This window comes from Arvicola amphibius, chromosome 4 (assembly GCF_903992535.2).
Source record: "Arvicola amphibius chromosome 4, mArvAmp1.2, whole genome shotgun sequence".
Taxonomy (NCBI): domain Eukaryota; kingdom Metazoa; phylum Chordata; class Mammalia; order Rodentia; family Cricetidae; genus Arvicola; species Arvicola amphibius.
In genome coordinates this window covers 11,737,641-11,809,729 of record NC_052050.1, presented here as the reverse complement: position 1 = coordinate 11,809,729, position 72,089 = coordinate 11,737,641, and the positions used below count along the sequence as shown (strand labels likewise).

The following is a 72,089-nucleotide window of genomic DNA, read 5'->3' as shown; positions in this document are numbered from 1 at the left end:
GAGGCCAGAAGAGGGCATTGGATCACCTAGAACTGGAGTTATAGACAATTGCGAGCTGCTATGTGGGTGCTGGGAATAGAACCTGGGTCCTTTGCAAGATAAGCCAGTGCTCTTAACCATTGAGCACTCAAGTCCAAGAATGGAACCTTTGATAGCAGTCGCAGCCTTTGGGAAGAATGGAGAAACAGATCAGGTAGATAAGTTGTCCTGACTTGTAAAGCTGCCAAACGGGAGAACAAGGACTTGCATGATGCAGGGAGCGCCAATAGGAAACATCTGACCCCCACTCTAAGTTCCACTTACACCATTGACTTATCTGTACTATCCGAGCTGTAGGGATTACTAGCTCCCTGTTGCATTGGAAAACTGATGTCAGAAAAACCAAATGATGAAAAGAAACCTACATCAAATGCAGGTTATGAAAGAACAAATTAAAACTTCGTGATGGACTGAGAATGTGGTTCCATTGGTAGACTGCTAACCTGCATGAAACCTCAAGTTTCATGGCATGATCACGGCATGGCGATACACAACTTTAATTCCAGTACTGAGGAGGTGGAGGCAGGAAGGTCAGAAGTTCAGAGTCATCACAAGCTATGGTTGATGGCTAGCACCGTAAATTAGGGTCAGGTCATCATACTGTATTTTGCTTGCATCAGCTTTGGATGGTTCAGTGGCTGCCTGGGCTCTTCTCTTCCTCCTTCCCATACTTCTATTTCCTTTCACTTGGCCTTTCTTCTCTTTCTCCCACCCCATCCCTATTTATCTGTATTCTCCAGAATTTCCTGGCTACCCCCAAATCCCCCTACATCCTCTATCTCCCTATAGATTGGATTTATGCACTTATACTCACCCAATTAAAAAATTTTCCCACATCTACCTAATTCCCTACTAAACTCTAATCAGCTCCATATTTCACAGGGAATTTAAACACAGCACATATAAGACAGAAGTTTTCATCATTTCTCTCAAATACATTCTTTCCTTTATTCTGCTTTTTCGAAATAAAGTATAATTTATGTACACATTTGTCATTCAGCTAGTTGGTATTTTAACCTAATCAAGCCTTGTTTCTAGATATTTCATTCTAATACGAAGGATGGCACTTGCATGGGATCTACTGCAGGGAAGTGTCTAGTTAGCCATGTCAGAACTGCTCACTTAAAAGAGTTACTCTCCAGCTCTCTGTTGTTCAGACTTTGGTCAAACCCTGAGACTCTGCTAAGTAGCGTAGCAATACTAGACGTGTTCACTGGTGAAAGGGATAGCTTGCCAATTTGTCTTGATGCTCAGCAGTGACCTCTCAGTGGAGAAAGGAAAGAACTCTGGGTTTGTGTGTTGCATGTTTTACGGCCACCTCTTACTCTTGGTGACCAGTATGCAAAACTTACAAGGTTGTAGCTCTTGACCCTTGTAGATACACCTGAGGTCAGGCGGCCCCGTGGCCTTTGTCCACCTCTGACTCTGAACCATTTCTGATTGCTTGAACTAAGTAAGAGTTACTGAATCTTGCTGATGGGACAATCTATCTGTCTTGACCAAACCTTCCCTCAAAGTTGTATGTTCAAGTTTCCAAAAGCCACGAGACTTCTTTTGACTTTACAGAAACAATTATTTTGAGCCTGCTTGTCAATAAATGGTTGTTGAATAAGTAGCTCTGCAATAGAATAGATTTAGTCTGACCTTTGCTTTTCTTACAGTCTAGAAAGTTGTTAAAGCAACAGACCATTATTACAGAAATAGGTTGTGCGTAACCCTTTGACTGGCTTATAATGGAACTGTATTGCAAACCATAGAGCCCTCTATTCATTGAGGTACACCTTTCAAAGTTGCCCTTACAATAGGCAAGTACAAAGTCATTGATTTGGACAGTTTAGAAAGAAAAACATAAACCATAGGAACTATCTGATGTCAGTGGAAGATTTCAAAAGTCAGCTGATGGCCAATTGAACGTCAAAAGGGTGAGGACAGAACCACCCACTCTGAGAAGACAACGTGGCTGGGAATATTGATCCAGGCTCCTTAATATTCTAGGAATATTGATTCCAATGCAGAAAACACCAGTCAAGAAAGGCGTGTCCTATTGCAATTAGCTCTAGCTATTAATGTTTGTGACATTTCTACCTCTTAAATCAGTGTTAGACAAGATTCAGAGGCCAGGGGGAGCATAAGAACAGTGACCTGCCAGCTAAGGTCAGAGCCACCTGTTCTGAGGAAATAGCAGTTAAGGTCAAGTTCCACCTCCTCGCTGACTTCCCATTCTGCTTTTCTTCTGGTTTGAGACAAAAGTCAATACTTAAGGGATAAAAAATCAAATCACAAATGACACACAGGAGATTTTATTCCTGGGTAAAATAACCCGACTAACTAAATGCTTAACTACATATTTTAGTTTCTGGATAAGATTGTGGTGTGAGTGAGAAATGCGTAACCGAAGGAAGAGTCAGCCCGCTACGGTGTTATAACAAACTACTGGAGACATTGTACTGGCAAACCAGCTTGAATGGGAATGGCAGGGACTTTTGGAAATGATTGAAAGGTGCAGTCTTTGTAGCGAGCTTTCTTGTTGGACTATCTTTGGACTGCCATCCTGCAAATAATTACCTGGAAACTTATTATTAATTATGAAAGCTTGGCCTTAACTTAGGCTTGTCCCACTAGGTCTTATAACTTAAATTAACCTACTTCTATTAATCCACATTTTACCATATGCCTTTTTACCTTTGTTTCAGTCAGTATGTCTGACTTCCTCTATGACTCATTGGTGTCTCCTCCTGTCTTCTTTTGAGAATCCTTTCTGTCCCCAGAAGTCCCGCCTAACATCTTCCTGCCTATCTGCTGGCCATTCAGCTCTTTATGAAACCAATCAGAAAGTGCTTTTGTAAAGACGTCTTCACAGTGTAAACAAATATTCCACAACAGGTCTTGTTGGAGGAAGTGTGCCAGTGGGGATGAGCTTTGAGGTTTCAAAAAAGCCCATTCCAAGCCCAGAGTTTCTCTCTTCCTGCTGCATGTGGATTGAATATAGAACTCTCAGCTTCTTCTCCAGCACCATGTCTACCTGCATGCCACCATGCTTCCTGCCACGATGACAATGGACTAAACCTCTGAAACTGTAAGCCAGCCCCAATTAAATGGTTTGTTTTATAGGCGTTTCCATGGTCATGGTGTTTCTTCACATCAGTACACTCAGTAAGGCAGTAGCATCTTTATGAATGACAGAAATTTACTTCTCACAGTTCTGGGGACTGAAAGTGTGAGCTGAGAGGTTAGTGTCTGGTGAAGGTCATTAAAGCTGCAAGCAGCCAGCGGGCTTCTCCTCAATACAGCTCTCACCACTGTGACAAAATACCTGCAAATCTGTATAAGGAAAGAAGGGTTCGTTTTTTGGCTCACAGTTTGAGAGTGCAGTCCATCATTGCGGGGAAGGCGTGGCCGCAGCGTGAGGCAGCAGATCACAGGGCATCCGCAGTTAGGAGACAGAGATAGATGAAGGCTGGTACTCAGCTTGCTTAGTGTGTGAGCCTACCTTACAGAATGACGTAGCCCATCTTAAGAGTAGGTCTTTCCTGCTCTGTTGAACATTTCTGGAAACACTATTATAGGCACCCAGAATGTGCTTCTGTGAAGCGTCTAAATCCCACCAAGGAGACAGTGAAGTTCAACCATTACAGGCATTGTGCCTGCTCATGAGGTCTCTCTATGCGCACAAACTAGTTACTTCTCAAGGACCTCGCCTCCTAATCCTATCAGAGTTCAGGCTACAGATAAATGATTAATTGCACTAATGTCTCCTGCAGTTTATAAATATGTTGTTTGTAGTTTCAGGAGGCAAAGGAAGATTTCTTATCTGGAAGCAAAGGAGTTGAAAGGAAGGGGAGGGAAAGGAGGCAAGGGGAGCGAGAGGAGGAGAGGGAAGGAAGCGGGGAAGGGAGGGAGGGGAAGAGTGGTACGATTTGATGAATCAGAAAAAGCAGCACCCCATCCTGAAGGCTGCTGTAGCTGTTCTCTGTAGGTGTTAGACCCTCCACCTTATAAAGAAGTCCAGCAATGAAAGAGCTCATGGTGGGTCCAGCTTGGAGGCAAACCAGTTGTGTGTCTCAGGTGGAGATAGTGACAAACCTGTGAACAACTTTCCATCCGAGTCTGTGTGGCAGGTTGACATTTTCATTTATGACCACATGAGTCTGCTGCCACGGGCTCTGGAAATGCCAAGTTACTTCCCGAGCAGTTGCTCCCGAGCCAAATGGCCATTCCCAGAGCCTGGAGCCCAGACTGCCTTTTTCCTCTTTAAAGTTTTCTGTTAGCATGCATAAATTATACATAATAATGGGGTTCGTTTTATTTCCATCCCTGAATATAATGTATCTTGATCGCATGTACTCCCTCTATTACTTTTGCCCTCTCCTAATCCTGTTATACCCCTCCTCTTCCCAACTCTAGACTGCCTTTTAAAGACGAACTTCAAAGCCAGAGAGGCCTTACAAGTTGTCCTTGCACTTTATATAAGAAGCAACAAAGTGTTAAGCCCCAGGTGACTGTGTTTATCAGTAGCAAAGCTGAGACCAGAACTCAGATTTCTGCAGCCTCCTTCCTAGGCCTGCCAGCTCCTTCTGGCTTTCTAGTATGGCATTCCATGCAGGAAGTTCTCCTGTTTTCACAACACTCATTGACCAGTAAGGTAACCTTCCCACTCCAGTGTTTCCAGGATCTTCCTTGCAGGTGTGTGTGTGTGTGTGTGTGTGTGTGTGTGTGTGCACTCGCACGCATGCGTGTGTGTGTGTGGGGAGGGCGGAGGAGATGGTTAGCTCCTGATGATGGTGCTCCTGTGTAGAGATGGGGAAGTGTTGTCAAAGGAGGAAGGCTGCACTCAGAGAGCCAAGGGACACAGTCCTCCTTGTGGAAAGTCTTTAAGTCTGCATTTGAATTGTTAATGTGGCATCTAAACGAAGCCCTAACAGCTGAGTGTCAATAGCTCATTAACCAGCTCCTATGGAACCAAGGCTATAGAAGCGGTGATTGAGGGAAGAGAATATTCCAGGTTGTTTGGGAGGCTGGGGTTGTTAAACAGAATGCCAGCACATGTTTTAAACAGTAAAACAATAACGACCATAATGTGTCACCAGAGTTTGTCTGTAGAGGGCACTGATTGGAGATGAAACCATTGTCCCTCCCTGCTTTCCTTATGTTTATCAGCAGGCTCCTTCCTGGGTCTTGCCTGCCTCCTCCTCAGCTCTTAGCCCAAAGTGTGCACTTTGGTCTGGCCCGATTGCCTGGGTGCTGTGGGTGTTGAAATCCCCTTTGGTGTCCTCCTGTGCTGCGTGAGTCACACTCCTCATCACGGCACCCAGAGTCTGCCTGTGCCCCAAGAGGGACAGGAAGATCTGGAGGTCTGGGGTTTATTCTTTCTGCACACTCCCGTGTCTCTGCCACTTAACAAGTGCCCGTGGAAGAACGGGGCTCCAAGTAACAATGGCAAACAGCAAAATGCATTCTCTCCTCCTCTTGGCTGAGAAGATGAGAGGCCTCCACATATCCATGGGCTCTAGGGATTCGTCAAGTCTTGAACACAATTGCTTTGCTACTGTCTGGAGGTTCATCTCAGTTAGTGGGGTGCTAGCACAGTATGCATTGAACACTGGGCTCGAGCCCCAGCACTGTACAACCTAGCTATGGCGTCCCGTGTTTACTGTGCACACAGGACTGAGTCAATTATCACCAGGAAATGTCCAGATTGTGCCTAATTAAATTAAATTAAATAAACCAAATTAAATGTGCCTAAAATAGATTGCCCGGTGTCGGATTCTTGAAGTGTGAACCAACTCCATCTACTGAGTCATGCTGAATTGTACTTCCTTCTTTCCTGAAACCGATAGACACTCTGCTGGCCGTGGTCTCAGAGACCACCCGTGAAACCCTCCTCCCAATACCCAGGGGTTGAGATTCTTTGTTCTGTTTAGTCTTCCATGCTCTAGTGATATCTACACACTTCACTCCTTAGCAAAACAGCTTCATTCAAGTCAAGATCCTTGCTACACTGACAACAATGGTAACTTGCTTCTGAAATGTCTATGGGAAATGATCCGAATGAAGACCTATATTCTTCAATGTGGAAAAACACCTCATGACTACTGCACCTTAATTTGACTCCGATAATTTTCCTTTTTTGCTTATGGGAATACACAGGAAACAGTTCACCATCTCTCCGTCATTGTTCATCTATAATGCTATAGTTACATCCAGAGTGGGCAGGTGGCTCTGGAGAGATAGACGGTGAGGAGACTGTGCCTTCCACTACAGAAGAGAGCCAAACGTCACACCTCCCAAGAAGGTGCGGGAAGTTCAGGGCGAGTCGGAGCAAGGCCAGGTTGATGTGGTGTGTTTCAGGGCAGACTGGTCAAATTATATCTCTTGTACTGAGAGCCTCATTAAGGGCCTGCACCTTGGAGACATTTTGGCCTACCAAGGTGCATCATTAAGGTGGACTGGGCATAATAACAGTAATTCAAGTGAACTTAAAAGAGAAGTCTAAATTAGAATGCGTATTCACGTTTCTCTTGAAGAGTCTTTTGGATGAAGGAAGTTCACTGAAGGACTCATTAGCAAAATCACCAGGTGAAGGTGAGCATTGCCAGCCATGATGTGCAAGAGTTAAGAATGTACAGCACATCCCACTGACTCTGGTTTTTGTGTCTTCTCCAACATCATTTCCTTATAGAACAGTTCGCAATAGCAACTGGGTCTACCAGTGATTCAGTAACGCAATGTCAGGACTTTTCTGCAAGGCTGCCTTGCATTGGCTGCATTCATAAGTAAATCTTTGCATTTGCTAAACATACTAGTTATGTGGTTCTCTGCTAGAGATGGCTCTCTCGAGGTATCTTGGCAGGAGGGTGGGACGTTTTCTCCATCATTAGCTGCATTCCGCTGCAATCTTTCACCCAATAGGGTAACAGGAAGATCGCTTCTTTGGAGAAGGGATGGGGAGAGTCATTTTCTTGCTGTACCTTAGAGAACAGGGGAAATGCATGGCATGGGTGTGGGAGTTTGGCTGACTTACGGTGAAAAATAAACCTGGTTTCCTGTCTGACCTTTATTTTCATTCTCCCTTCACTCATCCTGTTCTTATTTTCATCCGAGTGGCTGGTAGGTACTTCCTGTCAGGACTAACATTTCTAGGCAGGCAGTGAAGGTATCACTTAAGAACCCAAAATACCAACCCCTGCAATTTTCTAAAGCTTCTCATCTTTCACTCATCAGCATATTTTCTTGAAATAATGCTGTCTTTTAATCAGACCTAACTCATAGTGTCATGTGTGTTGAATGAAGCGTCGTAATTTTGAAGCTTTACAGTCCTCTAATAATATGCCTCATTAGTTTGAAGAGATGTCAAGTCTACAAAACACTCAGTAGTCCATTTTTCATCCATCCACCATCTGTCATCCATCCATCCATCCATTCATCCACCCACCCACTCATCCATCCATTGACAGGGCTAGTGTTCTACGCTGAGGCAACAGCAGGTGCCTAGGACCTGAAGAACAGCAAGATCAATGTTCCAAAGTAGGTGTGTGTGGGGAGTATATTACTAACTAAAGCATGGTGAGGATTGCAGAGAGGAAGTAGAAGATGGACCAGAATACAGAAGGGAGGAGAGAGAGGGTTGGAGATACAGTCATGGAGATCTCTGGAGACCATGAGTGAAGAATCCTGGTGACTTTAAGTATGATGGGAACACAGTGGTGGGCTCTAATGCACAGGGTGACACAGTGCTATTTACAGTTCATAAGCATAAGTTGCTGTTTGTGGGAGAAACTGTAGGAGGCCAAAACCAGACTGTAGGTTCCAAATGACATGGAGAGAAAGGGAAATATTCAGGCTATGGACCACCACCACCACCACCAACAACAACAACAACAACAAAACCAAAACAAGACAAAAACCAACCAAACAAAGGACACTGAGAAAGAAGGAAAGAGAGTCACCATCTTTGGTGTCTGAGAATGTAGCTTGAATACCGAGTATTGATACTGCTGGATGGATGTGTATGTGGCTTGAGAACGAGTATGGATACTCCTGGATATGTGAGTATATAGCCTGAATAACGAGTATTGATACCGCTTGCTAAACAGAAAACACTGAGGACGTACATCATGAGATGAGGGAAGAGAGGACGCGATTAGTCATACTTGTTTTTAAAACTACATTTGCTACTTCCATGAATCCCTGGAGAGAAGGCAGAGGATATGCAAGGCGGACGTTGGTCCTCAGGATGTATTAAAAGCTGAGACCAGAACATTTACCTAGAAGGGAGCGTGTGGGCAGGGAAGATCTCTCCAGCAGTTAGAGATTGATAAGAAGAGGAGGAACCAGAAAAGATAGTATCATTGTCAGCTCAGGGCCAGCAGACTCAAAGGATGGGAAAGACACCAGTGAGTCAACAGAGAGTTTTTATTAAGATGCAAAGGACTGAATTCTTATACTAGAAATCAACATTGGCAGGTGCATTGACTCTTAGGCTTCTCCCTTAGATGGGGTATTTTGCATCATCTGTGAGTTACTTGGAGTAAGTTAAAACTTGTTGACTACCCGTGGGAGCCCTTATCCATTGTGAGGAGTGGATAGGGACTAGACTGGAGGGAGGCGAGGGGGGACAGGAGGAAGGGTGGGGGGAGAAATGTGATTGAAATGTAAAATGAAATTAAATACATAAATAAATTTTTATTTATTTGTGTATGTGTATATGTACATTTGTATGCATATGTGTGTCTGTACATTTGCATGTCTGTGTTCAGGCTTGGAGGCCAGAAGAAGGTGTCCTCCACCACTATCTTGATACTTCTTTCAAAGTTTTATTAATTTGTTTTAATGTTTGTGTGTATGTGCTTGTCTAAGTTTATGTGTAACAGGTATATGTGGGGTGTGTGTGTGTGTGTGTGTGTGTGTGTGTGTGTGTGTGTGCAGGAGCCTGTAGATGCCAGAAACAGGCATTGGATTACTTGGAATTAGAGATACAAACAGTTGTGAGCCAACATCTGGATGCTGGGAACCAGACTTCAGTCCTCTGATAGAGCAGTAAGCGCTCCTAAGCACTGAGCCATCTCTCCAGCTCTACGCCCTACCGATTCCTTTTGAGGTAGAACTAGGTACAAGATCTCTCCTTGGACCGTTTTCTAGTCTAGGCTGGAAGCCACAAGCCCCCAGTGATCCTCCTGTCTCTGCCCTCCTCCCTGGGTTTCCAGGCCTCCACGGGATGCCTAGCTTGGTATGTGGATGCTGGGATACAAAGAGCTGTGGCCCTCGTGATTGTATAGCAAGTGCTGTCAGCTGTGCCATGGCCTCTCTGGCTCCTAGAAAGGGTAAAATTTCTGATGTTGTCTAATGTAGTAGTTACTTTTCTTGTTACTGTGACAAAATAGTTGACCCAGAATAACTGGAATAAAGAAGAGGCTATTTGAGGGTGTAGTCTGTCAAGGCAGGGAAGGCGTTGGCAGTAGAGGCTTGAGGCCGCTGGTCACATGGCATCTGCAGTCAGGGAGTGTAGAGAGATGAGTGCTGGTCCTCAGCTTGATTTCTCCTTCTCATTTGGTGCAGGACCACAGCCCATGAAATGGTGCCTCCCACGTTTTAAGGCAGGTCCTTCCCACCTACATTTACCCAATCCTGAAACTCGCTAACAGACCTGTCTAAAGTTTATCTTTGAAATGATTCTAGATCCTATCAAGTTGACAACATCAACCTGCAGACCTAGTAACCTAGTATTCTGGAAAAATGAAGCGTCATGGAAGTTCAGATGTCCCTTAACCTCTTTTTTACCCAGTTAGTTTAGTGCAGGGTTAAAAAGGTACCAACAGCATGGGTTCCCATCCTGTTCTCATCATCCACCAGCTCAGGGACCATGCACAAGTTATTCCTATCCTGTTATCATCATCCACTGGCTCAGGGACCATGCACAAGTTATTCCTCTCCTGTTATCATCATCCACTGGCTCAGGAACCGTGCACAAGTTCTTTAAGCTTCCCCAGTCTCTCTTCTCTAACAGACTGTTCTGAGTTGTCAGCTGTGATTGCATGACTGTGTATGTGAGCATATGTGCACATGAGGAACAACACAGGAAATGAGCTTAGGGCTCTGCACGTGCTCATTCTAGCCATGACAGTTACGAGAGCCACCTTTCTCTGCCTCCAGATGGCATTTTCTGCCTCACAGTGTGCTCATTCTTACTGCTGTCATGGTTTTCCTTCAATTTTTTTTTTTTGCCAAAGATAGCATTGAATTCCTTTGATCCTCCTGCTTCCACAGTAGTGTGTGCTCTCTTGCCTAGTTCTATTTGGTCCTGAGAATTAAACTCAGGACTTTGTACATGTTTTGCAAGTACTCTGGTAGCTGATATCCTTAGCCCCACATCTTTCATTTTAGGTCTTTAATTAATAATCAAGAAATAGGTTTACCTGTTATGCCAGGCACTGGGTACAACCTACCACTCACCCATCCATCCATCCATCCATCCATCATCAATCCATGCACTTAGCCATCCACACATATATCTAAACATCCATCTATTCATCCATCCTTCCCCTTGGTGTCTCTTTATTGCCCACTGACCTTTTACAATTTAACATTGATTTTATGCAGTCTTGTGACTCCAATTAGTTGTGTCTGGCTGTGCATAATTTGCTTCCTTAAATAAGCCTGCGATTTCTTGAGGAAAGGAGACTATCTCCTCCTTTAAAAAAAATAAAGACAAAGCAAAGGGCCAGATAATCAATGAGCATACAATGTACTCATGTTAAAGTAAAAAAATTATTTGGCCAGCCTGTTGGGGAAGTCTTCCAATGGCAGCCCCCTTTTGGATTCCCTGCCAGATGGCTGTAGTGTGGCCATTTTCTGAATGTGATTTCCAAGATAGGCAGAAGCACCTCAATTACACAAATCACACATTGCTGCCTAAGGAAAATGCCTGCCATTTTCAGAGGAGTCTGCTGACATCCAGTTTTGTTTGCTGCAGCTTTCAAACATCCCATTTGCCCTCTGTCATAGAGGCATTCAGTTTTGAGTCACCTTTTGCCCTTTCTGACACCTTCTTCCACCCTGGCAACAGCAGCTGCCGTAGTGCACAGCCACACCCAATGTTCTGATGCCTGAGCGCCATTTCCCCCCATCTATTTATGATCCAGACACTTAATGAGTAGCCTTTGGGGACCTGGCATTGAAATAAGGTGGAGCAACACAACAATGAATAAAGTATGAGCATCACTGTCTAAGAAAGCCAAGCCCTCAAAGTGGACATCAGAGACAACCCCAAGTCATCATGGTGAATAAGGGATCAAACATAGTAGAACTGATTCTATCTGGCAGTTGTGAGGCGCTTCAAGGTGGTGATGGGAAGTAGGTATCCCCAAGGAGGTAAGGACGGGAAGGACAGTTGTGGCGAAGGGAATGTTACGTGTGACCGCACAGAGGAGTGTGAGCCCATGGTAGCCGATGGTGTGGGGGGACTGTGGGTACCAGCTGGTAAGCTAAAGTAGATGGTGAGAAGAAAGAGAAGAGGCTGGAGCCAGTGGGAAAGAGCCCTTTGGGGCACACCAATGATTTGGGGTTACTGTAAAAACATGGGGCCATTGAGGCAGTGGTTCAGAAAGGTCAGTCAGTGAGAATAGTCACCAGGCTACTGCAAATGAAGAGAAGACGCGATAAGCTCAAAACTGAGGTACTTCAGGGATGTGGAGATAAAGGATCCAATTATCTTGAAGGGTTAGATGCTTAGAAGAAGGGTGGAAGCAACAGGTTTAGGTACAGAGAGGCAGGGCCATTAAGGATGACCCAAGATGTCCATTTACAACAGCTAGGTAACAGACTTCATAGACGATAACAGATATCATAGATGAGATGGAGAAGATGGGAAGGCGAAAACATCAGCACGGACGTGATGGTTTGGGACATGAGAGAGCCAGGCATGTCTAGAACTCCAGGGGAGAAGACTGGAGACAGGAGCAGTATGGTTTCAGGGCTTTCGAATGTGACCCTTTGTTTTGCTTGCAGACCAAAAATTTTTGGTGCGAAATGGGAATCATTATCTTCATGAGTTTCAGTATTAGGCAGGTTAGGTAACGGTTCCGTCGCGTTCTTTTATCAACATGCTGACTTTGTCTTGTGTTGACTGAAGATCTGAAGACATCATAAGCGTTCATGCTGGCTTGGGGCAGACTGAGCTGCTCCTAAGGTTTTCAAGTTGAAGCAGCTAAACCAACCGCCCTAAGCAGAATCTTCCAGGCCTGTTGCAGGGGTCCTCCTAGTTGACAATACCTTCCTTCCTCACCTTCAGTATCTCTAAAACAAAGCTCAAAGGATGCTGGGTCCCTTGATTTAATACGTATCCACTTTCTTGGCATCCCAGGAAAACAAAAAAAAAACAAAAACAAAAAAAAAACGACAAAACTTGTTTTGGAAAAACTCCCCAAACCTCACTGTTTGCATGGCGTTTACTGCAATTGCTCAATTGCATGTTTTGTTTATTTATTTTATTTTTATGAAGTTCAGATTAAAGAGTTACCCAGCTGAAGACTCTGAGACTCAACCAGATAAAACTAATATCTAGGAAAAAAACAGAGAGAAAAACATGCAAGCGCTGGACATTTTCTGAACATATGGCAGCGTTTAGCTCTAGTCAGCAAGAAATAGGAACAAAACTAAACAAAGCCCAACTGTGAATGAGGCTGCTTCTTCCTCTCTGTTTTTTTCTAAATGATGTGGCTGCCTGAAAGCTGGGCTCCATTATAAGCATCAAACCTTGTTTGAAAACACCTGTATTAATTAAAGGGTAAAAGTTCAGGCTTCCTGTACCTTCTGTCTGGGCTTTGGTTTCAAACATTGAGGGTTGGATCTGTGGTTTGAATCTTGGAATTCAGTTTCACACAGAGTATGGGTCTGTGTGTTGTGTGTGTGTGTGGGGGTGCAGGGATGAGATTCCAGGAGGCACCACCATCATCCACCCAGTTGCTTAAACCAGAAACCAGGAGATAATTCAGAAACCTTTCAGTGCTACCCATGCTACCCATTCCAACATCATCAGATAGGGATAGTCTGCTGAAACCTGTCTCTCTCATCTTGTCTCCATGACACTGGCATCTCTCATCTTCAATGCTCTCATGTTATACATGATGTATTAGGGTCATTCTTTACTTCATCATACAGGGTTACATAAGACCATTATCTACCATGTATGCAATTGTACTTCAAGCACATGCCTTTCCCCTTCTCGTCTTTGTTAGTCCGCTTTATTCCCAGACAGCGTTCTTTTTTGCTTTCATGTCATCTCTCTATATATGATTTCGTGTATCTGTTAAGTCTAGGACACACAAATTGTAGAAAACATGTGATATTAGTATTCTGGAGACTGACTTAATTCACATACTCATCTATAAGTTATAGCCCTTTGGTGTAGGAGGTCCATCTGTCTTTGTGTTGCTTTCATTGGTTAATAAAGAAACTGCTTTAGCCTGTTGATAGGGCAAAACTTAGGTAGGCAGAGAAGACAGAACTGAATTCTTGGAGGAAGAAGGCAGAGTCAGAGAGACACTATGGACCCGCCAGAGTCAGATGCTAGGAATTTTACCCAGTAAGCCACTGTCACATGGCGATACACAGATTAATAGAAATGAGTTAAATTAAGATGTAAGAATTAGCCAATAAGAAACTAGAGCTAATGGGCTAAGCAGTGATTTAATTAATACAGTTTCTGCGTGGTTATTTCAGGGCTAAGCTAGCCGGGTGGCCGGGATGAACAAGCAGCCCCTCTTTGCAATAGCCCTTTTCTTTATGGCTGAAAAACAATTCTGTTATGTGTAGAAAAACTCATTATTTTCACCCATTCCATTGCTAATGGACATTAGGTTAGAGAGTTAAATTAGCGACCTTTTGCTAAGTGACACAATCCCACCATGCTTCTCTTAAAATGACTGGGCAGCTTTCAAAGCTCCCCCATCAGCCTCCCTGCCCCACTCAACTGCCAGGAGGTCAGTGTTCTCATTTTTCTATATAGCTCTGGAAGGCAGCAGTTCCAATCAGAGGACACTGGTGGGAAGCAGTGGCAGATGAAGCCATTAGTATTTATTGTACAGTGTCCCTTCAGCTGGAAGGGCTATGTTCTAAAACTCTTAGTGAGTATCTGAGACAGATTGTACTGAACTGTATATGCACTGTCTTTCCTGTACATACACATCTGTGATAAAGTTTAATTTCTAAATCAAGCATAATATGAGACTTTCACCAAGAATCATAATCCTTTATGATAGAATTGCTGGCTTTACTGCTCCTGTACTATGAGGGCAGTAAGTAAAATAAATGTTGCTTGAACGCAAGTGCTGTGTTTTCAAGAGGGACTGATCTTCAAACTGAGACAGCTAGAAAGCAGGTCTCACATAGAGTGGAGGTGTAAGTGGGAGATTCGTACCCCGAGAGGGAAAGGGACCCACAGTGTGAGGTTCCTCCATGCTCTATGGATAACGCACAAATTGAAATTTATGAATTGTTTATTTCTAGAATTTTTTTTTTGTTGTTGTTGTTCCATGTGTTTGAACCAAGGTTGGATTTAGGTAGTTGAAATCCCAGAAAATGCAACTGTGGACCACCACAAATGCCCGAGGTATTTCACCAAGGGCACTGAATCTGGGGACCAGCAAAGTTCAGGGCAAGCTGGGGTAGGAACCAGCAAAACCAGTGCTGACTGGGTCTGTTGCATCTGGCAAGCACTGTGGAAGAAGAGGTCCAGGCTAAAGGTGCTGCTTGGTCCAATGTTCTCAGAGAGGGGGAAGGAAGCATGGGGAGGGGGCACCCTTAAAGTTCCAGCCTTTAAGACTTCCTTTAAGGGTTCAGCTAAAGATGCCATGATAAACGATAGGGGTTAAAAATCCGAGGGTTAAGAAGTCTACTCACAGTGGGTTCCGTCTATCTATATTTCTTTGTTCTTCTTTCTCTTTCTCATTTCTATCAGTTCTCCCTGTTACAAGCATTCCCAGTCATATATACCCTTTAAACCAGCAATTTCCCAGCCCCCCCCACACACAGAGAGAGACAGAGAGAGAGAGAGAGAGAGAGAGGAGAGAGAGAGAGAGAGAGAGAGAGAAAGAGAGACAGAGAGACACAGAGATCTGTGTCTATCAGCTCAAAGGTGGGTGTGGCTAGTGCATGTCTGGTGAATTCCTCAATGGAGAAAGTCAGCTAAGAAAGGAATTCAATCACCAGGGGATTCTAGAAGGGGAAGATTAGTGTGCTACACTACATTTTTTAGGTGGTAGATAAAAGAGCTAAAAGGTTTATTTTCAGTAAAATTATGAATAGGGCACCGATTGTTTAAATCAGCCGCGATAAACTCTTGGAATTTCCATTTTCTTACCTTTATTGTAATGGTACATTTCAGTTGAGCAGTAGAGGCAAACTCCCCAGATGAGCATAGTCATGGACCTTAGGCTTTAGACAGCTAAAAAATTCATTAAATTGAGTGTAAATAAGATATTTTAATTCATTCTAATTTAAAAATTAAGAGCTGTAGAGAGGAATTTCGCTTAAGAGAATGTGGCAACCTTTTCTAGAAAGGGTGAGATGGTCAATATTTTAACTATGAGCTGTAGGGTCTTCCTGGCAACTAGTTAACTGTGAGGAGTAGCTCTCTCACATCAATAAACAATGTATTAACAAATGGGGAGGTCTGTGGTCTAATAAAGCTTTATTTAAAAAAGATTTGTGGATTCTCATTTGCAAACCCTTGGGCCAAGAGGGATGAGAAACACACACACACACACACACACGCCTGTTGATGATGCTTGGGAAAAGAGAAGCAAGAAGACAAGTGAACCCACAGAGCTTCACAGGAGCTGCTTACTTCATTGGCGGGGATGGGGGGAGGTGACGAAAAGGAGGGAAACTGGTGTCCTCCATCTCATGTAGTTCAGAAACCAACATCATAGTGGTGTGTGTGTGTGTGTGTGTGTGTGTGTGTGTGTGTGCGCTCGCGCCTTTTACAGATGAAAGGGTCCATGAATCTCTGGAAAAGTTTGACTGAGGAAAGAGAGAGAAATAGCTTTGTGGTGTGTTTTTCTCCTCCTCCTTCTTCCCCTCCCCCTCTCCTCCTCCTCCTCGTTGCTCTCCTCCTTCTCCTAACTCCTCCTAGCAGACTTCCTCTCTCTCCTTAGAAACCCACTCCTGCATAAGCACCTGCTGCTGTCTTTGCTCCTAAGGCAGCCCCTATCCCATCTCTCCTGGGTAATAAAACCTTTGTACTGAGAATTTGCTGTCTGGATGTGTTCTGTGCCCACTCCGAGGCCTCTTTAAGAACCACACATTCCACAGACACTTCTGCAAGACTCATTCGCTGATCAGAACGTCAGCAATGTGGAGGGGTTGGGATGTTGCCGGTCTAGATCCTAAATATAATTATTGTGGACTATCTCTAGCCCGCTGATAGCAATTCCTTGCCCACCTCTCTGACCTCACATCTCTGTGACTGGAAAGTTAATCCTGTTGGGATAGAATAACAGACCACAAGCTTCACCTGACAGAGAGACTAAGAATGTCGTCAGATGGCATCTGAGGCCTACAGCAGAGATCTCCCCATTGTGCTTTAAGCTGCCTGCTTGATCTCCCCACAAAGGTATTTGAAAGAGTCTTGTCTTAGGATTTTCTTTGTTTTGTTACAATTAAAACTTCATTACATTGTTACCAATAGGAGTATGGGATTTGGGGTAACCTGAGTCTGTGTTTCTTGGCTATGGTTTTATTGATGACCTGGAAGTGAAACTGATGACCCGGAAGCAGTTGACCCTTTAAGCGATGTTGGGCTGTGGTGCCATGAGACAACTTAATACCAACCACTGAAAACAGACCTTGACTCAAGTACAGCCACAGTCAGTGAGGGTAAGACATTGACAGATGATCCAAAAGTTCCAGATACAAGCACATATTGTCTTCAAATACTGAGATCTGTGGCAATTATCTTTAAAAAATACTTTTGAACAGTTTTTATTATGACTATATATTGTTTTTAAATATCCAAAGAAAATGGAAGCTGTTTAGGGTGGAAGAGTCCATTTGGGGGAGCAGCCTATTGATGTTTAGAAATCATAAAAAGGCTTCTTTTCATTGAACTTAGACATTTCTCCTTGTAACGGTCTGGCTTATAAACCACCAAGTGTCCCAGATCTGAATTGCCTTCCCATCAGCCATGTATCCTTTCTTGACACCAGATCTTCTCTCTCAGTACACTCCCAATAAGACCTTTACTAGCTCCCTTTGAAGTTACAGTAGAGATGAGCCACCCCATTCCAGCCAAAGAGGAACTGTCTGTGAACCCAGGAGAGGCATAGGCAGAATTTCTCTCCTCTCTCTGTTTCTCTCCCTCCCTCCACCACTCTCTCCTCACCCCCCTCCCCAGCATTAGCACTGTATTTGGCATGCTCTGTGATTAGCCACACTGATGACCCTCTGATATCCTGGGGATAGCCAACCAGCAATTGCGAAAAGAGCAGGACTCCTGGTACATGGGATGGCAGCCTTCTCCTTCCCTAAGTTTGTAAGTTTTCAGGCTTCTGAGGAAGGAGGTGCCTTTGACACTTCCTAATGGTTCAGCCCTCCCCAGAGCATCCACACAGGGCACGACAAGGCCATCTCTTAGACAATCTGAGCATTGTCATCTGCGAGGCTGTCTTGGATGCCCGGATATTACCTGTTTTTGTGTACAGTATTGCAGCGAGGGACCACAAGGCAGTTTCGCAATTTTATTTCATGTCGTTATATTTTGTTGCTTTAACTATCGGGGGGAATAAAGGCGTCTTCATGTGGCTCACTGATTTCTCTTTCTCGTGGTGGCTGTCATCCTTTCCCAAGCTCAGCTCTGTGGGAGACAGGGGTAAATCCTGGAGATTCATGTCACTGAGGGATGAAGTGTTTATTCTCTGCATTCGAGAATTTACGGGCAAGTCTCGGGGCAACACCAGCCTTCGCATCTCCTACGAGGCAGAGAAGAATCATGGTGAGAAGGAGCATGGGGGTTGAGAACACCTGTTGACATCACCAAAGGAAGCTGTCAATGGGAGCAACCTGCTGAACCTCCCCAGGTTCAAACCCAGGCTTTGCTCTGGAATACCAGCAGTTACAGATAAATAACTGTTTTTTTTTTTTTCTAGCTCTTGATACCACGTGGAGAGTGAGCATGGTGCTCATTGGGCAGAGTGCATGAGGATTAAGTGTTGTGCAGTCTTCAGTGCTGCACCTAGGAGACATTTGATTGAGAAATGGCCCCTGTGGGCTCACATATTTGAGCACTCATCCCTGAGGAGTGCTGTTTGGGGGGTGGTTGTGGACCTTTAGGATGTGGGGCCTTGCTGGAGGAAATACATTATTGGGGGCTGGCTTTGAGGGTTTATGGCCTTGCTCCACTTCCTGTTCTCTCTGCTTCCTGTTTGTGGAATAATGTCATCAGCCAGCTTTTTGATGCCATCATGCTGCAAGTATCACTGCTATTGTGGGCTCTATTTCTCTGGAGTCATAAGCCCAGATAAACCCTTTCCTTCCTCATGTGATTTTGCTCAAAGTGTTTTATCACACAACAGAAAGATCACTACTACAACCTGACATGTGTTAAGAACTCAACAGCTGGGTGCTGCACCTTCTAGCACATGGGAGACAGTCTCTTCCCATGGAGAAGGCAACCACATCCACTTCTTGGGACTTGTTTTTCAGGAAGACCACGTGTGTGCGTGCATGTGTGTGTGTGTGTGTGTGTGTGTGTGTGTGTGTGTGTGTGTGTTTTTCAGAAAGCAGTGCTAACATAGACGACTCTTAGCTCTTTCTGAGTAACCAGTTTATACCTATTCCCATTAGCTACTTACCATGATTGCGTCTGCAACATTCTTTTGGTTGGTGGCAGTGTTTCCCTGGAAGCACACAAGCTCCTTGGGGTTGGGAGCTTGTAATTCATTCCCGGGTTTGGGTTCTGACAGAAGCACAGTGTCTGAAGAATATTGGCCAGTGGACAGAAGAAGAACCTGGCTAGTTTCTAGAAAGTTTGGAGAATTAATAGTTTTCAAGTTTAGCTTCCCATGGGAGTCACTGGTGGTTAGTGTGACAACCATCTGGTTTGCTCTGGTCTCAGGGAGCTTGGATGTTTGCTTTTAGAACAGAGACCTATGGGTTTTCTAAGGCTCACGGCTTCACATGCTAAAAGTTGGGGCAAGTATGCCATTCTTGGGAAAACCAGAATGAGTCGGCCACTTCATCCACGGGGCTTTGAGACCTATTGATGCCATGTCTGGGATCCAACTCCAAGCTTCTTCTTTAGCTGTTCTGAGAAGGACTTGGATGCTAACACTTCCAATCGCCTAGCTGATTCTGATGTTTGGATTCTCATTTGTACAGATGTGTAACTGGCGATTCCAGCATACCCTGGAGGGCTTTGACTAGTTGTAGTTGATATCCTCTCTCTTCCATGTTTGGGTTCTGGTTGTTTAACCCCATTAGTGGCCTCCTAAGTTTGCCCATGGTGCCTTCCAAGATGCATAATTTTTGATGTGTGCCACAGCAGGAGCAAGGTTGGGGTATACTGACTCAGCAATAATATACAAAGGCACTAGGTACGCAATCATTTAAGAAGGCAATTACAAGCCCCCACCTGTCCAGAATGGTCTGCATAATTGAAATCACGAAGGTTTTGGATCCAGACATGTGTGTGCATGTGCGTGTGTGTTGCGTGTGTGCATCCATGGACACACAGAGGTCAGAAGATGGTAAATGCCCTTCTCTATCATACTCTTCCTTATTTTCTTGAGATATGGACTCTTTGGCTGAACCTATAGCTAGGCTGGCGTCCACTGTGTCCCAGGGATCCTCCAGTTTCTGTCCCACCCCACCCACAGTACTAGAATCACAGGCATGAATGGGGCCATGCTGAGATTTTCTATAGATGCTTGGGAGTTTGAGCTCAGGCCCTCATGCTTGCTCAGCCCATTACATCATCTCCCTCAGTCCCTGGGATCTATGTTTAATCAAGCTTTCCAAGGAGTGCGGAGGTACACTCAAGTTATTGGTTATATGATAATTACACCTTCTTCCCAGTCTACATCTTCCCTTGAAATCCTCTCATTTCTGAACATCAAAGCTGTAGCCACTGCCTCTCATCTTCCCCTGAACTTCTTTGACAGGTAACGGTTCCATGCAACTTAAGAGACCATGTATAATGGCAGATGGGAAGACGATTCTCAACTCATCCCTTCCTGTTCTGTGAGCAAGGGCGGGAGTCTATTTTTCTACAGTCAGGAGATTAGATACCTGCTGTTCTAAGATACTGAGCTTTGGAGTTTAGTTTTAATCCTTTGTTACTTAGCATTATTGGGGGCCAGAACTGACTAATACACCCCTGAAAAGGACAAAGAACTTAGGTCTGGCATTAGTGCCCCACTCCAAGACCTAATTTGGAACTCATCGTGGTGGAAACTCACCGTGGTGGCCAGAGCCTGGAAAGGGGAGAAGATCTGTCCAAACTGATAGCACTTGTGCATGCTGACGTCACCAAAGCGGCTACGGCGTTCCTTCCAGCCTGCCAATCTCTTCTCTGCCTTTATGTCCATAAGGTGCCTGAAAGGGCCCTGCTGGGGCAGATGGGTCATACGTGCCTGCAAAGGGACCAGTTACCATGGACAGGCCATAAGACAAACTCTATTCTGTAAGAGGGGGCTCTTGTTCATGCCTCTCATCGATGAGGGTGACTTTCATTGACTTTTGCCTTCTACTATTTTTTCATTTTTTCTATTTTTATTTTATTAAAAACTATCTCTTTTCATTTTACATACCAATTCCAGCTCCCACTCCCTCCTCTCCTCCCATTCCCTTCACCTTACCCCTGACCCTAACCCCAATCCACACCTCAGAGAGGGTAAGGCACATCGCTTTGATGAAGGACCAAGACCCTCCCTACTATATCTAGGCTGAACAAGGTATCCCTCCAAAGAGAATGGGTTCCAAAACATCAGTACAAGCAGCAGGGATAAATGCTGGTACCAATGCTGGGGGTCCTGCAGTCCGCCCCAGCCATCATACATCTGTCACCCACATTCCAAGGGCCTAGTTTAATCCTATGCTGGTTCCTTCCCTGCTCGGCCAGAGTTGGTGAGCTTCCATTAGCTCAGGTAACTGTTTCAGTGGGTTTCCCCATCATGGTCTTCCTTCCACGGGTCGCTTACATAGGGCATTTTGACCTGGTCACCAGAAAAATGATAATTGTCATTGTCTCCATGGTTCTCCCTGTTTCAGACCATATTACCCTCATCTCATCCCTCTCTTCTTGCCTTATCCCCTTGGGCTGTCAACAGGTCCCCAGCTCTTCCTGGACAGCACCAGCTTCTCTTGCGCAGTTAGTGCCTCCTCTTGCCCATGTGTAGCCAGTGGAATGGCATCCTTGACTCCTCACCAGAGGATTTTTCTCAGGACGTCTTGGCTTCCTTGGTAGTGGAGGAGTCCCAGCAATTGCTATCTCTACCCACATCTTGAGTTCTTTGTTTCCACAGAGCCGGGAATGCGGCCAGTGACCGAGACTGGTGGCTGATAGCTCTGGGCTACTGGGAGCTGAGTGTCTCCGCTCCTTCTGAGTAGGCATCTGGCAGGGTGAGGGTATACTGGGGAGTAGGAGGCTGGACTTCACCGCAGGAACTTGGTCCCAGTGAAGGAGTTAAACCACATCCTGTCTCCCACATAGCAGGAAATAGGACCATGTTTTGTTTCTTTCAGCATTTTCCAGGACTGACCACAAAGACACCAGACAGGGAGTGAGATAGCCGTCCTGAAGCAGGACGGAGGAGCTGACCGACATTAGAGGCCAGCGTGACCTCAGGAATCAAGCCTCTGCCTTCCCGGATGGAAGACTGAGACTCGGCAAGGTGAAAGGCGGGCTTTTCTTGGCCTTGTCATCTTCTCTAGCAGGAGAGTTAAGTGTCTCTATATAGGTTTTGTGCAACGGCTCTTTCAAAAAGAGGCCGTTTTTTAGGTTCACCATAAAGAGCCACAGCTTGTTGGCAATGGACCTCAGATGGAACAAGACAACCTCATCTGCTCTGACCAGAGCTGACCTCATGTGGAGCTCTCTTTGCAGTGAAAGATGAGGGAGCCTTCCATCTCTCAGCCCCGCCAGCTCTGCTGTCCATCCCAATCCGCCATGCCGACTTTCTTTAGAAGGCTCACCACCACCAGCACCGCCACGGGCACCGCCACCATCACCATCACCACCGTCATTCACCATCATCCCACTTTTAGTCTAGGACCTAAATTTGCATCTCTTCTGCTTGCATCCTACCCACCCCAGCTTCCATTGCTCTTGCCTTCTCTCCCATTCACTTCCATTCATCTTCTAAGACTCCTATTTTGGCTTCCATTAACTTATCACCTCCGCTGGAGACCGTTCTAAAGTCTTCTCAGAGTTAGTTTCCCTCAGGATTCTCATGGCATCCTCTCAAAGGGTCTCTGTCCCTATGTGACTTACTGCTAATGTGTCTCTATCTGAACCTATTCCAATTAGACCCTAAGGATCTTGTGATAAGGACTTGTGTTTTAGCCATTTACATGGATCACACACTGTGTAGGAAGTCCCCTACAGACATTTGTCATCCAAGTGAGCATTTGGATTTGGATTTTCTGGATAGATAGGGATTAAAGAATAACTCTGAAGTTTTGGGGAAACAGATTTCTTGCAAAGTGAAACGAACCTTTGGGGAAATCAGTTAACAGTGGTAGGAAAGACAAAAGGGCCTTCAGGGCATCAAGAGGCAATGACAAGACCTGTAACACCTTCTGCCGCAGACACACACACACACCCAGCAGAAACTCAGGGCAATGAGGCAAAACGGAGGTATCCAGGGGTAGAAAATGCACCAGGAACCTCAACCTCAGAGAACTGTGACTATGAGCACTTTTCTTCTTCTTCTTCTTCTTCTTCTTCTTCTTCTTCTTCTTCTTCTTCTTCTTCTTCTTCTTCTTCTTCTTCTTCTTCTTCTTCTTCTTCTCCTTCTCCTCCTCCTCCTCCTCCTCCTCCTCCTCCTTCTCCTCCTCCTCCTTCTTCTTGTAATTTGACATGTTTTATTGGTCACATTACACAGTAATAGTAGAGGCTGGAGAGATAGATAGCTCAGTGGTTAAAAGCATCTATTACTCTTGCAGAGATCTGAGATATAGGCCCCAGAATCCATGTTGGGATGTTCACAACTGCCTGTAACTCCTGCTACCTGGGATCCAGCACCCTCTTCTGACCTCTGTGGGAACCTACATATAGGCATACACTCACACAGACATACACATACATACACATGGGATTATCAAAATAAGTATTTTAAAGTAATAATATTTGTGTTTAATCCAACACATTCAAAACATTATCTTATCAGGCAATGGGTATGAACTCATTAGTGACTTAGAGAGGAACTAAGTGCCCACGTGTTTCTTCTTTTGAAAGATCCCCAGGTGAAGTTTTGCAGTACTGTTCTTATACTTGGGTTTCATTTCTTTCTGATCTGATAGAGTGGCAGGCCGGTGACAGGGTCCAGGTGAGAATCCTGGTGGGTCAAAACCACTTTCTCCTGTCCCGCTGCCCCCCCCCCCCACCCCGCCCAGCCACTGCTTCTCATTTTCTCAGCTCACCCTTCTGTGGGGATACATCTTCTCCGTCTGCAACAGGTTAGGAGAAGAAAGAGGACTCACGTTGTATATTCGGAAGCTCTTTGTTGTTGGAGGGGATAATTCACAGCTCCGTCCTGCAGCCTTGCTGTCAGTCAGACCTGAGGAGATTAGAGGTGGACTCATAGCTCCCAGAGGAGTTGAAAACCTCCAATCTGTTTCAAACAAGCAAGAAGAGAAAGGCTGTATTCCAGGATCTCTGATCTGTTTGTTCTTATACTAGCATGAACGGGGTTAATTTTGTGGAGTCTGACCACAGGGCATGACAAGAGACGACAACACACCCTCCGCCAAGACGCCAAGAATGGAATGGAGGCCGTGGTGGGGATGTGTGGTGGCTAATCTCCAGCCACTTGGCACTGCCGTGAGGGGTTTTCTTGGTCAGATTATTTTAAGCAGGAAGATTGACCCTCAATGTGAGCGACACCCTCTGGTGGTAGTCCAGATGGACACGGCAGAAGGAAACTGCCTTCTACCCGTGTAGTAGGAGGACCGCTTGTTTTGTTCCCGGCTGCTCAGCCCTGAAATAATCACACAGAAACTATATTATTTAAATCCTTGCTTGACCCATTAGCTCTAGATTCTTACTGGCTGACTCTTACACATTAACTCATTTCTAGTAATCTGTGTATCGCCATGAGGCTGTGGCTTACCGGGTCAAGTTCTGGCGACTCTCTCCGGCAGGGCTACATGGCTTCTCTCTGATTCCACCTCCTTTCTCCCAACATTCAGCTTAGGTTACCCCGCCTACCTCTATTCCCTGCACAGGCCCAAGACAGTTCCTTTATTAACCAATGGTATTCACAGCACACAGAGGGGAATCCCACATCACATCCGCTTGCTTGCACACTCACCAGCAGGTTCACCCCAACTTCTTTGGGATTCTGACAGACTGAAGACCAGCAGCTCTCCAGGAACCCCCCAGGCCTTCAGTGCCCTGTTGGGACTGCTGAGGTGTTCAGCCTCTTGGGCTGAATAACTACTGTATTCTTAGAATGCCCACCGTGAGACAGCCATTGTTGGACTAAAAGGACCATGTCCTTTAGCCAAGTCAATGAATCCCCCCTTTAATAAATGTACTTTTTTCTGTCAGCTCTGTTTCTTTAGAGGACCCTAGGTATTAAAGGGTGCCGGATGACTCCTAGGTGATGCTTGGATATGCCTTTGTGTATGCTCCGAGAGTGTGATGAGGAGCATGGGTAATTCTCTCGGCCAGGTGCATCATCAGGAAGCTGTTTTGCTGAGCTCTGTGAGATGAGTGGGTCCTCATTGTGGGGATTTAACCGAGTAGAGAATATCATTAGGGCCCCAGCATGACTGTTTAATCAGGTCAATTAAGGAGCCAGTTGTGTAAGCCCTTCCTTTGGCTGCATGGATGCAGAATTCTAGCTTATCACAGGTTTTGGCAAACTTTCCCCTCAGAGGCCAGATGGTAAATACTGTAGGATTTGTTGACCACGTAGTTTCTTCCCCCAGCTATACAGCATGGCTAATGCGTGCAGAAGTCGCTTCGGTTGGGGCTGGGGAGTTAGTTCATTCGGTAAAGAGCTTGCTGTGCAATTGTGAGGACCCAAGTCTGATCCCCAGAACCTGCATTATAAAAGCCAGGTGTGGTGGTCCATGCCTGTGATCTCAGTGCTCGGGAGGCAGAGACAGGAGGATCCTGGGGGCTTGCTGGCCAGCTAGTCTGGGTATGTAGGTAAGCTCTAGGTTCAGTGAGAGACTCTACCAGAAAATAAGGTTGAGAGACTAAGGAAGATGCCCAATGTCCACATGAATGTTTGTGTGTACGTGCGCGCACGCACGCGCACACACACACACACACACGCACGCACACACACATATACAAGAACAAATTTGTGTTTCAATAAAACTTATAGATGCTATAATTGTTCTTAAAACGATTGTGTGTGTGCATGTGTGTGGGTGTTTATACATGCAGGTGCATATGTGTGTGGGTATGCGTAGAGACCAGGGGAAATCCTTGCCTGTCATTCCTCAGTTGCTACCTGTCAGTTCAGCTAGGCTGGCTGGCAGGAAACCTCCAGGAATCTACCAGTTCCTGCCTCTGTGGTGCTGGGAGTATAGCTGCTTGCTGCTATGCCTGACTTTTACCCGAGTGCTGGGAATCCAGATTTAATCCCTCATGGTTTCAAAGCAAACACTTTACCTTCCGAGCCCCCCTTCTAGCCCCGAGGCTCCTTTATATTAAAAACACAATAAAGGATCCGAAATCCTAGAGCAAACAATTTCATTGTCATATTCGTTAATCACCACTTTTCCTACTGGCCACCTCAGGATTTATGAGTTTCCTAGGTGCATTCTCTCTCCCAAGGATGCAGGGAAGGGTTATTCGTTCTCCCACACAGGAACCCCAGGGGATAAGTTAGGGCATCGAGTCCTTTAGATTTTCTCTGAAGGTTTCCTCTAAGGGCCAGCCCTGCTTGTGCATTTCCTTTCCCTCCAAGAAGGAGCTGCTGTTGCAGAGGGTCTGTGTTGTGTGCTTCCTCAGCCAGGGGTGCTGTGAGCGTCCTCAGCCGGGGGTGCTGTGTGCTGTGTGCTGTGTGTGTCCTCAGCCGGGGGTGCTGTGTGCTGTGTGTGTCCTCAGCCGGGGGTGCTGTGTGCTGTGTGTGTCCTCAGCCGGGGGTGCTGTGTGCTGTGTGCTTCTCCAACATTTCCTGAAGGCTGAATGGAAGACTTGAATTTCTCAAAGGATTAAAACCAGAGAAAGAGCTGGATGGTGGTGGTGCAAGCCTTTAATGCCAGCATTCAGGAGGCAGAGGCAGGTGGATATCTGTGAGTTCAAGGCCAGCCTGGTCTACAGAGTGAGTTCCAGGACAGGCTCCAAAGCTACACACAGAGAGAAACCCTATCTCTAAAAACAAACAAACAAATATCAAAAAAACCCCAAAAACATGAGAAAGAAATAAACTTTACCAAACAGCTCCCCCTAGAAACCCAAATTAGATATAAAAACATGACTCAGAATTGCTCTTTCTAAGTCTGCTGAAACATTTAATTTTGAGGCTGTGGTCAGGTCTAGTAAGTTGGAAGCATTCTTTTTTCTTTTCTTTTTCCTTTGTGTTTGTGTTCCTGGGTGTGTACATGTCTGCAGGCACGTGTGGAGACTGGTGGTCACTGCAGGCACGTGTGGAGGGTGGAGGTCACTGCAGGCGCGTGTGGAGACTGGTGGTCACTGCAGGCGCGTGTGGAGGGTGGAGGTCACTGCAGGCGCATGTTGAGGGTGGAGGTCACTGCAGGCGCGTGTTGAGGGTCGAGGTCACTGCAGGCGCGTGTGGAGGGTGGAGGTCACTGCAGGCGCGTGTGGAGGGTGGAGGTCACTGCAGGCGCGTGTGGAGGGTGGTGGTCACTGCAGGCGCGTGTGGAGGGTGGTGGTCACTGCAGGCGCGTGTGGAGGGTGGAGGTCACTGCAGGCGCGTGTGGAGGGTGGAGGTCACTGCAGGCGCGTGTGGAGGGTGGAGGTCACTGCAGGCGCGTGTGGAGGGTGGAGGTCACTGCAGGTGCGTGTGGAGGGTGGAGGTCACTGCAGGCGCGTGTGGAGGGTGGAGGTCACTGCAGGCGCGTGTGGAGATTGGTGGTCACTGCAGGCGCGTGTGGAGGGTGGTGGTCACTGCAGGCGCGTGTGGAGGGTGGAGGTCACTGCAGGTGCGTGTGGAGGGTGGTGGTCACTCTTAGGTGTTGTTTCTCATGCACTGTCCACCTTTTTGTCTACATGGGGTCTCTTATTGGCTTGGAACTTGCCTGTTAGGCTAGACTAGGCTATGAACTTCAGAAACGCGTCTTTCTCCTTCTTCTGTAGGGATGTCTGATGTGTGCCGCCATGCTAGATTTATCATGGAGGTGCTAGGTATCAAACTCACGTCCTCATGCTTGCAGAGCAAACATTTAAAGCCACCTCTCCAGTTCTAAACGTTTTTTTGGTGGAGTAAGGTGGTGGTGGGCTACCATGGTTTAGGTTCTGGTATTTAACAGATTCTTCATAATTGCTTGGGTACACGCGCATGGGCAGAGGACAGTGAAGACGGCTGTCTGAGCAGACACTTTGTTTTTCTTCCAGCTGCTCTGGCCCCTGGAATGCCTCTCAGGACTTTTTCAGATATGTGTGATATGAAAGGAGGGGCTTCCCCTTTAGACACCAGACACCAGAGCACACATGGCTTCTCATCTCGAATGGTCTACACTAGCCCAGTGTTATCTTCGAAGTAGAATCCAGCTTCTTGGGGCTTTGCTGAAGCCTCCTTAGCTGATACGTGTCTGCTTTTTCAGCTCATACTGCTGGACTCAGGGAGTGTCCATTTAGCAGGCAGCAGAGGCGGCCCCACCCAGATCGGGATGTACTCTTGAGTGGAGAGAGAGGCCCTGGAGTTTAGAGGGGGCCCAGGGAAGTGGGGGAGGTGGCTGACTCCATGTCGCTCTTTATTTTATCGAGATAACCAGGACATTTGGGTAGTTTTAAATTCCATCCTTAGTAATGATTCTTAGGGGGTCAGGGTGGAGTAAGGAGGAGGGAAAATGTAGGAAGACCATTCTCTGGAAGGGATTAAGCCCTGGAGATAACACATACTCATGGAAAACTGGGGAAAAAAATTAAAAATATGTGCTTGTAACCTCAAAATTAATCCTATGCCCTTGATGCTGAAAATACTTCTCTTTGGGCACAGAAAAAAGCATCTTCCTACTTAACTCTAAGCCCTGTAGAGCAAAAACAGCCATATTACTGAACTATTCTTTCCCTCTTAAGAAAAAAGACAAACACGGCTGGAGATTGAACCAAGGCCTTCATGCATGCGTGGTGCGTACTCTGCCTCTGAACTGCACCCACACACACTGCTTGGGGTTTTTTTTTTTTTTTTTTGAGAAAGGGCCTCACTATGTAGCATAGGATACATAAACGCACCTTACCTTGCCTGCATGAGCCACCATGCCCATATCTGTGGAGACCAGAGGACAGCCGTGGGTGCCATCTTTGGCCCTCCATCACCTTTGAGACAGGGTCTTTTATTTGCCTGAAGCTCACGGGGCTGGCTGGTCAGCAAGCTTTAGGGACCCTCCTGTCTGGACCGCCCCAGTGCTGGGAGTCCAAGTGTGCACCACCACATCGAGCGCCTCCTGCAGTTTTACGTGAGTTCCAGGGGACTGAACTCAAGTTTTCTTTCTTTCAAGGCAAGCCCTTTATGGACTGAACCATCTCCACAACCCTTTGGAACTATTTTAAAGGGGATCTTAGTGTTCAGGATGGGGCAATGAATGCCCACTGGCTAGGGTGGCAACTCAGTCCTGGAAGTGGGGTGGAGCCTCCCAAGAAGCTTTCAGAGTCCAGGGGAAGGTGCACGGGTGCCCATTGCTTCTGAGGTTTGCTGAGGGTTGCTTTGGACAAGCTTCCCAGTGTTTCAACCCAGATAGCAGGGGCTCATACACTGCCAGGTTAGAATTGACTTGTCCACGCAGACTCTAGCAGCCAAATGGCTGCTTCTCTGACAGTAAGCTCGAAGCCAAACCAGGGGCTGTTGAGAGTGGAAATAATAACCCTGTGGCCAACAGAGTTTGACTGGTGTCAGCACTTCTTATTTCTGACAGTGGCTTCCATATGCCAAGAAAACATAGGTTTTTTTTTTTATATCAAAAAGTCATTTGGTTCTATTAAAGCTCTAATGCTTCTTGCCAACTTTTGCATCACGGGAAAGCTGTTAATGACAGAGAAATGCTGTTTTAATTTAATTTTGTTGTTGTTACTTTCCCTGCTGTTTCATGTCACCCAGGCTGTCCTCAAACTTTCTATGTAACTAAGATTGGCCTTGACATCTGATCCTCTTTTATCTACCTCCCAAGTGGTGGATGACATGCAGACATAGCCATGCCTGGCTTGTGACTTCTCTTAAAATGAGGTTTAGGTTGCTATTATTTGAATTCCCCAGCTCCTAGCACGGGGCCTACCATGTGAATTGAGTATTTGGGATGACCATATGAGATGGGACCTGACTCTTCATTGTATAGGATTGTATAGGGTATGACAGGCAGAATTCTAAGGTGCCTGTGATTCTGACACACTATGGTGCCCATCCTAGATGAACCCTCTCCTTGGATGTGATCTGGATTGGTGAGTATGATGAGTCAGCATTCCCATAGCTATGGTACTACATGGAAAAGATGAAGAAATTTTGTAGTTAAAGACCCTAATCACTTGTCTCTAAAGTGATCAAGAAGGAGCTTATGGGACTGGAGAAATGACTCACTGCTTAAGACCACTTGTTGCTTTTCCAGAGGACACACATTTGTTTCCTAAAACCTGTGTGGTAGCTAAGAACCATCTGTGATGGAGGAGGGTCATCTGTCTATGTGTTACTTTCATTGGTTAATAAAGAAGCTGCCTTGGCCCTTTGATAGGACAGAAAATTAGACAGAATTCTGGGAGAAAGAAAGCAGAGTGAGGCAGATGCCTCAGGCAGTTGCCGTGCCTCTCCTCTCCGAGACAGACGTAGGTTAAGATCTCTCCTGGTAAGCTACCACCTCGTGGTGCTATACACATTAATAGAAATGGGTTAAGCAAGATGTGAGAATTAGCCAATAAGAGGCTGGAACTAATGGGCCAGGCAGTATTTTAAAAAATACAGCTTCAGGGTAATTATTTCTGGTAAAGCTAGCCCTGTGGTGGGAAGCAGCCCGCTGCTCCCATCATCAACACATCTGCAACTCCAGTTCCAGGAGATCTGATGTCCTTTTCTGGCTCCAGCAGGTGCCATACACATATGGTATCCATGCCTACATGCAGGCAAAACACTCATACCCAGAAAATAAAAACAAACAAAGGGATTTATCTTGTCAAGTCTGACCTAATCCATTGAGTCCCTTAGAAATAGTCTTGGGTTCAAAGCCTTCAAGAAGACAAGCCACCATAAGTTCTAAGGCTACGAAGAAATAGATATTGCCCAAAACCCAGAGTCGCAAGGAAATGCCAAAGACAAGAGTGAGCTAAGGTTCAATCAGTTTCCTGACCCATGAAAATGGACATAATTAGCAGATGTTTTAATCCACCAATGTGTGGTCATTTTCTTTGGCAAGAGGACTCTGATGCAGTGGTGGAGAGATAATAACAGAGAGAGGCAAAGGACTTGGCCAGGGACACACAGTAGAATCTGATGGAGCCGGGAACCAAGCTTCTACATTTCCTACAGGGTGCTGCTGGCCACCGCTTCGCCACCGCTTTACAGAAAAAGGCTCATCGCCACCAGCCCTCCTATTTTCTGGAAAATATAAATTGGAACAAAACAAGGCTGATGCTAACCTCTGGTGCTTTGTTAAATAAATAAGAGGAATCAGAGGAAAGAACTGACAGCACAATACAGATCTACACACATCTGTCACACACACACTCATTCACATCCACACACTCACACACACATCCACACACATATCCACACCTTCATATACTCACACACATCTCACACACTCACACATGCATACACATCACACATACACATATCCACATACTCATACACCACACAAACACTTATACACTTGCACACATCAGACACATACATCCGGACACACATCCACACACACTCACACGTACATACATATCTATACATACACACAAATCCACACATTCATATACACACTGATACACACACATATCCACACATTCATACACACACATCCACACATTGATATACACATATCCACACTTTCATACACACACACATCACACACACTCATCCACATCCACACACACATACATACATACATATCCACACACTCCTCACACACAAATCCACATATTCATATACTCACACACATCATACAGACACACATCCACACAGTGATACACACACATCTATATTTTTATACACTCACACACATCACACACACATATCTACACACTCATATACTACACAAACACTTACACACATCAGACACATACATCCAGACACTCATACACACCACATACACTCATACACATCACACACACACACACTCATACACATCACACACACACACACACACACACACACACGCACACGGCAACAAGAGTGTGTGGGGGGAACTAAAGGGTTTGGTTACCACTTAAGCTTTCTCTGCAGGTTGCTGGCTGGGCCAGGAGATGGAAGGCAGTGCTTGTGTGTACATGTGTTTCAGTGATTGATTCTAAATGCTGCCCATACAAGACCCTGGGTGTCCCACATAGAAGACACTAGGGGTCCTTGGAAGCTGTGAGGTGCTGTGTTCTAGTTGACTGTGCTGTGAATTTGGAAACATTTTGTGACCTAATGGGATTTTCTTTTTGCATGAATCAGGCGTAATGATGCTTGGGTCAACCCTGACCCTCACTGTCTATTCTCCCATCACGATTTATTTTGACTATGTTATAAAGTGAGTGTCTTACATTTCATTGCTTTGCAGCTGGGATGACCCTGTGATACACCCAGTTCTGGTCATATAGCAGGGAAAGTCTGGTGTGGGAAAGGGAGTCCTATCATTTTCTAGTAAATAGCTAGAATGGTCCTGTTTGGTTTTCCAGGATTCGTCTGTCCCTTTTCCTGCCTGGAATGTGTATGTGACGTACATCAGGGGTGAGTGGTCATCTTGTGTACCTGACACTAAGAGGTAGTAGAAGGGCTGTGGAGATCTTGGGTATCTTGATGTAAAGAATTTTAAAAATGATAAAGTGCACATAATCATTCAACACCATCATGATAGTTCAGTGAGCCTCTCTAGAGATATAATGGATGTAGGAAAGAGACAAGTAACCCTCTTTATGAGTACAGACTCTCAACACAGCACAGGGTGGAGTCAATGTGTGGCCCAAATGGAGTCTATCCAAATATAATCCTAACAAATATGGCTTTGTCAGAGCCACAACAAACCCAAGAATGTGTTGCCTTTTGTATTTGAACACTGAAATCTAAAAACTATAAAGAGTTTAGACAGTAACATCCTGACTGCCAGAAAAACCATGACCTAAATCAAGAGACACGGGAGGAGCTGGAACAAGAAGGAGATGGGACCATTCTCTTCCATTCCAGCCACATCAGAGCCTCTGAATTCCACTCCATGGTTGGACTGCAGGAGGCACCTGAGCAGATGTGACTCATTAGTGGAGTATGGGAAGATGGTTGAGGAAAACAAAACTTTACCTGTAATTTAGGGCCTTCATCAACTGTCCCCAGTTGGGGACATGCAGTTGTTTTAAGATCTTGTGGACGGTGAGAAACACTGATTTGGTTTCACACTAGTGGCACATGGCACTGATGATATAAACTTTTGGGAGGTGTGCTTGGATTTGGGTTTACAGAAAAACCTTATTTCAGCATCTTCCCCTAAACAATGTATTAACTGCATCTCTTGCCTCTGTTACAGAACCTAACAGAACTTAAGGGAGGTGATGTGGGACTTTCCTCTGTATGCTTTAAATATGTTTTAATGCCATTGGTTAATAAAGAAGCTGTTTCAGCCAGTGGCTTAGCAGAGTAGAGCAAGGCAGAAATTCCAAGCAGGTAGAAGAGGAAAGAAGGTGGAGTCAGAGAGAAGTCATGTAGCCACTACAGGTGACAGATGCTGGATGCCAGATGGAACCTTACCAGTAGGCTACAACCATGTAGTGATACACAGATTAATAGAAATGGGTTAATTAAAGATATAAGAGTTAATGAACAATGTGCTTAAGTGATTGGCTAAACATTGCTTTAATTAATACAGTTTCTTGTGATTATTTTGTTTCTGAGTGGCTGGGAACAAACAAGCAGTCTCTGACAACAAATTGGCACCAACATGGGTAGCTATATCCACATAAAAACCAGAGTCTGGATTATGTATATTATTGTGTTTTCTTAGAAGTTTTTGACTGTGAATGAGCTAAGTACAGAGAGACATTTCATTATACAGGGTGCTAAACCAACATATTTATTTTAAAGGTATTTTGACTTCAAATTTTGAGTCTAAGGATATGTTGCTTTGGAAAAGAGGTTCTTTTTTATTGCCACAGAAGATAAGAACCTGTGGATTCCTTCCAGACTATTGTGGTTTCATGGACCAAGACCCCCTGAAAGGTCACAGTGAACATCCCCAAATACTTCATCCAACAAAAAGCAGGAAGCAGTTTGGAAGGAACTACACCCAAATTCCCAAATAATATTTATAAATGTTTGCTTACATTTAAAGGGGGATATAATACAGAGGTCAATACTTTGCATTGGTATGGATCTTGGTTTACTGATACAAATTTAAGGTCAATTTTGTTATATGTATAGTTCTGATCTTGATTAAGGTAGTGTGTTTGTGAAGCTCATTTAAAATGTAATGTAAAATTAAGAAATATAGGTTAATAGATAATCATCTATAATAGTTAAGCTTCTAGTCATGTTAGTTAGGTTTTCTAGATGTACAGAGATATATTTCAGATGGACAGTTATTCTTCAAACCTTTCAAAGACTTAATAAAATATGGCATTTAAAATGTTTTAAGAACTTAGGACTTTTCATGACAATGAGACACATCTGCTCCTGGCAGCACCAATTACTTCAAGAGGAAATGGGCACTGGAAAGAATCCTTATGGAGTTTGTTAGCTATTTGAACAAGAAATTGCTCTTGCCTGGACTGTTTGATGTTATGCTGTATGAACTGGACATGCAAGACCCACAGAAAAATGACTGCTGAAATTGCCTAAAAGTGAGACAGTCCTTCAGGGTTCCTGCTTCATAAAAGAGTCTGCCAGACATTCTACAGGACACAGAAGAAAGTGACTGACAGGTGGAACTGTCTTTAAAATTTCCTGCTTCATGGAGAAGTCTGCTGGGTACTATGGGCCTGTAGGCTGAAGATGGGTGTCCCAATGCTACAGAAAAACTTTGGGTGACTGTCCAGGCAGTGAGATGTCTCTGTCAATTCTAGAGTTTTAAAAGTTGCTTACAATGCACTTTCTGTTTAATTAGGTAATATTATATCCTTCTGCGGTCCTTAATGTAGAATTAACAGTTATAGTTTTCCTTAGTTATAATAAAAAATAAAGTAGATATAAATATTGTAACTGAAATTCTTGCTGGATAACTGTTTTGTTCTATGTAATCTTGCTATGTTAAAGTTAAAACCTTCCCTTTTATTTAGATAGAAAAGGGGAGGTGATGTGGGATTCCCATCTGTATGCTATAAGTATATTTTATTTTCATTGGCTAATAAAGAAGCTGTTTTGGCCAGTGGCTTAGCAGAATAGAGCAAGGCAGGAATTCCAAGCAGATAGAGGAAGAAAGAAAGCAGAGTCAGAGAGAAGCCATGTAACTGCTGCAGGTGACAGATGCTGGATGCCAGACAGAACCTTACTGGTAGGCCATAGCCATGTGGCAATACACAGATTAATATAAATGGGTTGATTTAAGATGTAAGAGCTGGAGTGGGCGGCTGCTGGGAAAGAGACATTATACTGAGAGGCCTGTGGGTTGGAGGGAGGAAAGGGAAGTAGAAGGAGAAAACAGGGTAGGTGGATATGATCTTAATATACCTCAACCATGTATACAATTCTCAAGGATAAATAAAAAAATGTTTTAACTAGAGATACAGACCAGGGACATTTATAGGAAACAGGACTGAGCCAGTGACTGGAGCAGGTCTGAAACAGAAAAGTCCATAGGAGCAGGAGCAGATCTACACCAGGGACATTTGCAGGACTGAGCCAGCAACCTAGGCCTGAGCAGGCCTGAGACAGGGAACTCCACAGGAGCAGGAGCAGGAGCAGATCTAGACCAGGGAAATTTATGGAAACAGGACTGAGCCAGCAACCTAGACGTGAGCCAAGACCTCTGCAGGTCTGGGTGTGAGTCTGTTTTTTTCATGGAATATCTTGTTTTATCTGTCTATAAAGAAAGAATATTCAGAACTGAAAAGGAAAAAGGCCAAGTAACATATAAAGGCAGACCTATCAGAATTACACCTGACTTCTCAGTGGAGAAAATGAAAGCCAGAATGTTCTGGTCAAGTGTTATGCAGACATTCAGAGACCACGAATGCCAGCCCAGACTACTATATCCAACAAAACTTTCAATCACTATAGAAGGACAAAACAAGATATTCCATGACAAAACCAGATTTAACTAATACCTAGCCACAAACCCAGCCCTACTCAAAGTACTAGAAGGAAAACTCCAGCCCAAGGAAGTTGGCTACATCAACAAAAACACTGACAATAGATAATCTCACAGCAGCAAATCCCAAAGAAGGGATCAAATTGAAAATTTGAATATTAATCCACACACCTATAAACACTTGATTTTTGACAATAAAGCAAAAAGTATAAGATGGAAGAAAAGAAAGCATATTTAACAAATGGTGTTGGCATAACTGGATATCAGCATGTGGAATAAAAATAAATCCATATCAATCACCATGCACAAAACTCAAGTCCAAATGGATCAAAGACCTCAACATAAAGCCAGCCACACTGAACCACATAGAAGAGAAAGTGGGAAGTACACTTGAGAGCATTGGAACAGAAGACCATTTCCTAAATATAACCCCAGTAGCACAGACACTGAGAGAAACAATTAACAAATGGGACCTCCTGAAACTGCAAAGCTTTTGTAAAGCAAAGGACATGGTCAAGACAAAACGACAGCCTACAGAATGGGAAAAGATCTTCACCAACCCCACATCGGACAGGAGTCTGATCTCCAAAATCAACAAAGAACTCAAGAAATTGGTAATCAAAAGAACAAATAATCCAATAAAAAATGGAGTACAGACCTAAACAGAGAACTCTCAACAGAGGAATCTAAACTTAAGTGGCTAAAAGACACTTAAGGAAATGCTCTACATCCTTAGTCATCAGAGAAATGTAAATCAAAACAACTCTGAGATTCTGCCTTACACCTGTAAGAATGGCCAAGATCAAAAACACTGATGACAACTTATGCTGGAGAGGTTATGGGGAAAAGGGAACACTTCTGCATTGCTGGTGGGAATGCAAGCTGGTACAGCCCCTTTGAATATGAGTATGGTGATTTCTCAGAAAATTAGGAAACAAACTTCCTCAAGACCCAGCAATACTACTTTTGGGTATATATCCAAAGGATGCTCAATCGTGCCACAAGGACATGTGCTCAACTATGTTCATAGCAGCTTTGTTAGTCATAGCCAGAACCTAGAAACAACCTAAATGCCCCTCGACTGATGAAGCAGATAAGGAAAATGTGGTACATTTACACAATGGAGTACTACACAGCAGAAAAAATAATGACATCTTGAAATTTGCCAGCAAATGGATGGAGCTAGAAAACATCATATTGTGTGAGGTAACCCAGACCCAGAAAGACAATTATCATATGTACTCACTCATAAGTGGTTTTTGGACGGGCTCTGTGTGAGCCTTGTCAGTTTGGTTGCTCACCTTCCTGGACCTGGGGGGAGTTGGGAGGACCTTGGACTCAACATAGTGTAGAGAACCCTGATGGCTGTTTGGCCTCAAGAGGGAGGGAGTGGGGGTGTGGGTGGAGGGGAGGGGAGGGAAGGGGGAGGAGGAGGGGAGGAGATGGCAATTTTTAATAAAAAATAAATAAACTGGAAAAAAAACATATAGCAAAGAAAACCAGCCTACAAATCACAATCCTAGAGAATCTAGACAACAATGAGGATCCTAAGAGAGACATACATAGATTTAATCTATATGGGAAGTAGAAAAAGACAAGGTCTCCTGAGTAAATTGGGAGCATGGGGATCATGGGGGAGGGTTGAAGGGCTGGGGAGAGGAAGGGAGAGAAGCAGAGAAAAATATATAGCTCAATAAAATCAATTAAAAAAAGAAAAAAAATGTTTTAACTAAATAAATATTTTAAAAAGAAAAGGAAAAAGAAAAAAGATGTAAGAACTAGCTAGGCAATACACTTAAGTGATTGGCTTAACAGTGTTTTTGTTAATATAGTTTATCTGATTATTTTGGGTCTGGGCAACCAGGAACGAACAAGCAGTCTCAGACAACAGGAAGGACTTATTTGGGCTCATGGTTCTCAGTGTACAGTCCACTGTGGCAGGGAAGGCACTGTGGAGTTCTTGGCTTCAGGAACATGTGGCCGGCACTCCTCAGATCTCAGGGGACCAGGAAACAGCTTGTACCACAGAAGTCCCCGAGATCAGAGGCAAATTACCCATCACTCCACAGCATGCCTGTGGAGGATCCTTTACTCTCCCTGAATCTTGGATCTATCCACTGCCTCATTGCCCCTTTATTCTTACAGTGATCTGCTCCTTTCAGAAAAACAGTCAAGCTCTGCTAAATGACCCAGCCTTAGTGAGCATGTTTGGACAGGATGTGCAGTTACGCAATATTGGTCTGAAAGATGAATTTTTACCGAGTCTGGATAAATTGGTGCAGGCTCTTTTGATCTACCGTCTCTGGAGTTTTCCTTGATACCCCTGAGCAGAAACAGATTATAAGCAAGCGTTGTGGTTTCAGTTGCATCTAATACACAGCTCTTGGATGGAGAAGGACCTAGGACTCTTCAGTCTATCATCTGTGCCCTTTGCCTACACTTAGATTCCAAAAAAATCACTGTGCATTTAAAAGCAAACCCATCTCTTTTCAAACATGCTTGACTCTGCCTCTGTCACACACACACACACACACACACACACACGCAATTCCATTTGAAATACTAACATTTCTCTAGGTGTTTCATCAGGTAAGGAAAGTCAGTCTTGCTTCTGCCCCTCATCTGCCCTATAGTCAGCAGGGACACCCGGCTCCCACTTCTCTTCCTTCATTACCGTGTCAGGCTTGCAGGATGAAGGGAACACGAGTTGGCAGATGTGGAAACCTGCCTGGCTCTGGCAAAAGCATCCATTGAAAACTTGCTTTGTAATTTCCTGAGCGTTTAGGGTCAGAAGTGGGAGGACACCCCCAGATGGAAGAAAAGTCTAATCACTTACACGTGGGAGGAAAATAAGAAACACACAGCCTTGAAAGGGGTGCAGCAATCAGATTCTGAACTCAGGCTCAAGGATAAACGTTCCCCAAACACTACGTATGGAGGGAGCGCGTGCCAACCATCTGAGAAGATTTACTTGGCCCAGATGGGACCACCCGTGGATTGGAAGGATGCTCAGAACCACCACCCACAGAACTGTTCTCTGAAAGACAGGGATGGCTAGGAGACTAGATAATACATTTTTTTTATTGGTTTTATTCTCCAGAATGTTTTCAGTTCTTGGGACAGTGCCTGCTGCACAGCAAGTATTTGCTGGGTGAACGACAACAGAATGTGGCTTCCATTGGAAACTGAGGTTCCTATCACCCAGCTGATGGCATAACGACACCTATAGCTGAGGTGAGAAGGCTAGATGGACTTTTATCCCCAAACAGAGTTGGAGAGAAAGATGCACTGGGAAGGTGAGAAATCTGGAAGAGAATCAACATGGATGCGTGTGGTATCTGGGAAAGTTGAGGGCTCACCAGAGACCCTTACGAGGTGACTAACAGGAGATGAGTAGAGCCTTTGATGCGAGCATCACCTTCAAAGCTCTGCTGATGGCACTTCTGCTGCTTTAAAGCCAAAGCTTTTATCCAAAGCAAAGGGGCTCCCCTCCTTTTCCTTCCCTTTTTTTTTGCTTGTCAGTCGTTTCTCTTCTTTGCTTCCCCCAAAGTTCTCCTTGAGGACTAAGAAGTACAGTAGGCTTTGCAGGCAATCCATTCTCTAATCCATTTTCAGGGTTGTGTGGTCATAGCTCTGAAATGTCGCTGCAATGACGATTATTTTTTTCTGGGGATCAAACTGTAAGTTTTCAACAAGTACTTTGTGTCTTCACAAATTGAATTTGGACTCTGTGACTGGGGCACCGGAGGTCATTGGGAGAATTTGGCAAATGCATTTTGTCAGTCTCTTTAGCACTATTAGCTCCGTGCTCATGACCAGGAGACCTCTGTCTTTCAGAGGGTCAAACACTTCCTGGTTTGTCCCTCTGTCATTGAGGCCCACTTAGCAGATCCATTGTGCATTTGCAAAGAGTTTGATGCCTTTAGCTAGAGGAAGACACGAGAATGTAAAGACAGCTTGCCTCTCTCCAAGTTGTCTCAGCTCAGGCACCTTGAATAACACCAGGGTAGAAAGTCCTTGTCTTTGGCTCTAAAGTAATTCTGTGGGTAACAGGAGGGAATGAAAGGAAGGGACAAAAAGGGGAGGAAGGAGAATCTGCTAGGAGAACGGGGGTGTAGCTCACTTGACACTTTAGTGACTAGAGTGCTTGCCTAGGATACAGAGAGCCCCAGGTTTGATCCCCAAAGCAAACTTGATCAACTGCTACATAGCTGTCATCCAGCACTCCATAGAAGCAGGAGGATCTGGAGTTCAAGGACACCCTTTGTTATAGAGGGAAAAAGAGGCCAGCCTGTGATACATGAGGCCGGGTTTAGAAATACATAAATGAATAAATAGAAAACATTGTCTCGAAAATAAACTAATAAAAATCCACTTCATTAAAAACTTGCATTTGCAAGAGTAGAAGAAGACGCAGTGACATGTCTCCATCTCCGCTGACATTATGTGTATCAGGTACGGCACCATTACCATGACTCAGAAGACACCTACTGTTGGCACGGGGCAAGATTTGTTCTTCAGTCTTGTAGAGAACTCTCATTGACTAGTAGCTATTCTCCTAATGGGAAAGTCTCTGGGATTCAGGTCTGAACCTCACTAGGTTTAGAAGCTCCACTCAGCATGGAGGAAGGCAATTATAAACACGCAAAAGCAAAGTAAGGGACAAGGAGTTGCGGACCCCTTGTCAAAGGCAGTGTATCCCCAAGCGTAAGCTCCACACACTTCCATCAGATCCTTTCTCCGAGAATTTCTTTTAATTAAGTAAAATCTCGACCAGCTGTGAACTCTTTGAGTTTGATTAGCAACCAGCCTGGCAAGATATGCTCACAGGGACAATAGTAGCACCAATGTAGGGAAAATGGGCCAGCCCAAGAAACTCACCCTGGCCCTGAAACCAGAGCCAGTGAAGGAAACATATTCTGGTTCTGAGATCCAAGCCAGTGAAAGAAATACTTTAGTCCTGAACCCAGAACCAAGGAAATATACCCTGACCCTGAAACCAGTGTCAAAGGAACACTTTGATTCTAGGATCAGAGTCAGTGAAAGAAATATGACTTGGTCCTGAAATTAGACCCAAAAGGTTAAAAAGGGCCAGTGGCCAGTGGAAGAAACACACTTTTGGTGTGGGAAGGCCTTCTGTACATGTGTTGCTTTTATTTGTTAATAAAGAAGCTGCTTTTGGCCAATGGCTTAACAGAATAAAGCCAGGTTGAAAGAGATATATAGAGAGAGTAGGCAGAGTCAGGGAGAAGCCATGAACTGCCACTGGGGACAGATGCCTCTACGGGAGTCTACTGAAACTTTGCCAGTAGGCCATGACCTCGTGATGCACAGATTAATGGAGATAGGTTAGTTTAGGATATGAGAACTAGCTAGCAATATGCTTAAGCTATTGGCCAAACAGTATTGCAAATAATGTAGCTTCTAAGTGATTATTTCAGGTCTAAGTGGTTGAGAACAAACAAGCAGCCTCCTCCAAGACACTTTGGCCCTGAAACCAGAGTCAAAGCTGTCCCTGACAGAAAAGAACAAATTCCTGAGCAGGAAATGAAGCAATCCCTGTGCAGAAAACCAACCAATCCCTGAGCAGAAATCTAGCCATTCTGAGCTCAAGGGACTGAAATCAGATCAATTCCCACCTTAAAAATCTTCTCCCTGGAAAAACTCTGCACCTAAGAAGCCCTGTTTAAGTCCTGCACCTGTTCAGTCTGCGGCTGCCTTCTTTCACCCTGGCAGAGGCAGCCACCCTCTTGGATTATCCCCTCCCCCCAATAAATCTCTTGAATAAGGTTTGGGTGAGATTTTCTTTTGTCAGAATGGAACAGAGGAGAGAAGTAACATTTCACAGGAGCTGGAGCGAAGCAGAGCAGAGCATGGCAGAGCAGGCCAGAGCAAGGAAAACTCCTAGCAGAGCAGAGTTGTTACAGTGTGCTGTGGGGCAGGGAACCCAGAGCCAAACTATAACAACTTCACTGGGGAAGCCCTCCCCTACAGGAACAGGGCTGTTGCATTGGGGAAGCCTTTCCCTAAAGTAGGGCTGCAAGCTGCTATGATAAACTGTTACCCATGCTATTCCTTGGCTCTTGATTGCCAGAATACTTTCCCATCTGAGCTATAACACTCAGTATTCCCTGGCCCCTGATTGCCAGAATATTTTTCCACCCAAGCTGTAGCACTTAGCATTCCTTGGCTCCCTACTGCCAGAATCTCAATGCTTGCAACCAACATAAAAAGATCTAAGGCCTGCCCCATAAAAGTCTGGCACTGTTACTGGTACAGTCAAGATATAAAGAAGCTCCATCCCTATTGACTAGTTTTTTTTTAGTACTGAAAGGTGCTATACATGCTTTTGAAGACAAAGTAACCATAAGTCTTACCAAGCTGTGAACTCTGTGAGCTATAATACCTGATCTGCTAAGACATGTGCACTGGTGCAATAGTGGTATAGACATCATGGGAATAACCACTCACTTTATGATTGTATCTAAATCCCACTCTACAAGATGAAACTCATACCTGGGCACCATTATCAAATCAAGAACATGTGTCTAGACAGGCCATTGGCCCTAGAGGAGAACATACTTCTATTATTCTACTAAATGGACATAATATTAAAGCAACTCCTAACGACGTCACTATACTGCATCTATCAATCCTCTTCGGAGAAGCTTTTTTTGTAGTAGATACTGATTAACAGAGAGACCCATACTTGTTCAATGTTCACAGTTTAGCCCTAAAGGGGACATCTATATTACACCCCTCCTCCCAAAGCTCAAGGATCGCCATGAAAGAGAGGATAAGAATGCAAGAGTGTCAGGCACTTAATGGCTAGATTAAAAGAGTGTCTTCCAGACACAACAAGGCAGTTTTGCACATGAACTCACAGCAGCTGTGACAGCGTGCATAATAACCGTGCAAGTGCAAAACAGATATAAATCTATGCATGGAATGGGGAGGTGCTGATGAAGTCCCGCCCCTCGTTGAGGAGCTATTGGAAATTGATAGCTTCTGGGAAGGTTAGTTCTCTTGAAGGATGTGGCCCCTGGTAAGTTGACCATGCTCCAGCGAGTGACCACATACTCAAGAGTATATGGACTGCGCAAATTGAACTCAATGGATTATTTTTTTAAAAAAGGACACAAATTTGGAAGAGGTAGATCTGAGAGGAGTTAGGGAGAGGCGTTGAGGTGAATATAGTATAATTATTATAGCATTATTATTGAGGTGGATATAGTAAATATGTAAAATTCACAAAGAATTCACAAAAATATTTTAAAAGATAAGTGCATGAAAATAAACCCTTCCATTCCTATGCTCTTCTTTTCAGGTGTTGTTTCATAACAATGAAAAAAGCAAGCAATATGGAAAGTAGAGTTTTTGAGCCAAAAAGTTTCACCATGGATGGTAGTAGCTTGGCAGACTTGCTTTATAACTATATATATTACATATATATGCTACGTATTATATATGTATAATATACTAAATATAATATATGTATTAGTGTTTTCATGTGACACTAGCTTTCCCCTTGTTCTGGGCAGGGCCTGCAGCTCTAGAATCTTGGTTTGTAAGCCCCCTCCCTATGCTTATGAGGCTACCAGGGTTGGGCTCCCACCTTTCACATCTTTTCGTGGTTCTGTTTTACTAAGTAAAGGTCCTTCCTCTGCAGCTCCATCTTCTTCCACCTCCTTAGTTTTGCTCTCAGTACTCCAGACACCCTCTGTGTCCTGTAGCATCTGACCATGGGGGGAGTGGTGGTCTTCTGGAAGGTTTTCATGCTTTTTATTCTCCTTTTTCCTCTCGTGAGAAATCCTGCATGTGGAGAAACATATAAAGTCCACCACAAAATAATTTCAGAATGACCCAATGACCTATAAATAACTCACCATATGAGTTATGGCCAAATGAGATAGAGATTGATATGGGCCCACTTACCACTCCCCCTCCTGCTAACTTCATGAAGAGTGATTTAATGTGGACAGAAAAGAAATTGGTAATGTCAACTGACTATTGAAGAAGACATTGCTGGGAGAGGGTGAACACACAGTCTCGAGGAGTGGTGATGCCGGTCATTACAACTTTTAGTTACTTTTAGCCACTTTTCTTATTGCTATAATCAAATCCCTTACAAAAGCAATGCTATAGGAAGGAAGGAGGAAGGATTTATTTTGGCTCACAGTTTGAGAGGAGACAGTCCATTACAGCAGGGAAGCCTTGATAGCAGGAATGGGAGGCTGGCAGGTCACATCGCATCAGTCATCAGGAAGCAGAAAATGAACAGGAATCCCAGGCAGGGCTGTTTATAAATCCCCATGCCCACCCCAGTGACCAGCTTCCTCCAGTGAGGCTCCGTCTGCTAAAGGTTCCACAGCCTTCCCAAAGAGCTGCCAGCTGGTGACCAACCATTTAAACCCATGAGTTCTATGGGGAGACTGTCTCGTATGCTCCCCCCAAAGCCCTTATGTTGAAGATGCCAAACTCGTGGTATTCTCTTCCCTTCTCTTTCTGCTTCCTGATGATGTGGTGAGCAGATTTACAGCCTGCTCACTCCTCACCATGAGAACTATCTTATTGAGACGCTTTGATACTCTAGCACTCAGGCTCAGAGATGATGGAGCCGACCCACCCAACACTGAGCTCACGAACAAAAGCAAATCTTCCTCTGTAATACGATTAATAAAAATCCAGAGACAGAAATTGGGGTTCAACCTGAAGGCCAGAAAAGCAAAATGGCTAGCCACTGGCTCTTACCTCTACCTCAGTCTGAAATGACGATCCTGCCTCCAGGAATCTCAGAATGAGACTGTGTGAGAACTGTCTCCTCCTGTCTTATGTTCCTCTCAAGTGCTGGGATTAAAGATGTGTGTCACCACTGCCTGGTCTGTAAGGCTGACCAGTGTGGCTTTTTTACTCTCTGAACTTCAGGCAAACTTTGTTTATTACAATACAAATGAAGTGTTACTCCATCTCTCCTTTCCACTGATTTCTGGACGAACTTTGTCACATTCACAAAAAGTTAACACATCAACTTGTTTCATTTTTGTTGACTGAGGATGTTATCTGTTTCTTCCATATTAAATCAATTTTTGTCTTTTGTTTTTTTTTCAGGGTTTCTATATAGCTTTGAACCCTGTCCTAGAACTTGTTTTATAGACCAGGCTGGCCTCAGATTTACAGAGATCTATTTGCCTCTGCCTCCCGAGTGCTGGGATTAAAGGAGTGCACCACTACTGCCCGGCCATTTTGTATGTTTTAGGATCTTCAAACATGGATCTTCAGGGACTCCCAAATACCCGCCATTTCTCTCTGCAAGAGTCCCACTGTTCTTCCTGTTGCAAGTCTGCTCGTGCCTCTGTCCTTGCTGTATTTGTTAGTGATGTTTCAGACTCCTGAACATCATTGTAACTTGGCCCAAGTTTCTCCCTCCATCCAGAATGCAGCAGTTTCCCTCCTTCTGCCAACTCCCCAACTCTAATCCTGTCTCCATTCTCCTGGGAATACCTAGAGTCACTTCTTTTGTATAAGGTCCATGACACATCCCATTCCTACTTCCAGGGGCAGATCCACCTTTCCTCTGGTCACCAATGCCTCTTGAGTGAATCCAGTTATATAACAGCCAGCCACACTTTAATGCTCAGGTCACATGTTTTCTCCTTTTTATGAGATTCTTGACGCCACGAGGTCCCAGTTTCTGTCTACTCTGAGCAATTGTTTCTCTTTCATAGTGCTGTCCTTGGCATGAGGCAGGCAGTCTCTATTTGATGGGCAGATGGGAGCATATTGGGTGGGTGAGGGTAGAGAGAATCAAAAACAAGTGACTGAAAATATTAACTACAGGGGAGGGAGAGTTGAGGGGTGTGTGTGAGAGAGAAAGAGAGAGAGACAGAGACAGAGAGAGGAAAGAGAGAAAACTAAATTTAGGATTTGGAGTATAATAGGCAATTTCTCTGCTTCTGAATGAACAATATTCCTTTGGATTTCAAATCCTAACTTTACCTCTGGAGTGCTAGGATTGCATATGTGTGCCACTACGTTCATTTAAGTGATTCTGGGCACTAAACCCGGTTCTCTCTCTCTCTCCTCCTCTCTGTCTCTGTCTCTGTCTCTGTCTCTCTCTCTTTCTCTCTCTCTCTCTCTGTGTGTGTGTGTGTGGGTGTGTGTACTAGGCAAACCTTCTACTAATGGAGCCACATTTCCAACCCCAACTAGCTTTTAAAAAATTCATTATTTTCACTTTTTAGACAGGTTCTTGCTAACATGCAGCCAACTGTACTTGCAATAATCTTCCTTTAGGCTCCCAAGTAACTGAGACGACAGGCCTGTACCACCAGGCCTGACTTGTATTCTCCCTTTTTGAGCAACCCAAAATCCACAGTCATGACCAGAAAATCGAAAATCGAAGGAATGAATTTTTATCTGAGAAGATTATGTCTGGGGTTGATTATGGGTACCCTGGGGTTGAGTCAGAATGTCTTAGCCCTGGCTAAAGGTGTCCTGGGGTTGGATAGGCTGTCCTAGGATTGGGTCAAGGTATCCTGGGATTGAATGAATCAGGCTGTTTGGGGATTGGTTAAGGGCGTGCTGGGGTAGGGTCAGGCTAGCCTGAGATTAGTTAAAGGAATTTTAGGATTGCATCAGGGTGTCCAGTAATTGGGTCAAGGCTCAGAAGGCAGGACATAACTTTTCTTTGGTATTTTGAGCTTAGTCCATCCATCTGTAGGATTACTAAATGATAATATGTCTCTTTTGTTTATTATTTTTTTCTGTTCAAACCAAAGAAACTAAGTTCAAGCCCTATTTTTCTGTCTGTGGTTACTGGGATTTAGAAATATCAGACTTCTAGATGGCCCCTTCTGTCCTCATCAGAATACACACTACTGTACAGGAACCCGATGTTTTCCTCTTGCATCCAGATGTGAGAAGCTGTACCAGTTTCCTTTTATGGGTTTGAGCTTGGTTTCTGGCATTGTGGTTTTCAAAGCTTTGCTCCCTTCTGATATCTCTTGTTCCTCTCCAAAGATTCAACCTCAGCAATTCCTGTATACACAGCGGTGGGGAGCTATTTTTTTTTCAAAGGAAAACAAAATTATTAAGCTTAGAAAAACATCTGTTCTGTGTCTTGCTCATTGGATTCCTCAACATTTCTGGCAAGCTGTGACATTTGAACTGACAACCCTGAGGCATAGTTGGGAACATTAAGGAAATCTACACTCAATAAATAAGTGATTATGCATTTCTCTAGCGGCCCATTATGAAAGTGCTCCACATGCCTTGGGATTCTTGTTTACAATGGTGCAGCGAGGCATTGGCCATCTACCTTATTAGACACATGTGCAAATGTATCTGAGCCCGTAGGACTCAATTAAGCCAGGCCTTGTCAAGAGGAATGGAGTCATCCAGGGGCTTCCTGAGAGCTGGGATGCTCTTCCAGAGGACAGCTACTGATGGTCAAAAATTCTACTCATAAAATATTGATGAGAAAATAATAATTTTCAAAAGGCCCCAAATTCAGTAACTAAGAAGGTGTTGCCAGATTTCTATCTCTCTGAAAGTAAACATATTTATTACCAGTCCCCTCAGTGTAATCAGAAAATGTCTTCTGCAATCTTAACAAGCTTTTCTTTTTCTTAAATTTTTTTTTTTAGAAGTAGTGGTATTTCTTCCTTTTTGGTTCTTGTTTCTAATATACGCTTTATTGAAGGTGGAACAGGTAGTCCGCTGGCAAATGTAGTAACATCTGTCTGTCTGTCTGTCTGTTTGTCTGTCTGTCTGTCATCTGTTTGTTTGTTGTTGTCTGTTCTTCCCTCCAGGATCTATGCTGGATGTTAGAGCCACAGCAGGTCAGAGTCAGTAAGTAAACTGGTAAGGTAATTGAATTTATGGAAGCTGCCAGAAAGAAATCCAGGAGCCACAATGGGGGAGAGATGCTGAAATGAGAAGGTTGGAAAAGGCTCTTTGGCAAAAGGATGTAGAGTGGAGACCCCGAGGCTCGGGGCAGCCACCCAGATGGAGACGGGATTGCACAGTGCACATGGGGGAAACAAAGTCTTTGACGCAGAGTTTAAGAATAGTTGAGGAGCAGAGGGAAGCATTGTGGTTAGAGTGGCTAAGATGGGAAGAGGCATGAGATGAGGCTAAGGAGAAGCCTCAAGCCAGGCCACACAGCCCCATGGGTAATAAGTATGATTTCAGATCTTATTCTGAAAGTGATGGGAAAAAGGGGAGAGTGCCGTGCTGGAATTTGCACTTTATGAAAATTAATCCGGCTGACCTTTGAAGAGTAGGTTGAAGAGAAAAAGGATGAAACAGGGAGAGAGGGAGGGAGGGAGTGGGGATTTGGTAGAGTGCACAGGACCAGTGTCACAGGAGGTGGCTAAGGGAGGCTGGATGGGTGATGGTTTTGGAAGCAGCGCTAACGAGACTTGCTGACACATTGAGTTGATGGGACTGAGGAAAGAAGGACTCAAGGGAGAGGCCAGTGTATTTCTTTACATATGTACGTGTTCATGTGTATGTTCTGGTACACAAGGCTCTGCATGTGCATGTATGTATGTGGAGGCCAGAGGACAAGCTTCTGTGCCATCCTCAGGAATGTAACCTTCCTTTGAGATAGCCTCTCTCATTGGCTAGAAACTCACTATTTAAGCTAGACTGGCTGACCAGTGAGCTCCAGGGATCCTCCTGGTTTGAATTCTCCAGTGTTGGGATCTCAGGGGAATGTCACTATGCCCAGCATTTTTATGTGAGTTCTGGTGGCCAAACTCTGGTCTTCAGGCTTGCAAGGCAAACGTTTTACCCACTGAGCTACCTCCCTGGCCCCATTGCTAGTGTTTGGAATTGAACAGTTGTTCAAGGGGGGTTGTTGGTGTTGTTGGATGCTGGAGAACTCTTAGAAGGGTTTTCATAGGAAGGTTGGGGATGACGCTCAGGAGCCCCTAAGTTGGGGAAACCTGTTACTAGAGTTATGAAGAAATGAAGCCTTTTGGTAACGCATAGTTTGAATGTCAAGCTTTGTTGTTTGTTGCTGTAACTCTCAAAGCCATGCTAGAAAGACTCAAAGAAGAGATCACAGAGCTTGAGACACCCAGTCTGGAGCATTCGAGGTGGGTCAAGGGTCGACAATACATTTTGCAAATGATAGCAGAAGGAAGCGCGTAATCATGGGTTTCTTTCTTGCAGATTGTCTGGCCAGATCTTGCTACTGCTTTTGAGCTAGACATGCTAGAGGACATGCATGCACAGGGAGAGTGAAGGGATGGCCAGGGCATCTAGAAAGGACGAGAATGATGATGCAAAAGAGAAGAAAGTGAGCTAGTAAGGGGCTCAGTAGGTCAAAGTCAGTGCATGCTGCCAGGCTCAAGGACCTGAGTTTGATCTTTGGGAGCCATCTGGTGGGAAGAGAGAACAGTCTCTCTCTCTCCCTCTCTCTCTCTCTCCTATCTCTCTCTCTTCTTTCTCTCCTCCTCTCTCCTATCTCTCTCTCTTCTTTCTCTCCTCCTTCTCTCTCTCTCTCTCTCTCTCTCTCTCTCTCTCTCTCTCTCTCTCTCTCCTCACCAAACAGATAAGCAAAAAAGGCAGAGAGCGCTTGATACTCTACGATGGCATAGTCTCCCCATTTAGCATGTACCGTGTGGCATTTCAGGAGTGTAGCTCAGCTTTCTAAAATCTACTCTTCCAGATTAATTTTTCTTCCTGAACCAAGTATTTTAAACAAATGGCGAGAGCCCTGAAGCCCTTCATAGCATTCTCCAGCCGAGTTGCCTTCCTATTAAATTTCACAGGCCTGTTTGCTTTGCTGCCAGGCTGCCCACGTCCGAGGACACACTGTCCTGTGCTTCGCCCCGCTTATCTCTGCTTGTGTTTGCTGTTCTGACAGTGATGGTGGTGCTTTTAGGAAGTATAATATTTGGGTGGTTGGTTAGCAATCGGTGGAGCAGAATGCATAATTCTCGGGACGACAGAGGGCAAGGCACCTGACTTGAAAGAATGGGTTGTCACAAAGGGGCTTCTGGTTTGCGGGTCTAGAGTTTCACTGCTGTGCAGGGCTCAGCTCTCTGCAGTTGGTATAACACACAAGTTCTGCAGTGATAGAGAAGCCCGAGCTGTTCAGTGCTTAGGTCTGCTGTTTTCTACTTTTTAACTTTAGGTTTGTGACTTCAAGTCTTTGAACCCCATGTTGTCATCAGTAAAGTATGGATAATTATAGATATGCAAATTGCTGGGTTGTTGTGAAGGGTAACTGCTATAACTCTTGTAAAGCACTTAGCATGCCACTTGATTCATGCTGGGAACCCCCAAGTTTAGCTTATCCATCATATTATCAATATTGGACTTGCAAATATGACTGTCAGTTTGACAGGAAATGCAGTCTGTTTGGAATCCTGGAAGGTCTGTTGGTAGCCCTGATGTCAGGTGTGGAGGGTGTTGAAGTGATGGGTGAGTCTACTCTAGTCCAGCGATGGGTGTGCACTGGAACATCCTGGTGTGTTGTACTCAGTGGTTTTCAAATTTAATTGAAAATTAAACAATGAAGGCTAGATGGGCATGGATAGACAGGTAGATTACAGGCATGGATGAGGTGTCCTTGTGATACCAACATCCAGGAGAATCGGGAGGCTAAGGCAGGAATCTCCTGAGTTTGAGTCTATCCTGGGCTCCATAGTAAGAAACTATCAGAGAGGGCTAGGAAGGTAACTTAGTTGATAAAATACTTGCCTTGCAGGATTGAGGACCTGGGATTGATCCTCAGAATCCATGCTTTTTGTTTTTCTTAAAGTTAGACATGATGGCATAAACAGGCAGCCCTAATACTGGGAAAGCAGAGACCAGCTAGATCATGGAAGATTAATGTCACCTTATAGAGAAAGCAGAGAAAATGGAAATTCCTGGTATAAAGGAAGAAGAAATGGAAACTATTGACAAAGGAGGAAGGACAGGAGAGGAGCAAAGAGGGAGGAAGCCAAAAGACTCTGAAAGGGTACAACTGATCACTGCAGAATCACTGTGAGTTTCCCTACTCTACCAGGCTTAAGCAAACTTAGGGCAGGGATTGATTGTTGACACATTAAAAACTCAAGGATCCTTAGATGGCGTGTTGGAGACCCAACCCTTCCCAGCATGCCCACTGTGTCCACCATGGCCAGGAAGGGTTCCTCGTGGTCTGGATCTTTTTCTACCTCAGTAAGAGGTCACCAACATGCTGAGAACAACACTGTCCTATTTCAGGCTTGGGACCAGGGCAAGTATTCAAGAGGACACAGAGAGCACGGATCTGAGTGATGTGAGGAGCAGAGGTCTGAGTCATGTTGGGCATCAGTAGTAGATGTCAACAGGACACTCCACAACAGACAGTGGGGTTAGCTAAACTCCAGCAAACATTAGTCAGAAGCTTAGGAACAAGGGCAATCTTATAGCCAGGGACACCAAAGGCTCCAAGGACCTTTGCCATAGGATACTTCTATTTTCTTTTCCACTTGGTAATGTGGGGAGCTTGCAGTCTTCTCAGTGACTGGGGCTGCCCAGAATCACTGTCTTGCCTTCCTCCATAAACAATGCTTCCCAGTTCCTTCTCCCGTCTTCTGGAAATTTCCTTCTGTCATTTTTTTTTTTTTGCCTGTGTTTGGAAAGGAGGAAAGGCCAAGAGACTTCTGAGAGGGGAAGTTGTGTCCCTTGAATATAGTGGCTATTTTCTCAGGGAAGTTAAGTTCATCTCAGAGTGACCCGTTTCTAACAGGGACAGCAGAAGGAATACTCTGTTGACAATTTCCATTCTTCTCTGCCGTTCAGATGGATGGATGGAGGCTCCAGCGGAAACGAGTATGATTTCAAAAGGAAAACAGGATCCAGCTGTTGCAGTGAGTGCTTATAATACCAGTGCTCATGAGGCAGAGGCAGGAGGATCTGTGCTGGCTCTAGGCCAGCTTGGTCTACATAGTGAGTTCTGGGCTAGCCAAAACTACATAGTGAAACCTTGTCTGAGAAACCATTTTAATGAATTTCATCTTTGTAGAAAAAGGTCTGAGTGTTTTGTGTAAATGTTGACCCCTGTTTTGGGGTTCACTCACAAGGTCGATCCTTTTCTGAACTTTCACTTTGAGCTGTGGAGTCGTAGAGTAAGTGTGGCAGGCAGCTTTTGTTTAATGTCATCACCACGTTTACTTAGTAAGTCGTTTTCAATGTAATCACATTAAAGGAAATCAATGTGAAGAGAAAATACCTATCTACAAAAGTATCCCTTTAATAACGTATTGTCTTTGCCTGTGTCAAAAATATCTGGGCGGGGGGAAGATATGAGGCTGGGGAGAACTGGGAGGAGTGGAGGGAAGGGGAAAAACTGTGGTTGGGATGTATTATATGAGAGAAGAAAAAATATAATATATAAATATTATATATAACATATGTAAATTATATATATGTATATAAAATTTTGGTTGGCTGACTGAGCAAATATGCCACAGGAAGTCTGTGCTACCCACATTCTTTGCTCACCCCAGCAACACAAAGGAAAGAAGAGAGAGGAGTAATTACCTGATGCTGTCTTGGGACATCAAGCTTTGGCTCATTTGGGTGCTCCTCCAATTACTAAAATGGGGCATTCTTAGGATGGTATCCAGACTCAACAGTGTTGGCAGAGTTTTGCTATGTCCTACTTCTTAGCCGTTGCCTTTATACAAAACCCCAGGATTTGTGGGGATTGCTCTCCATCCTTTCTCTAGCATCCTAGACCCTGAGAGGTTCTGGACTCCTTTGGAATGTTGACATTATGATGTTATGGAAAGGGTGTTGGCAATGCCATCCCAAGGATTCCGCAGAGCCAGAACTATAGGACAGATGTTAGCTCCGTGCAACCTCTGCACATTTGCCTCCCTGTGTTCTATAGCCCATGACTTTTGGAGGAAGAGTTTTCCTTGGTTGACTGAAGACCAGACGGGCTGCGAACATACACCCCTGCTTTTGTTTGCTTTGTTCTGATTCAGAAGCATCTGATGTATAAAGATTGCTTGATTGTGTGCTTCCTTTAATGTAGACCTCTGCCCACATCCGAGATCAGGAGAGGTCCCAGTGTCAGCAGCAGTGACTGTCAGAGCTGCAATCATGGTTGTGGAAACCACTACATGGCTTTCACTGTGCTACCAGACATGGCCACGTGAATCAAATCAAATGTGCATTGTTCATAATTTCCACCACGGTTTCCTTTCTGACCCATAAAGAATTTCAAACCATTTTTAAATTTCCAGGCATGCAAGACTATATTAATGTATTTCTCAATTTCTCTGTGTCTCTGCCCCCTCTTCTCCTCTCCCCTCCCCTCTCTTCATCTTCCCTCTTCTCCCAGCGCCTTCTCTTTTGGAAGGCCATGCCTCTTTCTTCTTCCTCTTTCTCTTCTCCCCTTCTGGAATCCATTTCCTACCTTGCTATATTATGGTCAGCTATTATAATCTGCGCGGCTTTAAAAATTATTCATTGAAATGTCCTTTATGGCCTGCCTGGAATGTGCTGTCTTTGAAAACATTCCCTGGATAATTGGAAAGAATGAAGATTATCCAAGAGTCGACAGAAAGTTCTACAGAGGTGATCATGACCCAGTGTTGGATGTTTAACTTCCAACATCATTATTAACTTTCTGATGACTTAATTTACAATAATTTAATATTAAAATCTCACCTGAAAACACTTTTGTTGGCTTCACTTTCAACGCATTGCTATTATAGAGACAACACATACACACACACACACACACACACACACAAAACCAAACACACTACACATAGTCAAACACTGTGACATTAAGGGCCGGCTTGTTGGGGTTTCTGTCCTACCTGGTACCCCACAGCCAGCAAGCCCCAGAGACAATCACACAGAAATCTCCATAAGTTATAAAACTGATTGGCCCATTAGCTCAGTCTACTTATTAGCTCCTGTAGCTTATATTAACCCATTATTCTGATCTATGTTAGCCATGTGGCTCAGTACCTTTCACAGTGGGGCAGATCACATGTTGCTTCTTTGAAGTCTGGGCAGGAGTGGGAGGAATGGGCTTCCTCCTTTCTAGAATTCTCCTGTTCTCATCGCCCTGCCTCTACTTTCTGTTTGGTTGACCTGCCTATACTTCCTGCCTGGTCAATCAGCATTTATTTAAAACATGATTGTCAGAACACAGACAATTCTCCCGCACCAAAACACTGTCTTGGACATGTTTCAAACCAATTTTAAACCTATGCTACTGATATTTTCTGGCTTAACTTTGTTAGTTTTCTGGTATATTACATAATAACTTTCCATCTCACTAAATGATATTGTAATTTGGAGCTTATTTAATATGAAATTCTATGATTAAGGTCTCTTAATTTTTATTAGTAATTTAAAAATATAATTTATGTTTCTTTGTTCTGATTACATTTGTTTGGATTGATAGTTTTGTTTTTCTACTTTTCTGTGCTTTGCTTCAATTCTTTATACCCATCTCCCTTTAGATTAAGCCAATTTTCCTCAGCGTGTTTCCTCTCTCTCACTGTTCTTTCACAAATTACTTACTCTGTTTAACAAGGATTTCAATGTGTAGCTTTACTCTAATACACTAAGCACCTAAACTCCACCCCAGCTCTCTCCTCAGGTTTATTAGGAGCCTAAATTTTGAACACTTTAATGACAAGGAAGAACTTCAATCGAGTCAATTTCTACTTAGTTTAATTTTCCTCCCTCAAGTGATTACCGTTGCTAGTCATAACCATTGTCAGAGTTCAGCTTTGCTGATCTGACACAAACCGAGACGCACCTGAGGAAAGGAAACACTAGTTGAGGAACTGCCTCTGTCAAATTGCCCTGCAGTCATGACTGGGGGGGGGGCATTTTCTTGGTTGTTGATTGATGTGGGAGGGCCCAGCTCACTGTGAGGGGTGCCATTTCTAGGCAGGTGGGCCTGGGCTGTTTAAGGTAGCTGAGAAACCCCGAGGAAGCAATCTACTAAGCAGTGATCCTCTGTGGTTTCTGATTTAAGTTCCCGCTTTGAGCTCTTTGCCCTGGCTTGCCTCTCGTCTCGATCTTAGACTGTAACCTCTAAGCTGTAATCAACCCTTTCCTCCTCAATCTGCCTTTGGTCATGGCGTTCATCACACCAACAGAAAGCGAACTAGAACAACCATGTATTTAACTTCTTAGAAGTGCATTTCTGGAACTCATTTTTACTTTCCCTCTGGTTGCAACCCAGTTCGTAAACAAAATCACACAGAATTGCGAAAAGAATGTTCCAATGGCCTCATAAATATCCGAGAGAAGTGTTGAAGAATGTGAAATTCCTCAAGCCAAGAGCACCTTTATGGAGTCAGGCTAAAAAGATTAAGAGCCCTTCGAGCTTGTAACATATTCTTTACTACTTTACATGTTTGTTCATTAAGAAAAACTCCATGCAAACACTAAGACACTGTAATACATATTTTATTATTTATATATTATTGCACTTGTATTCAGAGAGTTAACAATATATTCCTTTGGAACATGTCACCCATTATGTGTCCTGTGATATGTTGTTGTTTTTAGCCAATAGGTAGGTCTTATTGTGTAACCCAGGTTGGGCTAGATCTCATAGTGACAGCTGCAAATTCCAATACTGGACAGCGAACAAGAGACTGGAGAAAAGGGCCAATAAGCAAAATAAGACATCTTTTGGCGGGAGAGAGGGGAGAATAAAACTTGTAGAAGATTGGTCATTTCATCGAGCCCCGTTTGCGAAATTCTATTACCGAACGCAATGGTCTTCATTACCCAGAAAACATTAAGGGAGATGTTTGTAAACATAATTAACCATAGTAACTCAGGCTTAAATATTAATCAAAGAATCAAAATATTGAAAGTTAAAATTCTCCTGAAAGCCATGTCTCTAACTTTATTCACATCTCCCCGGGCTGCAAAGAATACACAGGATTGCCCTGTTGGCTTAGCGTCTTCTCTCCCTGGGGTGTGCCTGCCCCCTTTCCTGCCTTCAAGCCTCTGTGGAGGGAAAGAGTGAAGCTCAGATACAAGCGCAAGTGGGGAGATACAACAGCCAGCGTGGGCGTGGTGTTTCCATCTTCTATTTCTGTGTGTCTGGGTAAGTCACTCAGCCTCTCTGGGCTCTAGTGTCTTCATCTTCATGATGTTCTGTCCTCAAGAAGTGACCATGAAGGTAAAGTAAACTCAGGGACCCAGAAAGCCACAAACCAGATGGTTTAATAATCACTAGTTACTATTCCAGGGTCAAATTTGTTAGTTTGAAAGGATAGGTGGAAAAACAAAACAGGAAATACAATATAATTTAGTTAAAATATTATCTGTATGTATATGTATACAAAAAGATGTGTAGATTTTCTGAGTTTATGGATTATTATATCTTTATTGTTTTATATATTTTTTTTCCAAAATGACTGCATGCTTGTGTTTAAAGACGCTCTGGAGTAGAGCTAATTGTGTGTTTTCTGTATGTGGATTCAAATGATTGGGTTACACTTGAGAGAGCCTACAGCTGATGCTGGCCATCTTTCTGGCTTCATATTGTTGGTAGGAAGCCAATCAGACAGGTAGCCTCTGCCTAACAGAAAGCCTTTCCAGAAATTCTAAAGCTTCTTGGTGCTTAGAAAGGACTTCACGGTTCTCAACAACACACGGGGCATTTCTTCAGAGAAAACCACGCCATTTTTCCAAGACCCTTAGGGAACAAACTGTATTTGGGGGAGGAAAGGAGAGTTAGATCAAAGCACCCACAGGGAGTGGAAACCAGAAACTCTACCTAATAGCATAGTGTATCCAAAACACCTTTGCTTCACCATCTATTTAAAAAAAACTTTTCTTGACATTTTTTTAAAAAAAACAAAAACCAAGAAACAAAGCTGTTCTTCCAGTTTCAGTGGAAACAAACATCTCAGGTTTCCCGAGAAGCCACTGTTCTGTCTGGGTTGTAAGTATTTCTCTCCGTTCGCCTTACTTTCAAAAGCACTTCATGCTGGAGAAAGCAGTCCTATGGGATGTCTTTAGAAGTCGCCCGTGACTCTGACGACTGGTGGGTTAGAAACTTCAATGACATGCCAGACCTAAACCGAGTTGGTGTAACAACTGTGCACTGAGACATAAATACCAAAGGAAGAAACCATATCAAGCCGACTCTTAGTGGCTTATCGTTATAGCCGTGTTCATTCTCTCAGCTCTCCTCATGGAAGCTTCTTTCTATTTGCAGCAGATGGTGATTAACATAGAGACTTGCAACTGGTTGCAGGGCAGAGAATAATTGTGGGGTGCTCATTCTTAAGTGGGTTTTCTCTACCATAGCCACTCCTCCCCAGACTCGGAGGTCAGGGCAGAAGAGGAGACAGTAAGAACTAGAGGAGGCAGATGACTGTAAGGAGATGCTGTTTTCTGGACGGGGCAGCTGCCCATGTGAGCTCACAGTGACCATGACAACATGCACAAGCTCTGAACTAGCTCAAGCTGGACCAAATCCCAGCGTGGAGAGGGGAGGGGGGAATCAATCCCTGTTCCTAGAAGAGGAGCTATTGGCAATGAACAGCTGCTGGCTGGAAGGCCACACACCCAAAGATGTACGTGCAGCACAAATTGGACTTGGATAAAAAAAATAAAAAGGAGGACACAAAGTAGGGCAGGAAGGAAGAAAGCATAGGTGGGTCTTGAAGGAGCTGGGGGAGGGGTGACGAGGATGAAAACACATTGTATGAAATTCTTAAAGAGCCAATGAAAAAATAACAAAGATCAAACACTGAAACAGAGGCTGAGGGATGGTTTAGACAGCATGAAGACCTGATTTCAGCTCCCCAGCACCGAGAAAAAAGCCAGATGCAGCAGCATGTACCTGTAATCCCAGTCCTGTGGGAGAAAGGACTGGAGCATCCCGGGGCGGACTGGCCAGCTGGTTTTACTGGAGTGGTCCAGGTCCAGCGAAAGGACTTGTCCCGAAAATTAGGGTAGAGACACTGCAGAAGGAATGCTGGTTCTCTCACACTTCCAACATGCAGTGCCTAAAGGGGGTGTGGCAGGAAACTACCAGGAAGGGACTTACAACTTCCTTCCATACACTGGAGGTCCAAGACCACTGAGGCTGCAGAGATAAATGGCTTCCGTTCACCCTCTCTGTACATAGCACCTTGTAGTGCCTGCTAGACCCAGAGGGACCTGAGATCTTCTCCGCCTTTCAACTCGGCACAGCCATGGCGGTGATTCACTCCATAAGTGGGTGCTGCTTTCAATTTTAGCTGAGAAGCTGAAGTGGACCGTAGGGAAAGCAGAGACTCATAACTGGTCAGAGTGCTGAGAACAAGTGACTATGCATGCTTGGCCCTAAATGGGACACCTTTGTTGAGCTAATCTGTCTCGCAAGGCTCAGGCAACATTGCCTGGAAAGAAGGAGGAGGAGGAGGAGGAGGAGGAGGAGGAAGAGGAAGAAAAGGAGGAAAAGGAGAAGGAAGAGAAGGAGGAGGAGGAGAAAAAGAAAAGAAGGAGGAGGAGGAAAAGAAGGAGAAGAAGGGGTGGCAAGAATGGAAGAGTGGAGGTTAGGAAGGAGTGCTGGGAAATGTTGTCTCCTGGATGTGACACAGCTTTCATTCATGAACTCACTGAAAGTGTGGTCACCTGTCTCTGACCGGAAGGTCTACACAAGACCAGTCTGTATTCCTGGAGGCAGCACCAATCCGATTCAGTGGGTTATTGAAAACATAAATGAGAGGCCGTGACGCCTGGAAGGGAATGTGTTGGGGGATGTTCTAGCTTCCTTTCTGTCACGGTGGTAAGAATAGCCTGACAAAATGCAGCTTAGCAGAGTGAGGATTGATTTCAGTTCACAATTCCAGGTAATAGTCCATCAAAGGGAAGTGAAGGCAGGAACTTCAGCTAGTCACATCTATGGTCAAAAGCAGAGAAGACCAAATGCAGGCATGCTGGCTTGCTTGGCTGTGCTCAGCATGATTCCTCCATTCTTATACAGCTCAAGAGCCTCCTCTCCAGGGGATGGGATTGTCCACTGTGGACTGGGTCTTCCCATAATTGACTTAAGACAATTCCCCACAAACATGCCCAAAGTCTATGCCAATATAGACAACCTCCTCATTAAAACTCTTTTTTGCAGATAATCCTAGGTGACAAGTTTGACAAAGTTAACCCTCACAGGGGATTTGAGAGGGAAAGCTGGTTATGGATATGATCAATGTATACATATGTGAAAATTTCAAACAAAAGATTATATAAAAATCAACAACAAATTAAGGTGTAAGGCAGTTGAGGAGGACCCCCAACATTGACCTCTGCCATATACACACAGGCATGCACAGAGACTTACATACAAAGACACACACATATGCACACATCCAAACATATACACAGGCATACACGCACTCCCAATACCCCACAGTGAGCAATTAGCTATTGCGTAGAGGAACTGAGGGTCATCTGAACAAGGCTTGGGGGCTCGCAAGTGGATCAGTGAGGAGTGGCAGCTGTTAACAAAATGAGGTTGATTTGGAAGTCATGCATTAGAGACCAGGAAATGTGAAAGAAAGGCACAGAGAAAAGCTGCCTGGGTTCTGGAAGGCATACAGGCTTGCAGGGCCAGTCCATCTGGGGTTAGCATTGCATGTGACAGGCTCCAAGCAGTACCTACACTCCCCTACAACTTCAGTTCCCATTTTTGTAAGCCAGCTATTGCAGGTTCCTTGTCCTGCAAACAACTGCTCTGGGGATTTGCACACACTGCTTCTTCCAGCCCCTCAGAACCCTGGATTACCAGTCCTTTCACTGGCTTCTGTGACTGTGTTGAAAGTCGCTTTGGTTTAACAGGAGCAGGGTGGGTGATAAGAGCCTCTGTGTTAGCCATGAGATTGGCACTTGCTTCCCACAATTGTTAATAATGATTGGCTCCAGCCCCATAAAAAGAATGAGAGCCCCAGGAGTGGAAGAAGTCATCCTTTGAGACTTCCCATCCTGAATCTCAATTTTTCGGAGATGACCAGGGTCAAGAAGTGCCCTTTAGTTGCAGGCTCCGAGAAGTGAATAACAATAAGGTCGGATGACTTCATTTCCATTCCTAAATGTTTGCAATAGGATATGAAAACAAGATATTTCAACCCAAGAAACCAAAGCTTATTGCTCTAGGACACAGCAATTTCCTCTGAGTCAGACTGGATGTCATTTGAGGCCACATAAAGCACTGAGTTCCTTATAATCTCTTTTTAACTAAAGAAGAGCAGAATCTCCCAGTTAATAATAAAAATGAACCTAGAATTTTGGTCTCTTGATTCCAAGCTCATCATCTCCCCTATAAAGTCACCCAAGTATATTTTGGGGGCACTCATTTTTAAATGATCATACACAAATTATTATGATTTATTTGGTTGTTGTTGTGTATGTGCATGTTTGTGTCTGGGTACGAACCTGTGTGTGAGCAGGCCAGGTGTGGTCCTCAATTGTAGTAATGAGGTGAGCAGGCCTGCTTTTCCTCCCGCTCAGCTCCCGCACGGCTAGCTTTCCACCCGAAATGACAACACACAAATTGTATCTATTTAAACACTGCCTGGCTCATTAGTTCCAGCCTCTTATTGGCTAATTCTCACATCTTGATTAACCCATTTCTAATAATCTGTGTAGCACCACAAGGTGGTAGCTTACCGGGTCGAAGAATCATGGCGACTGCCTCACTGCCTTCTACCCAGCATTCTGTTCTGTCTACTCCGCCCACCTAATTTTCTGCCCTATTAAAAGGCCAAGGCAGTCTCTTTATTAACCAATGAAAGTAACACATAGACAGATGACCCTCTTACATCACTCAATCACTTTTTGTCCTAGCTAGTTTCCTATTGCTGGGACAGCCACCATGACCAAAAGGAACTTCAAGAAAAAAGTTTACTCAGGACTTTCAGTTCAAGCAGGTGAGAGCCCTTAATGGTAGGAACAGCAGGCAGAAGGCGTGGAGGACAGAGCTGGAAGCTGAGAGCTCACATCTCAAAGCGCCAAACTGAGAGAGCAAACTGGAATTGGTGCAAGCTTTTTAAATGCTCATCTTCCACCCTCTACAGTAAGACCACACCTCCTCAGCCTCCCCAAGCAGGGCCATCAATGGAAGACCGAGCATTCTAATGTCAAAGACCATAGGAGACATTTGTCAACCCAACCACCATACTTCTCCACCTTATTTTTTTAAGACTAAAGGCTAGTCCCTCACTAAATCAAAAGCTCATCTGTTATATTATCCTGGCTGGCCTACAAGCTGAAGAGACCCTCTTGTCTCTGCTTCTCTAGCACTGGGATTACAGGTGCGTGAGGCCGTATCTGGCTCTTTACCTGGGTACCAAGAATCTTTGTTCTTGTATGACAAGCACTTTACTGGCTGAGATATTTATTTCCCCAGGCCCACAAATTATTTTTATTGTATTTCATATGATAATATTTTAATTGTATTGTTTTCCCTCTCCCAACTCCTCCTAGGCCTCCCTACTCATCCAAGTTCATGGTCTCTTTTTCTCTGTCTCTCCCTCTCTCAAAAACCCAACAAAACAAATGTACAAATAAAACACCACCAAAAAACCCAAAACAAACTTAAAAAATAAAAACCAATAAGACAAAAAATACCACACACACACACAGAGAGAGAGAGGAGAGAGAGAGAGAGAGAGAGAGAGAGAGAGAGAGGGAGGGAGGGAGAGTTCATTCATTTTGTGTTGGTCAGTTACTCTGGTTCATGGGGCCTGCCCTTGAGTTTGGTTGATGTACCCAGATATATCCAGTGACACTTTTTTCAAGAAAACTGAGTTTCTTTCTCCCAGTAGGTGTTGATTGAAAATAGCTTCTCAGTTAGGTATGTGTCTTTGTGTGCACTTCCCCTCCTCAGTGCTGGGGTTCTGTTTGGTTTGAATGTGTGTAGTTCTTGGGCATGGTGGCCCTGTCTCTGTGAGTTCATGAGTGCACCAGCTCCACTGTATCTGGAAGACTCTGGTTCCTTGGAGTCATCTGCCATCTCTGGCTCTCACTATCTTTCCACATTCCTCTTCTACATAAATCCCTGAGCCTTGAGGGGAAGAGCTTGAAAAAGATATTCCATTTAGGGCTGGGCCTTCATGTCCTCAACCACGGCACAGGACCTATTTCATGGGCCTAACCAAGAATTAAATGAGTTGAGATTTGCTAAGCAGTTAAAAATTACATATAAGCATTCGGTAAAATAAAAGTCTTTGGGATCCCAAATTGCAACTATCTGTAAGTAACACCAGACTTGGAAAAATCATGCACAGAATTCAATACAACAGATGAGACCTGGTTGTGGCTATTTGCTTCTAGGTCTGTTCAACCACAAAGGTTTGACTTTCTGTGCCAGGCTTCCCCAAATGGGGATGTGCCACAGTCTAACTGGGTCCTATTGTAGCTAATATAACATATTTATCTAAGATTGAAAGGAGGTCTTTGGGGTTGCTGAGGCTGATCTGTTTTCAATTGGACTGATTACAAGCACACACTAGGGGCTCAGATACCAACAGCAGTATCGTAACTGGCATTGCTCCTCATCGTTGATAAAACTCATGTGCATTTCTCAGTCGATCTCTTCTCTTGAAGGAGGGCTTCCGAGCCCTTCATAGAAATCAGGAGGACTTGCTGGGCTACTCTGGAAGATGCTATCCGGAGATTCCAAGATCCTTCTGGAAGGGGTGAAAGGGAGCTAGACTTCTTAGAGGGGTGGAGATGAAGCCTGAGAAATACTCTCTGAAATGTCACTGAACCTCCATTTTATTTATTTATTTATTTCTTATTTATTTATTTATTTGTTTATCTATTTATTTATTATTTACTTAGTAGGATCAAGAGTTAGAGAATTGGGCCTGGAGAGACACAGCTCAGTAGTTAAGAGCACTTATTCTTGAAGATGACCTGAAGTCAGTTCCCAGCAACTCACAACTGGCTCTAACGCCAGATCCAGGGGCTTTTCTGACCTTGATGGGCACTGCATGCACGTGGCACTCACACATAGATACACTCAAACACTCATACGCACAAAATATTTAAACAGATAATCTTTAAATAAAAGAGTTGGAGGAGCAAATACAAGCCTGGTGGTGCCCCGCCCCCGCCATCATCAGCCCCTGCTGTCACTCAGTATCAGAAGTTTCCACATTCACGTTAAGCCTCCTGGGCCAGGCACGCCCCAATCTATGAATCCAGGGCACGGATGTGACCCGTTTCCTCAGAAACCACATACGCTCTCAAAGCCTGAACTCTCCTGCAGATTCTCTGTAATTATCTTGTGTCGTCTTTGTTCTGAGAGAAGCACAGCTGACTGTAATTCATTAGCTCAAGAGTGAAATAAAATTAGAGCCAGGCAGATTACGCAGGCTGCCTCCATCATATGGACGACAGGAACGTTCCGGCTTTATTTTCCTCTTTTCTGGCACAGTGTTCTTACTCTTTCTGAATCAGACTGCTCTGAGCTCATCCAAGAAAAAACGTCAGTCTCATGTAATGCCCAAGGGGAGAAAGATAAACCCAGAAATGGACGGAAACTCCTCCTTAGTTTTGAAAGAGAATTAAGGGAGGGATAGTTACCGTGACTCGGAAGAAAACACTCCAATCTATTTATGTATTTCTAAAGACAGACAGCATGGACATCACTGAAGGGTCTTTCAACCCCTTTCGGTTTGAATGAATTATAGCTGAGGACTGAAGTTAAATATTAAAAGGCTACCCTATGACATTCCCACTAAGAGAAGTCTTTTAATGGCTTAGGATGTTTTGTCGCCATCTCCCTATGGTCCCAGGGCCTAGCTTGCTTTCTGTTGCTGTGATAAACACCCTGACCAAATGAAAATTGGGAAATAAACACTGTATTTGACTTAAAGTTCCTGATCACAGTCCATCACTGGGAGAAGTGAACTCTAGGCAGGAACTCAAGCAGGACAGGAGCCTGGAGGTAGGAACTGAAGCCCAGACCCTGGAGGATGGTGGCTTACTGGCTTGCTTCCCGTGGCTTGCTCAGCCTGCTTTCTAACAGAACTTTATCCCACCTGCTCAGTCACAGCCTGCAGTGGGCTGAACCCCCCCCCCCCCCAGCAATCATTAATCAAGACAGTGCTCCACAGACTCACCTGATGGAGGCAATTCCTCAACTGAAGTTCCCCCCCAGATGACTCCCCTTTGTGTCAAGGTGACAACAACTAACCGGTACAGCCAGTGAGGGCACACCTACAGCCAGCAGTACTCCAATCAGCATCTAGCCTCATTTATAAAAGTCGCACGTATCTTCCCATTTGATCCCTTCAACAATCCTGTAAGAGGAATATTTTCTCCATTCTAGACATGGGAGAAACTAAAAGCAAGTGATGCCCTGAGACTGATCTGCTATCATGTTTCCGCTTATTAGTAAATCCAGGACATTTGAAATATTCTCATTGTTGTGATTTGAATGTGGAATGCATCTTCTGGGATTATGTATGTGAACTCCAATTGCTGGTGCTGTTTTGGGACCTTTAGGAGGTAGAGCCTTGATGGAGTAATTGGGTCACTGGTGGCTGGTCTTTAAAGATAATATCCAAACCTAGTTCTAGCCTGAGTGCTATGTGTCTTGATCTGCTGAGACGTGAGTAAGTTGAGCCACGAGCTCACGCCATGGAGTGAGCTGCACTAGCTGCCTTGCCTTCTTGCTGTGGTGGACTGAGAGCCAGGAACCAGAAGAAATACTGGCTGTCTTAAGCTGGTCCTGTCAAGTAGGTTGTCACAGTAACAAGAAGAATAACTAAACATACTTACCTCACTACATTTTTCCTGACTGAAGAAAAAGAATCAAATTATAGTAATAAATTTGATGCCCACAAAAGTAGAGATAGCGTGATGCTGGATATGTAAGTTTACAAAGAAATCTCACAAAGGAAATTAGCTCATGAAACTGCTATACAACTACCAATCCATGTTTTCCAGATATAATATGCATGCAATATTTTTCTACTCGGTTACTCAGTTACTTGGTCCACCCTCCCTCCCCAGAACATGGGGAACTGACTATTTACAAAGTTGACTGGTTTACTTCTTTTAGGATAGACGTCCGTCAGCAAAGATTTTTATCCCGTCTGTAGACTGTCTCTTTGTTTGAGTTGAGTGACAGTTTCCCTAATCCATGCTCCAAGGAACATTGCTGAAGAGGAGGTGTGAAGAATGTAGGAATTTGAGGGTGGAAATGAGTGTTGTTCAATGCTGGGTCTAGATAAAAGACGGCCATTGAATTATAAACACACCATAGCTCTGCTTACCTCCAAAAGGTCTACAGGAGATGAGGCCCTTCAGTGTTCCATCAGTGACGGGATGGTGGACATGAGACTCCACCCTTTCCTGAGGAGCGATTGGCAGTTTTGGAAGTTAATGGCTATCATAATCAGTGTCATTTTTCTTCAGTGGTGCAGCCGCTGGTAAGTTGCCCATGTTCCAGTAAATAACACTCTGCCTATGCTCACATGAGCAATCCTAATTAAAACTCCATGGGGCAGAAGGGGGAAGCAATAGAAGGAGGGCTAGTTGGGAAGAAAGAGATTCAGAAGGAGAGGGAGGAGGATGAGATTAACTAATGCAGGTGAATATAATCATTATACATTGTATGTTTGTCTTCAACTGTAGATAAATATAATAAAGAAGAATAGCCAGTTCAGCTTTGGGGCCACACTGAAATACTGCTCCATTGTATCCTCTGAGAATTACTAGATGGTCACATTCAGAAAGAGAAGCCTCATGGTCTACCCAGTCTCTTACACTAGTATTGAAAGGGATGATAATAAGAATTCTCTTTATAAAATGGCATTTTATGAGATTTGTGTAGAGATTGTGAGTGTAAGTAATTATGAGGAAGCCAGCCTACTAACAGAAAGGCTTCGTTTTCACCTCATCACTAACTTGGAGGGAAGCCAGCCTGGAACTCCTCTATGTTTCTTCTTCATTCGATGCTATCTCGAGAGGGATGTGATGTCTTCCCTGAAGCAGAAGAGGATCAGCCGAGTCCCTGCATTTTACATCATTCTGTCTCCATCAGACTGGAGAAAGCACGAAGATGCAGGGGTGGGCAGCCATTCACAGCTCAGATAACTGCTCTCCATTCTCAGGTGTATGTATTCACATGATGGTTCCTGAGGGAATCACCCAGTTCTGGGGGTGGTGTGGAGGCCCAAAAAATGTGAGCCTGTTTCTACATCGGCCAAAGGTCAGAGAGTTGGAACTTATCTCTATTCCTTCAAGGTTATTGTGTTTCTACCTCAAACAAAGGTCCCACCTAGATTTTGATCAGAGAGTTCGGCTCTCTCAAAGTTATTGTCAACAGGTGTGGCTAATAGCCAGACCTTGTATTTCAGGAACAGAGAAGTAGATGTTTCCACCTCAAACAAAAGTCTAAGGATCCAACTAAATTCCAGTATCCTTAGGGAGATAACATTGGATTCCACTCAGGGAGTGTTTGCCCACAGAATGTTTTGTTCTAGAGTGTGAGTGTGATGTTTTGTTCTACTAACAGAATGTTTAACTATGGATGTAGCCCATGTCCTTCAATGGGTCTGTTCATTTCCTTGTATCATGTTAATGCAGTTTTTGTCTTACTCCTACCTTTTGGGGCAGGGGTATTTTAAGCAGTTGGAAATTAAATGCAGGCAATTCCAATACTCACTGGAACTCCCTCCTGATACTATTCTATGTGTTTCTGTTTTATTATTTTTAAATGCGATTTCGTATTCTTTATTATATTTCTAGATCCCAACACCCCTACCCTGGCGAGTGGTATTTTTGTCAAGGCTGGTCCCCAATAGTGTGGAGGTGCACATCTTTAATCCCAGCACTTGGGAGGAAGAGGCAGGCAGATCTCCAAATTTGAGGTCAATCTGGTCTTTGGAGTGAGTCCCAGGAGCTACTTAGTGAGACTATCTCGAATAATAAAAAAGATCCACCCTAGTGGTAAGTAACATAGATTTCCAAGGAGGACAGATCACTCTTGCATGTTGGATTATATAGAATTACAAAAATAATTAAAAGCAGGGCTCTGACAATCCTGGCCCCTCCCACCAGTGGAGTGCCTGAAAGATGAGGCACCTACAGACTACGTTCTGCTTTGGGTACTAATGACTAGGAGAAACATAAGCATAACAACCAGTCTCTTTGCCCCCAGTGATCTTGTATCTGATATTACATGGTGCGAGTGAGAAGGAAACATGGAACACGCAACAAACCCGCTTAGGAGTTTATTAGAGGGGGCATGCACATGTCGGTGTGCAGAGAGAGATGGTGCATCCAGTTTTAAAAAGCTGCCTAGCACATGTGCACAAGGGTTGACGTGGCTACATCACATGCAGATGATGGAGCTCACACATGTGCGCAAGGGCTCAGCTGAGTCATACGTGGATGATGTAATCCATGCATAGGCACAAGGGTTTAGTTGAGTAATACAAGCAGAGCCCTTTGACATCTCCAGGGACCATTAGGCACTTCTGCCTGAGGTTGTCTGCACCTGCATGACCCCCTAGAACCCGGAAGTATCAGCCTTATGTGGCTGAAATCATTACAGTGTCTCCTCTCTCCCACCTCACCATCTCTCAATGTCTGATTTACTGTCATCTTCTGTATATTTATGCTGATTGCATATTTGTGCCTCTTGTCTCCCTTATACCTTCTCAACAGGGCATGGACACATGTTTTAATTTATGAATCTATGTGTGAGCACACATGTCTGCATGTGCACATGCTACATATGTGGCGATTGGAGGACAACCCATGGAAGTTGCTTAGCTACCATCATGAGAGTTCTAGGGACTGAACTCAAATTTCCAACCATGGAAGCCAGCATCTTTAACTACTGAGCCATGGTACCAGCTCTGGATGGGCTTTTTTTTTTCACCTCCAATCACCTGTATCTCCTCACAGGACTTGGGATCTCTAGGGGAATGTGTGGAGTTGCTTGTTCAGAAAGTGTTGGGTCCTCCAGTTTGCTGCTCCTTGCACCCATGAAGGAGGTTTGACTAAACCCTTCTTCCGTTCCAGTTGATGCTATTCACAGCTAATAATAAGGCCCTGTTATGAGTGAAATGTAGGCTTAGAACCTTCAAGGGAATAAGGCAGTATATGTCTCCCAATGCCTTGCAGGCTGAAGGAGATTTCTCATCAGCTTTCCACTGGGCAGTTCACACATCCTAATGGGTCTAGGTAGTTGTGAGATGTGTCAACAGTAATCTGTTACTAATAATAAAAAGGATGAGTTGTCTTTTAAAAAAAACATAAATATGGGTGGATTCAAAACGACATTTTATAGTAGCCCTTTGGAATTTTTCTAGCTTTATGAGTTGTGAAGCTATAGTTTTCTACTGTTTTCTTTGTTGTTATTGTTGTTGTTATAACTGCCCAGAACCACCACGTTCCTCAATAGGAACGGACTGTTTCATTTCGTTTGAGATGTGAATGGGAGGGGTGGTGACATACAGCTTGCTGGCTCTGACTCTGTGCCTTTCCCATGAAGGTCAGAATGATTACTGCATGCACTGTCATTAATGGTGACATCACTACAGACACCACTTATTGGGAGAGAGGGTGAAGAAAGCACCAGAAGAGAGTTGAGTTCTTGGATAGGGCTGATTTAAGCTGTCTTTAACAGTCATTTGACTTTTGACAAATGGTTTTGGGATGTAGGGATATGCCAGAACTGAGAGGATTTAAGCCAAGATGCCTAAGGGCGACAATGTGGGAAAGGTTCTGTGTGTGTGTGTGTGTGTGTGTGTGATGTGTGGGAACAGCATCAGAAACAGAAGTGGGGCTTAGCTGTTTTCTAGACTAGGTAAGTAAAATTCTTCTCTGAATGAAAGATGCTATTACTTAGGCGGTCTCTGTACAGAACAGGGAGCCATCTAAGTTAATCAGATTGAGTCCATACACCAAATAGGTATAGGTGCCAGACACGGAATAATTCTAAATGACTCCTGGGTGTATCTTTCCAATGCTTGAAAGCTTTTAAATATTGTTTCTAAACATAGTACAAGAGCTAACTTCAGAATGGTTTTATTTATTTATTCGTTATTCATTCATTCATTTATATTCATTTTATGAATGAATTTTATGAATTAATTTTATAAAATTTTATGAATTTTATGGAGAAAGGGTCTCTAGTCCAGGTGTCAATTTGTCAGTAGGCCAGGATGACCTTGAGCTTCCGATCCCCCTGCTTCTGTCTCTGGCTGAGATTACAGGTGTGCTGTACCATTACTGGCTCGTGTTATGCCAGGGATTGGACTGAAGGCACCAAGCATGCTAGGCAAGAATTCTGCCAAATCTGACCCTATCATTTATCAATTATAAAACTGGATCATTTGTGCTTTGGTTTTACCATCTAAGTAGAGGAACCAAGCGAGCAACATCTCATAGATTTGTTGCACCTTGGCTAGGTTGAAATACAAGTGCTTAGACCTTGGTACAAACTAAGCATCCAGCACACTCCAACTACTTGTAAGATTGCTGTTGACAATCAATTTCTTTTGTGAATGCACATGTGTGCACAGGCATGTAGAGGGTCATGGGAAATGTCAAGTGTCTTCCTCAACCTTTCTACATTTTATTTTTTGAGACAGAGTCTCTCGCTAAACTTGAAGCTCACTGATTCATCTAGAATGGCTGACTACCAAACACCAGGATTCTGCCTGCCTCTGCGGATTGCCCCACATTTCATTCCAGTGCTGGGGTTATAGATATGCACCATCTGGCCCACATTTTATGGGGGTTCCAGAGATCTAAAATCAGGTCCTCACACTAATGCAACAAAGCACTTTGCTCCAGACTCCATTGATAGTACATTTTTTTTCCTGGGTGACCAGGAACATGCCTTGGGGTTATTTCCTAATAGTGTGACTAAAGTAGGATTATACTTAACAAAAAAATGCATAGCCACTAAGTGACCGTAGGCACCATGCAATGCTCTGAGGGACATGGAGAAGAAAGTCAAGAAATCCTGCAATATTTGAAAAAAAAGAGACACACCAAATTTGTATAAAACAATGAACCATGAAGCAAAACTTAAGTAGTTTATTGGATGACATAACCCAGTGCTAATTGCTGTTCATAACAGCACACTTCTGTTTTTGTTGTTTTTATTGAGGTATACCTTTTTCTCCATTCCGCTCCCTTCCTTCCCTCTCCCCTTCTACCTTCTCCCATGATCCCCAAGCTCCCAATTTACTCAGGAGATCTTGTCTTTTTTACCTTCCAATGTAGATCCATGTATGTCTCTCTTAGGGTCTTCTTTGCTGTCTAGTTTCTCTGGGGTTGTGGCCTGTAGACTGGCTTTTCTTTGCTTTATGTCTAAAAGCCACTTAAGAGTGGATACATGTTATATTTGTTTTTCTGGATCTGGGTTACCTCACTCAATATGTTTTTTTTCTAGCTCCATCCATTTTCCTGCAAATGTCAAGATGTCGTCATTTTTCACTGCTGTGTAGTACTCCATTGGACAACACTCCTCTCATTAAGAGTACAGAGAAAGATGGGTTGACACTGATCCAGAGTTTGGGGAAATCTTTAACACTAACAAGGGTTTGGCCTAAATATGAGAATGAAAGGCCTCCTCTACCTTTCTTAATGTGTATGAGTAGTGCCGCTTTTTACCCTTTATTCTCTTCCATTTACATGCTGTTTGGTAGTTAAAGGTGTTGTCTACATTTCCTCAAGCTCTCTTCTATAGCACAGTTAATAAAAATCCAGAGAAGAAATTGGGGTTCAACTTGAAGGTCAGAAAAGCAAAACAGTCAGCCACTGGCTCTTACCTTTACCTCAGTCTGAAATGAGGATTTTTGCCTCCAGAAATCCTCAGAATGAGCCTGTGTCTGAGATCTGTCTCCTCCCATTTTATATTCCTCTCTATGGCTGGCACTAAAGGCGTGCACCACTACTGCCCGGTTTCTATGGCAAAGTAGTGTGGCTACTGGGATTAAAGGTGTGTGTCACCACTGCATGGTCTGTAAGGCTGACCAGTGGGGTTGTTTAACTCTCTGATCTTCAGGCACACTTCACTTATCAAAATACAAATGAAATATCACTACACTATTCTATGTGTGCATCTGTGTTTCTTGCATCATGTTTATCTTTACAGAGCCTCCCCAGGCTGTAGTGTAGGGTTCTGATACTGAGTTTCTAAGAAATGGACTTTTTCTGATTATATGACTTATAAATATAGCCATCACATTTGTCTTTTAGAATAATCTGAACACACAGATGCTTTAATCTTTTAAAGAAGACATTGCTTTGCTTTGCCCAAATCCTTTCTTTTCTCCGGTGAGCTAGTCAGTCAGGGGTTACTTATGGCATATTGAAAATCTCTGTGTGCTTCATGTCCTCTAAGAAAAAAAATGCCTGAAGAACTTTGCAAAATAAGCTCCCTGACATGGCCAAAGGAGGAAGAACAAAAGGAACAGAACACAGAGGGAGATATGATTTTGTATCTAAGGAAGTCAAATAAAAGAAAAATAGAATTCAGGAGTATTTAAAACAGGAAACTATTTGAAATAGGAAATGAAATTGAATCTTTGCTATTCCTTGCTCATAATTATTTTGTCATTATCTTTCATTTCTTGTGAAGGGACAGACTCCATGGCAGGAGGGACTGCTTCTAACCCAAAACATGTAGCCTTGCGTATGAGGACATATTTGTAGGGTGCCTAGGTCAGTAATTCTAGGGGCCCAAAGGAAAAGATGAGGTGAGGAAAGGAGAGTCACCAAGAAAGCATCAGGTGACAATTCCCAAGCATATGCAAAAGTTCCTATAAGTGCACTCAGCAGTGCAGAGACATTTGATGGCTAAAGGACCCAAGAGAGATGAAAAGACTAAGGGAGTTGGATGAATGAATGCATCGTTCAAGAATAAGGGATGTGAAGGAGAAGGAATTATGTTGTTCTCTAGCGTGTGTTGCCATTTGTTGTGACGTGAGTGAGGAATGTTCCCCATGGGCATGGGTATTTGAATATGTGGTCTTCAGCTAGTGGCGCTTGGGGAGGTTGTGTTACCTCCAGGAGAGAGAGTCTTATTGGAGGAACTATGTTATTGGGCTCTGAGTTTATAATTATGCCTGATTCCCGCCCCCCCCCGTCTTTCTCATGTGGATGAAGATACGAACAGCCACCTTCCTGCTCCTTCACCCACGTTTTTCCTGACTTTTGTAATTCCTTCTCTGCTCTGCTGGACTCTCCCTGGAACTATAAGATAAAATAAATACTTTTCCTCCTTAAGTTTCTTTTGGTCATGGGATTTAACCATAGTCAGAGAAAAGTAACCAATACAC

The 72,089-nt window shown here is 44.2% G+C and overlaps 1 protein-coding gene across 1 annotated transcript; it reads right to left on the bottom strand.

The window, feature by feature from the left end:
- Window positions 1-17,771: 17,771 nt before the first annotated feature.
- On the bottom strand, window positions 17,772-52,394 carry LOC119813708. The gene is made up of 5 exons (XM_038329118.1): window positions 52,327-52,394; window positions 43,415-43,611; window positions 23,674-23,810; window positions 20,490-20,663; window positions 17,772-18,002 (listed from the first exon to the last, which is right to left on the bottom strand). Exons 1-5 carry the CDS (start codon window positions 52,392-52,394, stop codon window positions 17,772-17,774), a joined length of 807 nt encoding a protein of 268 aa, XP_038185046.1.
- Window positions 52,395-72,089: the final 19,695 nt, after the last annotated feature.

Bases quoted from the DNA above. Each gene is read 5' to 3' on its own strand.
- LOC119813708 (XM_038329118.1), bottom strand. From the start codon at position 52,394: ATGCCCCATTTTAGTAATTGGAGGAGCACCCAAATGAGCCAAAGCTTG. The intron at 20,664-23,673 runs GTGAGCTGAGAA...GTCCCTTTGCAG, and splicing joins AGATGTATCCCCACAGAAGG to GCACGTATGACCCATCTGCC. The intron at 18,003-20,489 runs GTGAGTTTCCAC...TCTGCCTCGTAG, and splicing joins TCCAGGCTCTGGCCACCACG to GAGATGCGAAGGCTGGTGTT.